General features: G+C 40.9%; 2 protein-coding genes across 3 annotated transcripts in view; one reads left to right on the top strand and one right to left on the bottom strand.

Annotated features, from left to right (window-relative positions):
- The window catches only part of LOC135220929 (major facilitator superfamily domain-containing protein 1-like), a 178,478-nt gene extending 175,267 nt beyond the window's left edge, over positions 1–3,211 (bottom strand). For both annotated transcript variants that reach the window (XM_064258585.1, XM_064258589.1), the window contains exon 1: positions 2,875–3,211. The gene's annotated coding sequence lies outside the window, so the exon portion shown is untranslated. The remainder of the gene's footprint in view (positions 1–2,874) is intronic.
- An 18,882-nt stretch (positions 3,212–22,093) lies between these two features.
- LOC135221283 (chromatin complexes subunit BAP18-like) lies at positions 22,094–71,113 on the top strand. The gene is made up of 4 exons (XM_064259095.1): positions 22,094–22,310; positions 47,908–48,002; positions 56,708–56,809; positions 70,822–71,113. The coding sequence occupies exons 1-4, from the start codon at positions 22,293–22,295 to the stop codon at positions 71,111–71,113; spliced, it is 507 nt and encodes a 168-aa protein (XP_064115165.1). The 5' UTR covers positions 22,094–22,292.
- Positions 71,114–72,089: the final 976 nt, after the last annotated feature.

The following is a 72,089-nucleotide window of genomic DNA, read 5'->3' as shown; positions in this document are numbered from 1 at the left end:
AAGGAAGACGAAGAATCGGATACCAAGGGAGTCGCGGGAGAGCTTTCCGACGACTTCCTGGCAGACCTTCGTTCCCCTACCCCCCGCACAGCAGTGAAAAGTAAATATGAAAATGAAACAGAATACTGCCCTTGCGATTCACTTCATAGAACTTAAAGGGGAAAAGATCAATTCCCGGGTATAAGAACGGAAACTTGATCCAATAATATGATGCTATCATAAAATATATATGAAAATGAAACAGAATACTGCACTTGCGATTTCATTTTCACATAAAAAAAATCGTTAAGGATCAATTCCCGGGTAAGAACGAAAAATTGATCCAAATTAAATTCATGTAAATAAATAAATGAAAATGAAAAGAATATTGCAATTGCGAATCCACTTTCATTGCATTCTATTATACAAAATTAAAAGGCTCGTGCCGAGCGCAATCACACTCTCGGTAACGAACGCACAGGGCAAAATATAATGAAAAGAGTACTACATTTTTCAATTACACTTTCCGCCCAAAACCCCAAAATACATGACTCGGGGGGCGCGAGCGCGCCCGCCCTCGGCACCGAGACATAATTCAAGGGTTCAATTCATGAAAAAGAGAGGAAATCGCCGCATCTACGGCGATAACTCCATGTTGGTTCATAATTAAGTAATGAAAATGAAAACAGTGTACTTACAGTTTCATTTTCAACAAACCATTAGTAGAAAACACAATATAAACAAAGCATACGACGATGAAGCGGGCAGAGAGCGATGACGAAACACACGTCCTTCACACCCGCGGCGAAAGCAAAAGAGATTTGTTTACCTCCCAGTCGCGCGGCGCGCGACTGTCGGACAAGCAGTTAACTACCCGTTCTCCCCTTGTTCGAAGCTTACGACCGTTCCAGCTGCCGCTAGCTACTTCCTATTGTTAAAGGACCGATGGTTTGTATTACGTATCGGAACAAATTTACTTTATATTTGTTAGAGGAATATTTATATTTTCATAAAAACTTATGTTATATTTCTTGAATACTTCAAAAATGATGGCATACTTGCAAATATTTGCCTATGCAATTATTCTTTGTCAAAGCCAAGATTTTGTTCCTAGGCCTAGGTGTGTTAGATTTCTTTACTTTACACTTAGCATTCACATCCCTCTATCAACAATTTTCTGGCCAGAAAGCAAAGAAGTTATTCTACACATTCTTCCATTTCAAGTTACCTAATGAAAGGATATATATACACACCAAAAACGAGCAGAAGGTCTTTTAAGAAAATAATATAAGCCACTTGAAAAACAAGTGTTCCATACGCCCTGATATTAATACTTACCTATGATATTTCAATTAACTAGGGGAAACAACAGAGTGGACTAGCTGATCCAGTCTTGCCTGCTTGTTGATGCACCCTCCGAAAAAGTACTTCTGCTTACTTTCAAAAGGAGAGTAGAGGTCTTGAGGTGTTGCTCCCACCCCACCGATGACTCATGACTGGGGCCCATCTCCAGTGTCAGGATGAGTTAAAGTACTTTTTAGAAGGGTGGATCAACAAGCAGGCAAGACTGGATCAGCTAGTCCACTTGGTTGTTTCCCCAATTCCTGAAATTCACACTGGTCACATGAAAACTGTTGGGAAACGTAAATTTAACTCATTAGGTAGCCTAGGTTAGACTACATCTCTGTACCTAGTGTATACTAGTTAGTATCACCTTTTTTCTCTTCCAAAAAGGAAAAGGCCCAATTTTGCACGGGACCCCCATTTCCATTACAGATACACTTACAAGTGGAGTGCAATGTGTCAACCAACCCTAAGTGGTTTGGAGCATTTCCTTATAATATTTTTTTTTAGACCACTGGCCTAAGCCTACTGGATGAAGATGAACCGATGGTTACTTATGGGTATCTACCTTTTTTTTCATTTAAATGTACAAAACTTCATGCAGACTTCCAGAATAGTACCTAGGTAAGTGAATTTTATTGTTGTTGTAGTTTTTCACCACTTCTGTTGGTGCTAATCACTTGTTTTATTTAGTATTATTATCAACAATAAAACCCAGGGTATTTCTACAGAAGCAATCCGCGGTGGCCTAGACTATGGCAATTGACGTTTTCCTATGTTAATTTACTTACTGAACAAGAATTTAAAGTAATATTTATTCAGACGACTGTAATTAACCACCAGGGGGCAGTACTAAACACGGCAAAATAAATTGGACGCCCCAATCCCTAGTGGATGTCGTATCCGCGTTACGTTCCTTGCAGTTCGTGCGGAACTACTATTCTTTAGAATTACCCTGCAAGAAACGTAACCGTGGATACGACATCCACAAGGGATTGGGGCATCCAATCTATTTCGCCGTGTTTAGTACTGGCCCCTGGGGGTTAGGCTAATTACAGTCGTCCGAATAAATATTACATAGTAAAATTCTTGTTCAGTAGGTAAAACTGCATAGAAAAACCGCAACTGCCATAGTCTGGGCCGCCGCGGATAGGTACCCTAGATCTACCAAACCCAAGGACTTCTAGGTAGGTAGGCCTACTTTGGTCACCCGCCCCCAAACACCTTGCCTTAAGCTAATTGCTTTACTATATAGCCTAGCCTAAGTCTAGCTAGATAGGTAACTAGCGGCTAGTAGTACGCTCCAGTAAAGGAATCGCAAAAGGGATGTTTAGCCAAAAGAGCAATGATGAAAAAGAACAAAACACAAAATAAGTAGGTATAGTACCTACCTAGTACTGGTAGTACTAGCACCTAAGGTAGTATAGGTAGGCTATTTAAAAAATTTTTAGGGTTAGATCCAGTATTAAAATAAATAAATACTAGCCTAGTAGCTACTAGGTAGCCTAGATGGGTAATCAAAATAAAACAATAATTACATCTAGTACTTACACAATGGCTAATTAGCTGGACAGGAAGACCCGACTTGCAAAGTACAAAGTGAAAATTGAAAACTTGTCTCACGGGACACCTCTTTCACAATCAGCTGTTGCTCGTTTCGTTCAACTTCCTGAACATCACAACAAAGTTATCTCTGTTGGGATGATGACGTTTCATCAACCTACTGAGGTCTCCCTCCACAAATAATTATTTGGAGTGAAGAACTGGTCTCTTAATGAACACAGTGCAAATACTCAGCATTATGACTGCATGTATTATTGCTACCCAAATCCAATCTTTTTTACTTGAAATGTGCAAAACACTAAGAAACGGAGCGTTAATTTCTCACTCTACCTTCTATATGAACGAGCATACTGTCCAAAGTCCACATGGCAAAACTATCGACGGCACTTTTGAAGTAATGTTCCTGAAGAACATGACTTATCAATGACCTGACGACTTTATTTTACGATTTCCGTCAAGCCAAATATTATCTTCTCCAGATACAATTCCGACTGTCAGTTAATGATGAACAGATCTGTTTGATCTGTCTGCCAAATGTTTTGCTTCAGCCTTTAAATTTCCAGTCTAAAGATTGTACAATAAACTCCCCCTCGTAAATCAGCCCATCGGGATCATTGAAAATACAGTATGTAATGAAGAAAATACTATCTTCTTTTCCGAGTACTTTGATAGTGTGAACCAGAGATATAGTGGTGTGAGCTTAACGACTGTGCTAATGAGTCATGTGGTGGGACCAGAGAAGAAACTGAGTATAATACAGTAGTAATCGAAACAAAGTAAACTGCAAAAAAAAGAAATCTTAAAATACATTTGAGGAGTGAGTACCCGAAAAGAAAACTAATGCTATTTAACCCTCATAAAGAAAAGAAGAGGAAAGAAAGGAAACTGAAAGCATAATTATGATGATATTCACGCATTGCGGGAGCGTGTATGAAAGCCTAAATCTGTCTTTCCTTTTTGGACCAAAATTTAGTCACGTCTGAAAACTATTAGTTTTCAAACGCGAAATATTAATTTTATCTGCTTCGCAAATTATCTCTCGTGTGACTATATAGAGTTCAGGTGTGATCTAAATTATTTATGTGTCAGTTCGGTTAAATAACTAAACGGAAACTTCAGATAACAAGTATTGATAGCTACCCCTCCTAATTAATAATCTCTCTCTCTCTCTCTCTCTCTCTCTCTCTCTCTCTCTCTCTCTCTCTCTCTCTCTCTCTCTCTCTCTCTCTCACTTGATATAAATTCAAATACCCAACTGATATCAGCGAGTTCTCATACACACAGGAAACACTATTTTAGGTTGCAATTAACACAGCTCTCCTGAATAATCTTTCTGTGAGCATTAATATCTTCTCGAACAAAATCCTGCCATGCTCCTTCCCAGGTAGTATATAATGTCATTATACCTGGCAAACCTATAGTCACACAAGGATGGCTATTGAGGATATCTGATTGGACATGAATATATATACAATATATATATAGATATATATATATATATATATATATATAGATATATATATATATATTATATATATATATATATATATATATATATATATATATATATATAGTATGCATTATACAGGTGTATTATTTAAATAACAATTACTGTCCATTTTTGACCAACTCAAAATCAACATTTATGAAGGGGAGGAACTGCCAACCGCCCCCCTCCCCCATCCCCAATCGGGCCATATCCTGTAAGTTAGAAGGACTCTATTTAACTCTCGTTGACCTAGCTGACTTCAGTACCTTCTTCAGAAACAGATAATCATTCCAGAAGATTATGGCCTCAGGCCCTTGCGTACAACTTACCCTCCCCTGTACCCAGGGGCGTAACTGGTTCCAAAAAGCTGGGGGGGGACAATGGGATGGGTGGCGAGCGAAGCGAGCTTGTTCAGCTTGGGGTGTAGGGGGCGCTGTGAGCCCCAAGAAATTTTTTTAAATTTTAGCTCTATTTAGGGGAACTGTAAGGCCTACAAGGGCAGGTAAACTAAATAATATGGGTGGTTTAACATTAAACACCTGCATAAAGCAATTATGTGTCACATGTATGGATGCCATGAAATATTTGGTGGACATGCTTACCCTGCACATATAGAATTTGTCAATAGCTATATGCATTATTGATTTTCAATACATAAATACACACACACACACACACACACACACACACACACACACACCACACACACATATATATATATATATATATATATATATATATATATATATATATATATATGTGTGTGTGTGTGTGTGTGTGTGTGTGTGTGTGTGTGTGTTGTGTGTGTGTTGTTTTGTGTGTAAAATCACGAGCACAATTTTCTTATCCATGAAACAAAGCACCATAACTCCCTTGGAACTTTTCTGCCTTATCTGTTCAAAAAATATGATACAAGGGAGGTAGGATTTCATTATTAGTTAAATGATAGATAACTATAGAATACTTTATAATGTACCAAATGTTCTTTCAAACATGTAAATTTTCTTGAGATGTTCACAGAACACTTGCTCTATCTTCGTAGGAGCATGAATATTTAATCACATATTTCTTATTTTAGGGGGGACTAAGTATACTGTGTCCCCCATAACTCAAACTTTGGAGGGGACAAGGCCCCCACCCCACTTCCCCCCGTGAGTTACACCACTGCCTGTATCAGGTGTGTATACGTAGGCCTACGTAGTACATATTGGTTTCGCAGCATTAGCTGCATATTTTAGGGCTTGTGCCTTGTATGATAAGGCGCCCTATGAGGTAATGTTAGACTTGCGATAATCTTACGCTAAGTCGGTTGGTATTGCACTTCCATCTTCAATAAGGTGTCTTGGGGTTTGTAGATCACTTACGAAGTCAGGATTATCTTCTTGTTTATGACGACGATGTGTTAAACTCATGTTGATTCGGTGAGGAGGTTCTTGTAGAAAACACGAAGTATAAAAATATATATATTCTTCTGAAGTTTTACATGGTGAAGATCAGGTATGATTGTACAAGTCTTCTAATGACGATAGCTTGATCGCTTCTGCCAATGATGATGGCTAATCCTATTCCTCTACATGATAAAGCTTAGGTAAAGAGGTACAGGTCTTCTAATGACGATAGCTAACTCTGTTCTGCTTGTTCTACATCTCTGTTACAAGTTATGAAGGAAGCAGATAGTAGTTCGAACATATGAACATACAATCAGATGACATAGTTTCATACGAACATACAATCAAAATGAGACACGCTACAGATCACGTAGGCCGTTTGAATTATAGGTCGCGGTAGTTGTCTCAAGCAGGGAGCTTGGACTAATGTTTATAAACAATTGAATGACTACAGGTGACGGCATGTTATCTTAGCCTACTTTTATTGTATACGTCATCTTTAGCGTCTCTAGTCTGATCACATTCCTGCAAGCAATCTGGTTGACCTCTTTAGTTTTAGTCTTTTATATATATGGACTAACATTCCATATTTTTATTATGTAAACTCTTACACATATAGGTGATTCACTCTCGGTTAATACTTTAAACTTGAGGATCAATTTCACTGAAGATCTTCATTCACTTACGAAAATTTTATTTTACAATGAGAATTTATTTATCTATAAGAGACTAACGTATGGTCTCAAGTAAACTTCTAGAACTAACGGTAACCTAACTATTGCTATTTGTTACAATGTCGAATTTATAATACTATAATTATCGCTTGGCCGTGGCTAAAATTTCATACAGTCAGCGAAAGAAGTAACATGAATTAACCAAGTATTGATATTTTCAAGAAAACTTGATACTAAAAGGTATTTAAGGAGGAAATTATAATTGAATATGTTCAAGCAAATTAAGATTAAAATTAAAGTTCGGGCCTAAGTTCGATGGCAGGGGAACTACCCAGAAGTTACAGAATGTAGTTCAGTACCCTCATGCTGTCACAGAGCAGAAGCCAAAACCTATAGAGATGATATTTCCAAAAGTGTCAGTGGGGTTCTTTCCTTTAATATACCTGGGGGTTGTCTCCACCATTCATGATATGAGGAGTAACTAAATTTAGGAGGAACAAAGCTAAAGAGGAGACACCATAATTCCATCTTGTCCAAAATATCAAGCGTAACGGATGGGTGTAAATGCTTTAGTAGAAAGGCACTAAACCAGTTACGAAACAAACAGGGAGAGAGGAAGTTGGGAAACGCTATCAGACAAGTGCAAGATATACCAACTATCGAGAAGGATGAAGAAAAGTAAAGAAATAGTTGAAAACGTGTGTATCTGCCACAATACCTGTTTCAGTTTTACAGTCACCACTACTGCCTCGTCCATTCCTGCGGGACTTTTCTGCGTGGGAAATATTATTTAGTTTACTCAGGCTCCATGACTGCCTGAATGGAAGTTTTTCGATATTCTAATGCTGATATTCGATGAATAAAGTGTTCCCACATAAAATTAGGTATAAATGAAATTCATATAGAGAGACGAGGGATTGTGAAACATTACTAACAAGAGAAGATATGTACCTTGTAGTCAAGTTAATGTTAGGTAGTCCCCTCTTAGCGACTGATGAATAAGACATCTGCTGTATCAAGAATAAAAAAAATACAATTACATCATGCTGAATACTGCAAAAATAAAAGAATAATCGAAAAGGACTTTGTGCAACGTGTGCCTCTGTCAACAGAGGGTCTGTCAGATTCAAGTTGACTCAAGAGACTTACTTTGAGATATGTTGCATGACTGCTACAAATTCTGACGCAATTCCAGGTACCTTTAATAAATGGTCATTCGTATTAGCAGTGTGTATGATATGACGCTTTTTGATAACGATAAAAAAGCAAACATGTTCCTCCAACTGATGTAATGATTCATTGTCCGGAAATAAAAATTAACTACCATCTATTCATTTTAAGGAATGCCTTGGACTACAGGTTATTATAATGCAGCCATAATCTGTACTTCTGATATATCTGAAGTTTTTTTGTTTTTTCAGCTTAAAAGGCCATAATATTTGGATATTATTGCAGCCACGGGTGTTTTCATTTCAGAGGAAGAGATGTTTAGGACCCGACTCTGTCTTCTTGTAAATCAGATCATTATTGTAGTCTGAATTAGCGGATCACCCAACTCTTGAAATGCGCTATAATACAGATGGGTGAAATCAATGTTAGCGAACTGGAAATGGAGCTGAATCGTTTTGCAACTCTGGGGAAAAATATATATATATATATTCTCCTTGCAAGAAATTTTGAAACGTGTTTGTTGGAGCATTCTTCAAGAAATATTGATTGACATTGGAATTACTCTAAGAAATATACTGACCTCTCATGTGGTACTTGCGTGTGATGGAAGAAGTTTCAGTAGAGAGAAAATCGTAAAAAAAATATTCCTGTCATTACTGTCAGCTCTTGCTGTCTTTACAGGATAACTAATGTAAAAAGTCTGTTGATCATGATCCCTGCATGTACGAATTAGAATTATGATTTAGGTTTTGATTATAATGATTTTTTTTACCGTTGTATGGTAATGTTGATGTTTTTGTTTTTACGGTAAGTTTTATGGACATATTTTACTAGATTTTCACTACATCATCAATTAGATAAAGTGAACTTTGTGTTACACATATGATTACAATTAGTCGCAGTGTTCAAAATGCTGACTGAATATTCAAAATAATCTTTTAGATTTTTTCTCTACATGCATATGAATACACCAGAATAACAACTAAACACTTCCTCTGTGACTGTAGCTATTATCAAATATAACTAAAGTCCAGAATTTAATTACAGTATCCTAATTTTGGAAGTGGAGGGGCTGGCGACGGTTCTTAAAGGTCTGGCTACGACGGTTTTGAGCACCCGGCCTCTGTATGATTTAAAAAATGTTTTTAATTAATATTTCAGTAACTATAGAAGCAAGTATAATCATTATTTATTAATATGCTTTTCGGTTAAGTCATCTTTCCCTCTGTTCAGACACGACCAAGTGCCCAGCCCTTAAATCCACCACTGGTCAATTTAGATTTGGATGACACTTGTTTTTGCTCCTGAGCAGCCCGCAACACGAAGTAGTGTCCGTGGTCTCGTGATAGAGGGCGTAATGGCATGAAGCAAAAGAGACATTGCTAGCATTATATGATACAGCAAAGCTACTGGGCTCTTTCTAAAGAAAAAAAGTTAATAACCCCTTTAAACTAGTTGCCACCATTCATTAGGAGAGAGAGATTAGCAATAGTGTTGTATCATTCAGTGGTTGAGTAACGAAGTCGGTGTACTTCCTGGTACAAAGTAAAAAATTATTTGTTTGTTTCCCCTACACCACTCATAAAGAAAATTGTTTCAGCCTTGATTGAATACTGTGATTGCAGCATGGGCAGGACTTTCAATTGCAAATAACAAGTGGGGCCTACAATCTGGACAAAATTGCCACAAACATACACTCTTGAGAATATGGCGCCACGCCAAGTAAATGGGAGGTTGCAATATGGAGTCTTCGTATTGGCAACAAAGTTAAACCAAGGTTTCCGGTTACTTAGTGGACAGAGGAAACGTGAGATTCTGTAACGATCACATGCGACGAGCATGTGCTTGTCGAATACCCAGTCTGCGAAAGCTTATTGACAATACAGACAATGATGCTTGTCATGTTTTGCCCAACATCTTAGGAAAGAATGTAATGCAGAGTTCAATTGAATTCGGGCTTTAGATATATTATAAAAGGTGGTGTTCTGGAACATAGTTGAAGATATAGTACTCAATTTTAGTATTATGCAATATGCAAGTATTATGCATGTAATCATGATGCTTTAATAGGTCTCTTGTATATAAATATATATTATATGTATATTATATAATCTATATATATATATGTATATATATATATATATATATATATATATGTATATATATATATATAAATGTATAATATAAATCAGCCGAAGCAATAGGAAATGTTTAATACGTAACGAATGAGTGCCAAGTATTCCGAACTCATGTGGCTTCAGCTGATGACTGTCGGTGGTGATGTGCGCCTATGACTGGTGGCCTTGCTATGACTCCAAAGGGCGCAGGAGTCATAATATATTACTGTATTGAAAAATTAAATGAAAGAAGAAGTTTCAACGGTCAAGCAGTTGGAACTCACATCCCAAGGGCGCAGGAGTCATAGCAAGGCCACCGGTCATAGGCGCACTTCACCAAGACAGTCATCAGCTGAAGCCACATGAGAGTTTATAAATATACGGAAATACTTGGCACTCATTCGTTACCTTTAAACATTTCCTGTTGCTTCGGCTGTATATATATATATATATATATATATATATATATATATATATATATATATGCATATATATACACACACAAGAGACCTATTAAAGCATCATGATTACATGCATAATACTTGCATATTGCATAATACTAAAATTGAGTACTATATCTTCAACTATATTCCAGAACACACACACACACACACACACACACACACACACACACACACACATATATATATATATATATATATATATATATATATATATAAATATATATATTATTACCATACAGACGTCACTATGGTATTCCAGTTAATTATAACATTAAATTTAAAATACGTGAACGAAGCATATTCAAAGGTCGTGTTACTGGAGTCATTCCAAGTGAATTTGCAGTAAACAGTTGGGTGCTACAAGGAAGTGCTCATTAACCTTGCTGTTAGCCTGTCTAGTGGATTTTATAAAAAAACATAAAATAAAATAAAATATGTGAAAGACAAGGTTTAGATTGGAGTGGTGACAGAAGAAACATGACAGGATTAGAATAAGCCGAATGTGAATGTGTTGCTTTATCAGCAAAAGCCACAGTATTTACAAAGCCTGCAACACGTACCTAAAGAGATGCAACCTGAAGCATACGTACATGCATACATACATACATACATACATACACACACACTGAGAATGAGTCTTAAATTTTTAGGCACAATGATAGCCATTACAGATTGAGTTAGAATTTAGTAACTGGTTAAAAGGGTAAATAGTATACTGAAAGGACCGAAATCCAATGCGAACGGAAGAAAGGTTATACGCTAGCCTTGCATTATCCGTATTGCTATACGAAAATGTATTATGGTATGGCAATGCTACTATAGGTAGTAGATTTTGTAGATTTGAGAATAATCTTTAAGAAGAATATCATGAGTAAGACGGAAGGATAGAATGAGAAATGATACCAAAAGAAAAATTACGAAAGCTCCTCATGTAGATGAGGTAATATGATGAGGGCTCCTGTTAACATCAGAGGAGCTTCAATACCTCCTGTTTGGTGAGAGATGTAAGATTGGAAGCTGGAGATGAGTGCAAATTCATGAAAGTGAAATACCGATCCAAGGAGATGATTATCTATCTATCTAATCTACTATCTATATATATATATATATATATATATATATATATATATATATATATATATATATATATTCTTCATCGCTGGTGGGCTAATCCTCGATGAAATAGGTACGGGGATACGGAAGGACATGGCACATTACATGATTCTTTTTTGCTAGCGACGTTTCGAGACAAAGTCCCATCTTCAGGCTGAAGGCAAGAAATAAATATTACATCATTACCAAACAGTTAGGAATGTTAACGTAAAATTATTATAAATTAAATTAAAGTATTTCTAAGTAAAATTACGAATGAAAAAATCTCAAAGAATGAGTATTACATCAATACATAACATATTCAAGAAAAGGAAATGTAAAATCATAAAAAATTAAAATATTTCTAAGTAAAATTACGAATAAAAACATTAAACAGAATATATATATATATATATATATATATATATATATATATATATATATATATATGGATGGAAAATACCTTGCTCAAGCAGAGTCCCGCCGTTCCGTGTCAGGACGGTGGAAAAAAAGTCAAGAAGAGGCAAAGAACAAAGTGACGCGTCTTTATGCTATATACAAAGTACTGAGGTAGTATGGTTGTTAAAGTGAAGGTACCAGTTTTCTTAATTGCCAAACTTTCAAGAACGAGGAGGTGGTGTTCAATATGGTGACGTCATAATGACCTTAAAGTTGTTTATAATCTATCTCTGCCCCCCTACAGATTCTGGGCGTGATTCCTAATATTGATTGTTCAGGGGTGGATAATTTGCTGCCCGTTCGGTAACTTACACCTCTATGAGCATCACATCTCACTTTGAGCAACCGGCGCGTACTTCCTACGTAGGTCTGCTGATTACATCGGCAGCAATTAAATAAATACACTACACCGGATTGCATCAAGGAGGGCAATTTCTCTTTGTGTTTTTAGGAAGCTACCAAATATTTCTAGGATTTATGCAAGTGAATCTGGTATCAACTGCTGGATAATGGCGGTTTAAAATTTTTCTTAAGGGAGGGCAAAAACTTCCTATCATGTATATAAGGTATTTTAATATAGTATCTAAATTTCTGTGCTGAATGGACTGGACTAGGTGGATGAAAAAAAGTTTACTGGATGGAATTTTTGACGTATTTAAAAAAATAACCCGATGGGTAACATTTGCTGTTGAAAAATCCCTCGAGAAATATTATTCGTCATGGAATAATTTCCAACAACTTGATGTTAGGTTATAGCCCTGTGGAGGAGCGTTGATAAAGAATTTAATTTAAAATTATAAAAACAAAAACTGTAGAAATTCAAGCCAAGACCGGTAAAGGTAGGTTTCCTGTAGATTCCTATGTTAAAACAGTTATCTTTAAATACTTTAATTTATAATAATTTTTACGTTAACATTCCTATCTGTTTGGTAATGATGTAATATTTCTTGCCTTGTTCAGCCTGAGATGGGACTTTGTCTCGAAAACGTCGCTAGCAATAAAGAATCATGTAATGTGCCATGTCCTTCAGTATCCCCGTACCTATATAGATATATATATATATATAATAATATATATATATATATATATATATATATTATATATATATATATATATATTATATATATATATATATATAATATATATATTATATATATATATATGTATATATATATATAGCTATATATATATATATATATATATATATATATATATATATAATCTATGTGTGTTTATGTGAGGTACCATATCTGAAGGCGTTTTTTAAATCAATAATATATCAAATACGTAGATATTGTCCTTTAAGAGAGATCACTCTGCACGGATATATTATATATATATATATATATAATATATATATATATATATATATAGATATATATATATATATATATATATATATATATATATATATAAATAATCTATGTGTGTTTATGTGAGCTACCATACCTGAAAGCGTTTTTTAAATCAATTTTATATCAAATACGTAGATATTTCCTTTAAGAGCGATCAGTCTGCACAGAAGTGTTGTCTGGTCTAATGTACGTCCAGCAGTTCAGAATGAAAGTCGGCTTGATTTTCAGTGTGGGAGAGTTTTTGGTACGTAACAATGGACTTTGAAATAATGAGGACATATAGATCAATTTTAGAAATGTCCTTTTAGGCTAATTTCCGTGCAGTCGAGCCTCACATGCGTGTAAGGATGATTCATATAGGCAGATCTTGCAATCTATAAGTGATAAAACTGTGTTAGTTAGGCCAACCTGTATTCTTATGGGCAAGACATATTTTTTATCTCTAAAAAAGCAACAAGCTTTGGGATCACGGAGCCACCATCTTAACTTTCGCAAAGGGGCTTAAGCCTAAGAATGTTTGCCCGGAAATCCTAACCGTAAAAGGAGGAACCTAAAACCAGCATAAAATCTTCATTCATTTATCAAGACGTGAAATGGTCACATATCAAAATGGAAAATCAACTGGCTAGGATGGCTGATAAACTTGTGTTCGGAGGACGTAGAATGGGATGAGCATAAAAACCAGTTGTATTGAATTATCTATATCAGTGTTGCCAGGGCCGGGAAATTTACTGAACAAACTCTATGTTCTTTTTCTTTGTTTCAGAATGTCCAGGGTCACAGCTTGGATGAGGGGTGAGGGAAGGCGCCCCCTTCCTTCCTTTTCGGGCTGATAGCATCCACCGACAGGTCCCCCCCTCCCCCCCCCCCCCCCCCCGCCCCCACAACCCCACTCTCTCTAGATGAGTGACCCACTTTCTGTAAAAGCATAAACAGTGAAATTATCTGGATTTTTTTCTAGCGCGTTTGCGACATCTATGAAAACGTCTTTATCTCCTCACATAAAATGCTGAAGTGAATGTTATCAGTAAATCAGTCATTTGATTGCCAGTCTTATCTCGTTTTCTTTTTGCATTTTATATTTTGTTAAGCTTTATTATCGGCCATTGATATAACAGATTTGTAGTTTATGAAAAACTGTTTGTAATTGTCTGGTGTTATAATGTCCACGATTATACACTGACCGTGAGTAGTTGCCATGACTGTCCAAATTTGGTGGACAATGACCACCACCCCCTCCAACAGGCCCAGCTGGCTGCGGGTCTGATGTTTGCGTGTGGAACATAGTATGGGCACTGACAAATCAGATGTCAGACCATATTTTCAGGACAGGGGCAAGGCAGAACATTGCCTGTTGTTTTCCTGAGCTATAGTTTAGTTAATAAGAATGTTATTCAAAGGATTTTTTTTTTTTTTTTTTTTAGAATTTGCATATTCATACCTTCCCAAACTAAATAACTGAGTTCTAGATCTTGCAGCAATTTGAATACTAGTTTTACTTATTTTTATGGAACAGGGTAGAGAAGACAAGGATCTCAAGAGATCTTGTGCGCTAATCAGCTACGGGCAGCTGGATCAACTATAGTCATAAAATCAGCCAGAAAACTTTAGTCGGGTGTCCTTACTAATACTGGGGAGTATTTTAATAGGCTAAATCATCCCATTGCTTCACTTGTAGCTTTTTAATTTTTCCTGTCCGATTCAGTTATTGTTTCAAAGGCTTTGTGCTGATTCCTTCCCCCCTTTTTTTTTCTTTTCTTTTTTTGGTAACGTGTCAGTGGCCATGGTCCTCAAGTGGTGACTAGTTATAGCTACATGGCAGACTTGGCATGTATACCTTGGATGATCTATGGTAGCTACACTTATGGACGAAGCAGCGCTTCTAGCTTTCAGTCATGGCAGCAGATTCTTTGAAAATTTATTTCTGGTCATAAAGAATGAGGTGGGGTTAGTTGTTTAACGATACATTTAGAAAATCTGAGCTCGATGTATAATTGAAGACAATTTGATGTGTAATTCATTCATTTTTAGTTGTTTGAGCCTTAGATTCACAAGGGATTTAGAATTTTTTTTAATGTCATAACAAATTACATCAGCATGTTTAAGTAATCACGGTACGACCTTCAAAATAAATCAAGGAGATAATGTTGGGTGATAACATTCCTTATCAGGAGGATGACTTGCACTTGAGAAGATTACAAAATAAAATTTACTGCAATGCACAAGATACCTGATTTTTCAAAGGTGATGATTTAGTACTATCTCAATTTGGGTACAGTTTTAATCTCTTGAATTCGCTGCACAAAAAAGATAAGAAAAGTGGATATCGTTATTGATTAGGTCTCTGTATTAAGATATCTTGTCTACTGAATTAATTGTCTATAGGCATTTTTCAGCGACGATCTGTCATAACATTCTCATGGGTGTCCGAAGTTGACCAAAATGTTATTCCATTTTGTTCAGATATTTAGTTTGGTTTTGTAAGATTAATTACCAGTCCAGACCAAGAATAGGTCTTAAAATTCTTGATACGATATCGTTTCTGACATTTCAGTTCCTGCTTTATGTAAAGTGCTGGTTTTCTGATATGAAAATTTTGTTAATTAAGAAGATAGTTTTCCTAGCAAACTTTGTCGTTTAAGTAAACTTTACATTTTGTTGCCATGCCTTTTGGGCATATATGAAGTATTTGGAAAAGTTTCTCAAAGAAAAAGCCCTTAATTAAAGTTACAGTTCTAGATTTGGTAAAAGTCTGAATATTTGTTTGGGATAATGGCACTACCGGAGACCAGTCGATTGCAGGTTTGTAACCATCGACCATCGTGGCGGAGCAGAGAGAGAGAGAGAGAGAGAGAGAGAGACCTTACAGACCTTACAGACCTTACATCTTGTTCGGGTTGCCCCAGGTCCCTCAGTGTGAGGCACCTCTAATGTCTACCAGAGAGTTGCTGTACATCTTCCGTATATTTTGCATCTTCCAATCTTGGATGGTCTGGGATGCAGTTTAGATATTTGTCGAGCTTATTCTTAAACACATCTACGCTCACTCCTGATATATTCCTCAGATGAGCTGGCAACGCATTGAATAGACGCTGCATTATCGATGCTGGTGCGTAGTGGATTAATGTCCTGTGTGCTTTCCTTATTTTTCCTGGCCTATAGTTTTGGGGCACTATTAATCTACCTCTGCTTGCTCTTCTTTCTGATATTTTTTAGTTCCATGATATTTTCTGCTATTCCTTCTATCTGTTTCCATGCCTGAATTATCATGTAGCGTTCTCTTCTCTTTCTAGACTATATAATTTTAAGAATTGTAGTCTTTCCCAGTAGTCTAGGTCCTTAACTTCTTCTATTCTAGCTGTAAAGGACCTTTGTACACTCTCTATTTGTGCAATATCCTTTTGATAGTGTGGGTACCATATCATATTGCAATATTCAAGTGGACTACGAACATATGTTTTATAAAGCATAATCATGTGTTCAGCTTTTCTTGTTTTGAAGTGCCGTAACAACATTCCCATTTTTGCTTTACATTTTGCCAACAGAGTTGCTATTTGATCATTGCATACATGTTCCTATTCATCATCACACCAAGGTCTTTAACTGCTTCCTTATTTGTGATGGTCTCATTATTAGGTCCCTTATATGCATATAGCTTTCTTTCTCTGTCTCCATAATTTATTGATTCAAATTTATCAGAGTTAAATACCATCCTATTTACCTCTGCCCAATCATATACTTTGTTAAGGTCTCTTTGTAGAGCGTTCCTATCTTCGTCACAAGTAATTTCTCTACTTATCTTGTGTCATCTGCGAAACTACTCACTACCGAATCCTTCACATTATTGTCTATGTCTTCAATCATAATAACAAACAGTATTGCAGCTAACACCGTACCTTGCGGACACCGGATATTACCTTGACTTCATCCGAATTTCTCATCGTTTGCAATAACTATCTGTTTTCTGTTGTGTAAAAATTCTTTTAACCATCTTCCTACTTTATCCACGATATTGTGTTTCTAATTTCTTCGCTAATATATTATGGTCTACTTTATCAAAAGCTTTTGCAAAGTCTAAATAAACCACATCTGTTTCATTTCCGCTTTTCATATTTTTGAATATGTTCTCACGGTGGACTAACAGTTGGGTTTGTGTACTTTTTCCGGGTGGGACGAAACCATGTTGTCCTTTATTAAACAAATTATTTTTTATTAAATGTTTCATAATATTTTTCTTCATTACCCTTTCATACACTTTCATAATATGTGATGTTAGACTCACAGGCCTATAATTACTTGCCTCTAGTCTTGATCCACTTTTGAAAGTAGGGGTAATATATGCTAATTTGTGCTCATCATAAATCTTGCCTGTATCTACACTTGTCTTAATAATATTGCAAGTGGCTTTGCGATAGAATGAACTACTTCTTTAACAAAATAGCAGGAATTCCATCAGGCCCTGCAGCAGCTCATTTTTAATTTCATTAATAGCCTGCACAATATCAGCTTCATTAATATCTATGTCAGCTAAATATTCACTATTTTCATCCCTTACTTCTATATCATTATCTTCATTATCTATTCTAGGGTGAATTCTCTCTTATATCGTTCTGCCAGTATGTTGCAAATTTCCTTTTTTTCATTCGTTAATCTCCCTTCAATTCTCAGAGGGCCCTATTTCTATTCTTCTTTTATTCATCTTCTTCGCATATGCGTATAATAGTTTGGGGTTTTGCTTGATATTTAATAGGGTTTTTTCTTCCAAGTCCCGTTTTTCATTTTCTTTTGATTGTATAATCTTTTGTTCTGCATTTTCTATCTTACTTTTTAGTTCTATAACTTTCCATGCATTTTTTCTTTTGCAAGACCTTTTTTCCACTTTCTGATTTTCTGGAACAAGATCCTTCTGTCTCTTGGTATGCATGAATGATGTTTACTTTTCTTCTTCGGTATATATTTTTCCACTATTTTCTCCAATATTTTATATAATATCTCCGTATTTTACCCTTATGTCATCACTTACGAAAATGTTATCCCAATCTTTGTTTAATCTTCATTAATTTCTGACCATTTTATATTTTTACTGTAGAAGTTGTATTTCCATATCCTTCCCACTTTTTCATTTCTTGCTTATCTCTATTTTCACTTGCTTTGGAATGAACTGTTAATTTCTATGACATTATGGTCTGAAATATTCGCATTATAAACTATTATTTCTTTAACATAATTCATCTCGTTCACAAAATACTAGGTCTAAAGTATTTTCCTTTCTTGTTGGCAGGTGATTTATTTGTTGAATGTGTATTCTAGTAGCATATCTAATAGCTTTTCAAATTGCCTCTTATCTTCTGCACTACTATTACTCTCTTTTTTATATGTATAAGTACAACCACAATCTCCTATTCGTTCTTTTCCATTCTACGAAAGAAAGTTGAAGTCACCAGATAGGAGAATAGTCCAGTCCTTGTGATTTCTACATATATCATCCAATTTTTCAATTATTAAGTCAAACTCTTTAGTATTAGGAGGTCTATATATTACTATGTTCATCAATTTTTCAGATTCAAATTCTACGCTATTAGTTCACATTCTGAGTTACTATATTTCTCATATATTTTCCTTGTTTTTTGTCTTTCCCATATATTGCGGTTCCCCTTGATTCCTATTTTTTTCTATCTGATCTATAAGTTTGGAACCCTTTTATTTGATCATCATTCCCAGTCTCTTGGGAATACCAGGTTTCACTTATATTCATTATATCTATTTTCTTTTCATTTTGGGTTAGTTCTTCTAAGTACTCTATTTTTCTTTTTTGAGTTACTCGTAACTAAACCCTGCGCATTCATCACTATGATGGTTTGCGTGTTTTCTCCTTCATTTAATACTGGTAGTAATAAGGATTTTCCCACATGTCTCTTTCCTGTTCTGGTATGTTGTTCTTTTTTTCATTTCCAGAAATTCTGACATTAAAAAATCCAACTTTTCCATAATATTTGATCTTCCTTCATCATAATTATTCATTTGTGTTCTGAATCTGCCAATTTTCTCCGTTTCTGCAATATCCTCTTGCATAATAAATACAGTTATTATCTCTTGGGTATAATTTCGGAGCTGATGCTTTGAATTTTTTGCTGACACCTCTGCATATCTCATTGGTGGTTTGCTTTTCTCTTTTACCTGATATTCTTGATTTCTCTCTTTATTTGTTTCTTCTTTCTTATTTTGGATTTATTACTTGGTTGGTTATTTATTTGATTATGATTCATGGCTACAGGGTGCATATATTTGCATTTTTTGTCGAAACTTACATCCTTTTCCTTCTTTAGGTTTTTACATATTTTTGGATGCAGATCTCTGCAATCATCCCCATATCCATCTAAGTATGCACATTTACCATATATTTCATAGTTTTGACATATCTTAGGATGTTTGTAGTAACATCTTTCTCCAAATCTGCAATTCCCTCTTTTCAAAAGGTTGCGAGATTTTGTCTTTCTTGTCTATTTTTCCTCTTTCCCGTCATTGTATAGATCTGGGTAGAGCCTCTTCGGGATTTGCTTTTCTGTTGTCATATCGTAATTTATTTCTTCGTAGGTATGCTGCTTTATTGCCTCATATGTAGTATCAATGAGTATCTCTGCATCCATAACTTTTATCTTGTTCTTTGTTTTCCTTATTTTTTTCTGTCATTTCATTTTTGTTTACTTCTCTTCCGTTTTCCTCTTCTTCTTTTTCTTCTTCTTCTTCCTCTTCCTCTTCTTCTTCATCCTCAACTATTTGTACATTCAATCTGATTTAATAACATTGTCTATCCATGATAGACATGTTGAACAAAAAATTCTTGTATCTTTTCTCAAATCTTGTATTACCTCAGCACACTGTGGATGGGTCGGAATGTTGCATGCAGCACATTTTCTGATTAGGTTTTGTTTTGTGGATTGACTATGCTATACCAAACCTTACACAGTTTGCATGCTTTTGGCATTCTTTTTTTCCTAATGCATCAATTAGATATTCACAAGATCACCTTATTCATTTTCTTTGTCGGTATATGTTGGTTTATGTATATTTTCTTTATGAGTCTCTTGACCACTTGGATTTTATTTGGAACTTCTTCAATTATTTTCAAGATGTTTTCATTAGATTTGTTCCAGTTTGAAGGATTATATCCTTCTAATATATCTATGAATGCTTTTGTATCTTTTTGGTTAGGACTGTTGCTGATTTCATAGATGAGAAATGCCAGTTCCCTTCCTGCTACCTCATCGTATTGCGAATCTGCTAAACACGCCAAATTACGCCACCTCTTCCCGCAGTTGGAACTTACTGCCATCTTGTTCTGATTTATAGTATTACACTTGATAAACTAACTTAGAAGACGCTTTATCCTACTATTTTCACTCTAATCTTATCACCGATAGTTCACGAACACTTCTAGATATTTCTCAAATTCTAGTCGTATGTTAAACTTGTGATATCTGTTGATTAATCTGAGTTCACGCGGGTACGTCTCACCAAGCAAGATGGCTACTTACGAGAGGAGAGAGAGAGAGAGAGAGAGAGAGAGAGAGAGAGAGAGAGAGAGAGAGAGAGAGAGAGAGAGCTGTTCAAAAGCCACATTACCACATGTTAAAACAATTGGGTGAAGAATTCATTTTGTTTGAAAGTCAATTGTTAAATCCGAAAGATGATCACAAAAAGATTTACTTTAATGGAATGAAACTATTGGTTGCGGTTTACATCACTGATACATTTTGAATATCATTTTAAACGGTACCTCGTGCAATCACGAATCTACCCCCTCGTTATTACTACTGTTGATAATGCTGATCATCACTGTACTACATGTTTAAAAATATGGATAGTCTAGAGAACTGGCACCTGTATACACTCGTCTTATCCTAAAAATTTTGAATGACTCATAATATTTTGGTTCTAAAGCCAAGCACTGAAAATAGGGAGCTGGAGAGCAAGACTGAGACAGAAAATAAACGAGACGATCAATTAAGAGCTTTAGATGAAACTGTGAAAGAGCCATTATGCCCAACGCAAACTATGTTGCTTTAGTCTTATTTTCTCATTTTTTTGAAGAAAATTCTGTCTGAAGACATAATTGACCCTGTTATATATGTTTGCCCTTAGCCAAAATCGTTTATAATACAGAACTAATGAAAACCGAGTTATCATTTATATTCAGTCAGATTATTTATTTTTTTCCATTCGTCCTTTCCTCCTATTGAAGCTTTCATATATTTTTTTTTTCAGAATAACCATATATTTTCATTTTGGATGCTGTTAACCCACAGTAATAATTGTACACTGTGTTGGAGTAAAATGTTAAACGTACCAATATTTATTTAATATCCTGTTTCTTGTAGTTGGACTACCTCTCTGTTAATTGTACTTAGTTTGGTATTATCTTAAATTCTAACAGATTCATGACATAATCACATGAAGCTATACAATATTTTAACTCTTCTAGAGACACCTGTTGTTCATAGGTACTACTCACAGTCTCTATATAGTTGTAGCTTCCACCTCAGTTAGTAGCCATTCCTGGCCACACCCATCCTGATTTTTTTTTACTGGTAGTTAGGAATTTGAAGAGATAGTTTAGACTATTATTTTTTTTATCTTCAAAGCATGCTTGGAAAGATATGCAACTACTATAGTAATGTTAGTTTTAAAAAAATAACGAGTAAGAGAGAAAGGGGGAATGTGAACGGAGAAATATCACAAAATACAAGGATAATCGTCAGTACTAAAATTAATAGCAGGGAAGAAATGAAAGAAAATATCTGGCAAAAGAGAGTCTTGGCAAAGATTTTTCCATTGTTAAGCATAGTTGTTATATAGCAACATTCTGGAATTTTTTTCACTCCTCACTAACAATTATTTAACTGATTTGTGAATATTCTAAGCTAATAGCAGACGAGAGTTTATTAGCTTTTCTATTCTAAAATGACTTCACAGTTGTGTAAATTATGTCATGTGATTTCAAATGTTCATCTACTTGGCATGACTATGTGTCCTATGATGTTGTTTTGGTTTTCGGTTACTTTCGCCTGTACAAACATTAGCACTTGCAATTATATTTATAGTATACCTACCTAGTACAATTGGCGCCGAATTCCGTCTAAAGACATTTTCGAGCTTCTTTCTCAGCAGGCCAATATAGCATATATATATGTTTTAAACATGAATTCTGCCAGTAAGGTAAGTTTTTATGTTAACTGATAGAGTCAAGGGTAGGCTGTCGTTGCTTGGGTGACACTCGAAATAGTAGCTAGCTATACTAGTAGCTAGTAATAGGCTAGGTACTAGGTAGTAGGCTAAGCTAGTGGGAATGTATGCTAGGTCTAGGTAACTAGCCTAGGGTAAAACACCGCGTTGACTGGCCAACTCACCGACTACAACGGCTAGGCCACCCTCGGAAAAAGTACTTTTAACGCGTCCTGACACCGGAGATGGTCATCATTGTTGTTGGTGAGAGAAGGAGCTAAAGACCTCTACACCTTTCGAAGTCAGTATTTTCTCTAAAGTTAGAAATTAAGGCCATATTTTAAGATTTAAACAGAGGGTAATGAAAAGGTGGTCAACACAGTGCCCACACCACCAAAACGGGTATTTCTACAGAAGCAGTCCGCACGGACTGCAAGGAACGTAACCGCTGATACGACATCCACTAGGGATTGGGGGCCGTCCAATGTATTTCGCCGTGTTTAGTACTGGCCCCTGGGGCGTTAATTACAGTCGTCCGAATAAATAGGGTAAAAAACTGTAGGGTCCAGAGTGGACCATGTTCGATCAGCTTGGACAATCCCAAAAAAAGTACATTATAACGTGTCCTGACATCGGAGATGGGCATCAGTCGCGACTTCTTGTTGGTGAGAAACGGAGCTAAAGACCTCTACTCTCCTTTCGAAGTAAATATTTTCTCCAAAGTTAGAAATTAAGGCCAAATTTTAAGATTTAAACAGAGGGTACTTAAAACGGTCTCAAATGTAGTGCAAATCTCACCAAAACGCGTTCAACATTTTTACATACAACTCGAGGTATTTAGAAGATTGATGCCATCTCAGTGTTTACGGAGTCGCTTGTGTCAATAAACTAACCATTTCCTGTGATAAATCCTCACACCAGTTGTACCCACAGACGCTGGGGCACTTTTATCACAACAACTGGATTCTGACTCAAATTTAAGTGATTATTTTTTGGAATTAGAACGTTCTTTTAAGTCCTGTATTATGACGTCACGACATCTTGACTTTCGTACCTATTGTAAATAATTGCTTTACTCAACTTTCTTGCAGAACAGTTTACCAGTTTTTCATGCAGATTATCAGCTTTTCATGTAATTGGTATAATTGTAATGCGCATATATATCTTTATTATTTACTTTTTGGATATAGCCTATGAAGATGTTTTAGTGCCGGATTATCGCCGTAGTGTGACGCAATCGTTTTTGGTCCCTGCGCCTCTGTTTTCGCACCATAAGAAATTATGGGGCTGAATTTGCAATGACCAGAAAGTCGTTAAAAGAGGAAAGTAGGCATTGAGGGGAATATGTTTTGATTGAGAAAAATACAAATTTATTTAATAGCTAGCTTGTAAAAAATACTTGATTACAAAAAACTTGAGTGACAACTAAGCAGCATACCTACTATGGGTTTCAGAGACAGTGCAAGCACGTTTTTGGGCAATACCTATTTCTGTAACGAACACTCGTATCAGAACGAGATTTTGCTATAGTGCATTACACCCAGTGCCGTAATTTATAAGGGTATCGTGAAATCATAATCGTAAAGAATAACGACACTTGTCCTTGTACCAAGAGACAAAAAACTCCATTATGCAGAAATGGATACGAACACGCGTATAAGCATCACCTACCCTCTCCCCCCCCCTCCACCGCCACCCCTTTTCTTCTTCGTTCCTTCACCTTCCTCTCTCTCTCTCTCTCTCTCTCTCTCTCTCTCTCTCTGTTGCCATTCGGTATGTGTTGACCCTCCAAACTGGGTATAAGACTACACACAAAACGTTGAAATTGGTGAAATTAGGCTATGTATTGGAAGTATATATACATAAATATTAAAGTAATTTTATCATTATTGCATTACTATGACAACTAGAAATGAAACGGCGTATGTGTGAAGCCTCCACTAATGTGGCAACGATGATTTTGCCATTCTTAGCATGCAAAACATTAAAGTTGTTCCGACACGGCATACAAACCTTCGGTCCTTTTACAATAGGAAGGTACTAGCGGCAGCTGGATAGGTCGTAAGCTTTCGAACAAGGGGTTCGGCGGTAGTTAACTGCTTGTCCGACAGGCGCGCGCGCGCGACTGGGAGGTAAACAAATCACTTTTGCTTTCGGCCTGCTGGCGTGTGGACGTGTATCATCGCTCTCTGCCCGCTTCATCGTCGTTTGCTTTCGCATGATTGTATTTTTTCTTTTTCTAATTATCTAGTGAAACTGAATTGTAAGTACAATATTTCATTGAATTCTTTGTGAATTAAGGATCTTGGTGTCACCACGCCCTCCGATTACCCGGGTGCCGGGACTGAAGGGCGTAAGTGCGGGAATTCATTTTCCCAGAATGATCCTCGTATTGTGTATGCTCGGTGGCGGTGGCCGAGGGGTCGGGAGCACTCGCTCCGAGCGTAGATTGGGTTGGAAATGTGTAGATGAAAATCGTAAGTAAGTGCTCTTTTCATTTATATTTTTTTGTATGCCCGTTGCCGAACGAATGCGCTCGCAACGGAAACTTATTAGTATGGAAGTGGAATCGCAAGTACAGTATTCTTTTTCATTTTCATATATTATTTTGATTGTAGCAATACTCATTTTGGATCAGTTTCCGAGCTTAAACCCGGAAATTGATCCTTCCCCCTTTTATTTTGAATGAAGTGAAATCGCAAGTGCAGTTCTTTTTCATTTTTTTATTGAGATTGCATTGTTTACTGGGATCAATGTTTCTGCTATTCCCGGGAATTGATCCTTCCCCTTTTTATTTGTATGAAGTGAAATCGCAAGCGCAGTTTCATTTTCATATATTTTTGATTGCATCAATTCATTATGGATCAAGGTTTCCAGAAACCTTGATCCATAAAGGTAAGGAATTGATCCTTTCACCCTTGCGCTCGGTACCTAGGGCGCAAATGCGCTCGATCCGAGCCCTTATTCATTGTGAAGTGAATCGTATGCAAGATGCATTTTCATTTTATCCCTTGTTATTGATTGCATCAATATTTATTTGGTTCAAGTTCCGCTCAGTCAGGGAATTGATCCTTATGCCCTTGCATTCGGGCCGATGGCACGATTGCTCTCGGGCTCTTATATTGTTGTTGGGTACATGGGTGCTGTGCGGGGGTGGGGAACGAGAACCCCCCCCCGCTCAGCTCCCACAGTGGCCCTTCCCCTTGGGGGGGGGGAGGAGGTTATCGGCGTTCTTCTCCTCGCCCGATCCGTCGAGCGCGGGGGAGGGCGCTCGGTGGGGGCCCGATGTACAATTGTAGTTAGGGGTCTTCCACTCGTTCGGAGAGGGCTCATCCCCCCGCGCGAGGGGACTTCCCCCCCCACTAATCGCTATTACTGTTATTTCCGCAGGTGCTACTGCCACGAGGGTGGACCTTGGTGAGGTATGGGCGTCCTTCCATTTGCAGGGCGTGCTAGTGTCCAGGGGCTGCGGTTCTATGTCTGGGCCTACTGCGGTCACCCATGGAGTGGTGACCACGCAACCAGGTGACGACGTCCCTCCTCACCTGGTGTACTCGCCTCACGTGGTACAGTCTTGCCTACAGCCGCTGTGAAGTGCCGTTCGCCGTACCGAGAGGGGGGCGTGCCGCCGCCGCTCGTGGTTGCCGCGCTGCAGCGACCACACTCCGCTGCCCTAGAGCTCGCCCCTGGACCTGCCGCCAGTACCAGGATGTTGCTGGCTGCTGCTCCACTTCCTGTGTTGCCGGTGCTGCCTGCCGTACCTGCCGATTCTGGGCTGACTGTCCATGCAGTTGCTGCGCTGGCTGTCCCTGTCGTTGCTGCGCTGGCTGTCCCTGCCGTTGCTGCGCTGGCTGTCCCTACCGATTGCTGTGCTGGCTGTGCCTGCTGTTCCTGAGATGCCCATACCTGCTGATGGCGTCCCTGTTCGTGGTGGTACTACCCCAGACTTTGGTCTGTCTGTACAGGTGCGTCCGGGCCCTGTGGCTTCGGCTACAGCAGCCCCGGCTCCGCCCTGGATAGCAGATCTTACGTCTGTCCTGAGGAAGCTGACGAGAAGAGGAGGAAGGTGTCGTCGTCGTCGTCTTCATCTTCTTCATCGTCGTCGGCTGCCGCCTCTTCCCCTTCGACTTCTAAGGCTTCACAGCCGAGGAAGAAGAATTGCCTCCTCCCTCCTAAGAAGTCTCCCTCGGGAGCTTCTCGGGACCCGTCTCACCTCGGTGGGACGGGAGGGTTCCTTCCGCTGGTCCTCCTGCTCCTTCGGGAGCGGGGCCCGTCTCTTTCTTCCGCAAGGAAGACGACTACGGGGACCAGAGGGGTACCGGCTAACACCGGTACTTCCTCGCCTGGTGTCAGTGGTTCTGCCACTGCATCAGGGTCCGTCTCGGCCTCTCGTTCGCGGGCGGTTACCGAGTGTACGGTCGCCTACAGCGACCGTGCAGCCAGGAACCAGACCTCTGAGTCCGCTCAGCGTCAGGTTCACGGCACGGGGCGGAAGGACTGGTGACAGCCGCTTATGCGACTCTCACCAGACCAGCTCTCACTCTCGCGGCGAACAGCTGGCTACCCGGGGACGTGACGGTCACGACCGACCACGGGCTGAGGCTGGGAAGAGGAAAAGGTCCTCCCGTTCGCCGGTGCCAGCCGGCGGCTGGAACCAGCGACGTGACGTTGCCGTGAGGACAAGCACCGTCTCACTGTGACCAGTGAGCCCTGCAGGGTCGCCTTGACCGTCGCTCTCACAGAAAGCGAACGGGTACGGCAACCAGCACCAGCTCTTCTGATACTCGAGATTCGGGGGGTGCGTGTGCTCAGTCCAGCCGTCCTCCACAGAGACGGTTCGACCAGGCCTGCAGCTCGATCGCCAGCGGTGTTGACGATCGCCTGCAGCCCTCAAAGCCTGCTGGTGCTGCCAGCGAGCAATGAGGGAGCGTCAGGTCTGCCTCTACCGTACTTCAAACCTCCTCGGGTTACACCGGGAGGAGCGAGGTATTGAGAGTGATCGTGAGGGGTGCGCCCCTCATGATCCCACCACAACGCCCTACGTGCCAGGCACGGTTCTGGACCGGCCAGGACGTATGCGCAAGTGGATGGGGAAAGACCGAGAGGGCTGTCGCTGTTCCCCCTTCTTAGGAGGAAGGTTCTCGGAAATGCTCTTGTTCGAAGGCTAACGGTCCCACTCTGCAAGATGCTGTGACTTCCGAGATCCAGAGGGACTTTGTCGAGGTTACGGCGCTGATTCGTCAGCACAATGATCTCGGGGAAGGATCACCGCTCCCACCAGCAGAGCCACGTCTCGGCTCGAGTCGTTTTGGGGCCGAGAGGGAACCCAAATCGACGGTGGGTCTGCCGCGATCGGAGCTTGCCGACTGGTTGAACCAGGTAGTCTCTCGTCTCCGGACAAGAAGGCTCTCTCAGTTCTGGACGGTCGAACAAGCTACTTCACCTCCTCTACTGCGACAGAGGCGTTTCTACGTGTCTTCGGACACCGTATTTAAATACCCCTTCGGTCTCCTGAGGTTTCGACCTCGACGAGGACTGGAATGAGTCGGAGCGGTATCGGCTCTCTCCTGTCAGGTGTCGATTAGCCCCACCCAGACGACGTTCACAGTGGAAGGACGGCGCCCCCTCACCTGCTGCCGGAAGTGGGGGTGGTGCCTGGCCAGCCATTGGGCAACTTGGCAGCGCCACGGCGCCGAGACCTGGATTGTAGATGTCCTTCGGGAGGGAGATCTATTAACTTCGAATCTCGGTCACCCCTCACCTCCAACCCGGTCCAACAGCAGGCGTACGTTCCAGGGGCATCGAAGGACGTAGCATTGAGACAGGAGATCAAGACCATGCTGAGCAAGAGAGCTGTAGAAATCGGCACGGATCAGTCACCGGGCTTTTACAGCCGACTCTTCCTGGTTGGAAAAGTCTACGAGAGGCTGGCGCCCGGTGATAGATCTCTCTCCCCTGAACCGGTTGGTTCGCCAGACCGGCGTTCACGATGGAGACGGCACGCGCAGTGCTCGACTCTATCAGGGAGAACGATTACATGCTTTCAGTGGACTTGAAGGATGCGTATTTACAAATACCCATCATCAGTCCTCCAGAAAGTACCTCCGCTTCATCCTCGACGGGACGGTGTACCAGCTCAGGCCACGTTGCTTCGGTCTCTCAACCCGCCCCACAGGTTGTTTTTCACGCGAGTGTTCACTCTGGTGTCTGCTTGGGCCCATTCGACACGGGATACGTCTGATGGGGTATCTCGACGATGGGTTAGTCCTGGCGAGCTACCGCTCGCAGTTGCTACAGGACAGGGATCGACTGCTCGAGTTCTGTCGCGATCTGGGGATCGTTCTGAACTTCGAAAAGTCCGATCTCGAGCACAAGCAGAGGATGAAGTACCTGGGTATGCGGATCGACAACGGTAGCAGGCGAGTCTTCCCCGCAGACTCGCGGATCAGCAGATTCAGCGAGGCAGCCAACCAGTTCCTGTCTCGGCAGGAACAGGTAGCTCAGCGATGGCAAGTCGTGATCGGACACCTGTCGTCACTCGGGAAGCCAGTCCCTAACGGGCGTCTTCACCTGCGGTCTCTTCAGGGAGACTGAAGGAGAGTTGGTCACAGGCGACGGATCCCCCAAGCTTTCCATTGTCACGGACACAGGAGGTGAGGCAGGACCTAGCCGGGTGACTGGACGACAGGAACCCCTTAAGAGGAGTGCCTCTGCGCACTCTCCCCCCGGGACATGCAGCTGCTCTCAGACGCATCGACCGAGGGATGGGGCGCACACCTGTAAGAGTTGCGGACTTCAGGAGTGTGGTACGAGAACGACAAGCACCTTCACATCAATGTACTGAAACTCAAGGCAGCGTTCCTCGCTCTCCAAGAGTTCCAGGACCCGCTTGATGGGACACTCAGTGGTGTTGATGTACGTCAACACCACGGTGGGGTGGCTTACGTCAACAAACAGGGGGGGCCTAGTGTCTCTCCCGTTGTATCAGTTGACTCGGCAGGTGCACGAGTGGGCCGAGGCGCACTCAATAGAGCTGTCGGCACGCTACATTCCAGGGAAGGAATGTAGTAGCAGACACGCTCAGCCGTCGGGATCAGGTGATAGGGACCGAATGGTCTCTACACCAGGACGGGGCGGGAAGGCTCTTCGACCTGTGGCGGCGACCAGTCGAGGATCTGTTCGCCATCCGGCACAACAGGAAGCTCCAGGTGTTCTTCTCGGCCGTGCCGGATCCATGGGCAGCTGCAGAGGACGCTCTTCAACACCCGTGGTACGACCTCTTGCGCCCTATGCCTTTCCCCCGTTCAGCCTGATTCGCAGGTGATCAGTCGAGCACTGGTCATCCCGAATCTCAGGATGATCCTGATGGCTCCCAAATGGCCACAGGCCATTTGGTATCCGGGACCTGCTGGCTCTTCTCGCAAGAGAACCGAGAGAATTCCCCATTGGCACAACCTTCTCGCCCAGCCACACGTCGAGCGGTACCACCGAGCAGTCCAGTCCCTACGTCTTCACGGCTGGCTGTTATCCACCATCTCTTGCGAACGAGAAGCTTTTTTCGTAGCGCAGCAACAGAGATGGCTGGAAACGTCCGTCAGTCCTCTGCAGCTGTGTACAGGGGAAGTCGGCCGTCTTCTGTGGTTGGTGTCGTAGACGGGGCCTATCTCCTCTCAGAGCCACTCTTCAGCAGGTAGCGGTTTTCCTCGTTTTTCTTCGCCGAGGAAGCTCCTCTAAGTTCCCACAGTCAAAGGATACAGAGCCGCCTTGACGCTCGTCCTGAAACTGACGGGATTGGACATCTCGAACTCGTTCGAGATCTCCTTGCTTAAGAGCAGCCTCCAAAGGTCTTGCCAAACCAGGGAACTCACAAGACCCTCTTCTTGCTGGACCTGGCATCGGCGAAGAGAGTACGGGAACTTCATGCAGAATGATGTGGATGAGATGCTGCTTTGTCCTGGGAGGACGCTACGGCGCTATCTGAAGAGAAACTCGACACCTCGGGCCTGAGTGTCGAACGCTTCTTCGTTAGCAACGGGGTCACCAAGAAAGAAGTATCAAGAACACTCTTTCGTCCTGGCTGCGTGAGGTCTTCAGGAGGGCGTATGAGGCTGATGGTAGTGACGACATCCGTACGTCCCGTCCGAGAGCTCACGAAGTCAGAAGTATTGGCCCCTCGTTGGCGTTTCGTAAGAACTTCTCCGTGGCGCAGGTATGGAAGGCAGGGGTCTGGTACAACCAGACTACCGGCACCTTCCTTATACCTCTTGGATATTGCCATCGGTCCTTGGATCGGTTTCCTTAGGACCCGTGGTGGCTGCTCAACACGTCGTCTAGCTAACCCAGACCCTAGCAGGCTGAACAGCATCGAGTCCTGGTGTGACTGTATGAATAGATAGTGAATGAGAAAGTGACTGGCTTCTCTTTCTATCTTTTCTACCCCTCTACCTGTGGGTAGAGGGATACGGTCATTACCTGCTGGATAAGGACGAGATGCCGGTGAGCTATATGACAGAGCCCCATCCTATCCCTTTCACTAGGGATAGGAGCAGAATATCCACCACCTCCTTCTACAAGGGGGGGAAGTGGATGCCTACAAGAGTCAAAACCATGACTTTATCTTTGCTCCTGTACAGGAACAAGTTCTTACATTGCTGGTACGAAGAGATACGCTTGCCTTCTCTCTTAGTACTCGGTCCAGAGGGTGGTTCTGACCATTGATCCTGCGGTGCACACCCCGATCAATCGGACAGAGCTTGGATCCCTCCCTCGCTCTTACGACCATGGAGGCTTCCAAGGTTGGGTGCGAACACCAGTCTGTTCACAAAAGACTCAGATTCCACCCACCAAGACGTGAGTCTTCCTATTGTAAAAGGACCGAAGGTTTGTATGCCGTGTCGGAACAAATGACAATTTGTCCAAAATTGCATTTTTCCTAACTATACAAACCTGAGGTCCTTTTACACATAGCCCCACCTCATGCCACCCCTCACTCTGCAGTTTTTGCTTGGGCCAAAAGCAAAAGTGATTTGTTTACCTCCCAGTCGCGCGCGCGCGCCTGTTCGGACAAGCAGTTAACTACCGAACCCCTTGTTCGAAAGCTTACGACCTATCCAGCTGCCGCTAGTACCTTCCTATTGTAAAAGGACCTCAGGTTTGTATAGTTAGGAAAAATGCAATTTTGGACAAATTGTCATGTTACATTTATTTCTGGCATACGGTTATTAAAGAAGACTGGAATCAATGAAAAGTGCTAGCAAAAACTAAAAAGCAAAAAAAAAAAATATGTACGTATATAATTACTTATCCGTAGTCGTTCCTCTATGCACTTATCCGTAGTCGTTCCTCTATGGTTTTTGGCAGCCAGATGTACGAAAACATTAGAAACATTTGATTGTATCTACTTTAGAAATATCTGTAATTTTTTGGGGTAATTTGGTTGCAAAAAAGGGATAATATACATGAATTAAATTAAAATTTTTAAATAACAAAAGTAAAGTTGAACTAAATAACAAGTCAAGTAAACAATTTAGGGAATAAAACTTTGCAGTTACGTCGTCTGCTGTTCGTAACTGTGTTTGATAAACTAGTAAAGGATAGTATGAGAAAGGCAGCACTAAGGGCTGAAAGTAAAACTAGTGTAGCAGCTTCTGCATTTTCCGCAGATCCAGTTTATCCTGTCTCTCGTTCTCCTCCTTTAGCCATGTCTCCAATCTTGAGTCCTCCTTCTCCTGCTCCTTTAACTCCTTTTCCAGCTTCCCATGTACGTAGTTTCTCCCAGTACCATTGCCAGCCTCAAACCTAGGTTTGAGAAAAAGTTTGATGTTCTTGCTAGTACATACTGTTATGGAGTTAGGTTTTTCGGTTAAGTCCTTTCTAGAAAAGGCTAATTCTAATAATGAAGGGCCAAGTGTTGGTGCAGTGTGTTCTGAGGGGGCAACTGTTTGTCCCACCAGTTCTCCTAGACAAAGGTCACTGTCCTGCTCCCCCTCCTCGGGGAGAATACATACCGAAGGTCCAAGGGTGACTGCTGGGGATTGCCCACAAGCAGTCGCTCCCTCCATCGACCCTGTAATGTGCCAGCAGGTTTTGACAGAACACCATTGGAAAGGTGTTTCATTCGCTGCTCCGTTATCATCGAAGTCAAGTGATTCCTCTCCTGTGAGGCGTTGAAAGTGGCGTAGTTCGTCAGTGTTGCGTCCATTGAAAAGATGCGCGACTGCAGGAGATTTCTCCCCTCCTCTGATTAAGAAGTCCAAGGAAGGGGATCAAGGTCCACGTCCTTCTTGTGGTGTCACTACTTCGACTTCTCCTCGAGATAATTTTTCGACTTCTGACATTTCTGTCTCTCAAGATGGCCGTCGTATTTTGACACCTTCGAAACGTTCAACGCTGGTACATTCGTCGAATACATACTCCTTCGACTTCTTGTGCGACATCTGCTTCAACGAGCATGGACCCTTCAGCGTTGAAAATTTTGGCACTTACGACTGCGGACATTTTAACTTCGACTGCTGCTGTTTTGTCTCAGGATCCTTCTGATCAGTTCCCTCTGAAGCAGTTGGAAGAGTTGGCTTATTTGAAGGACAAGCAGTCAGCCCCTAAACCTACAGATCCTTCTATTTCTCCGGATTCGTCGGAAGAAGAAGAACAGGGCGCAGACTTGATTCCTGCGTTGGCTTATCAAGTCCTCTGTGGTATCTCTTGGATACGTATACTGATTACTTAAGTGCAGCAGCTCCCAGGTCTCCCGCTTCAATTTTTATGATGAGAAGGAAGCATGGGGGCCCCTAACTTCCCAAGTCAGTTTTGTTGAAGGCTGCGAAGAAGTCTCTTCGTATTGTATAAGACTGGCTGTCAACTAAGAGAGAATCAAGCAAGGCTTCTTTTGCTTTTCCTCCATTGAAACTCATAAACAAGAGATACCATTTCTATGTGACAGGGGAAGCTCCTTCCATGCCTCTTCCCAGGGGGACTTCTCCAGTCTTATCGACACTAATCATAAAGCAGTGTTTTCGAATGCGAAGGTGTTCTTTTCTTCCTCCGAATTAGACCATTTTGTCAAGAACCTCTTTAAGGTCCTGGAGATTTCAAGTTTTCAGGACTGGACAGTTGGAGCTCTGGGTTCAAAGATTAAGGATTGCCCCTCTATTCCAGAAGATGTGATGTCGGATTGGTAAGAGGTTCTTTCGTGTGCTGACAAATCTGTTAGGGACGCTTCTGATGAGATCGCCTCTGTCTACGCTTTTGGGACTCTCAAAAAGAGAGAACTTTGGTGCTTCTTTGTCATGAAAGGAGTTACTACTTTACAGTAGTCAGCTTTGCTTTCCTCACCCTTGGATAAGCAACACTTATTCCCAGAAGATACGGTTTATGTTGTTCTTACTGCTTTAGAGAAAAAGTCGACAAGCGATCTTTTGGCCCAGTTAACCAAGTGAGTGAAAGTCACCTCTGGAACTCCTTACAAGTCTTCCTCTCCTTTGCAGCAGACTTTTCGTGAAGGTAGAACCGGGCCCTTCGTCAAACCTATGCTTGAACCTGTGCTCCCCTTCCAAATCCACAACAAAACCTGCTTCTAAGCCTTCCTCCAAGTACAGTAGTACCTCATGATACGAAATTAATCCGTTCTGAGGCGGCCTTTGTAACCTGATTTTTTCGTATCTTGAACCACATTTTATATGTAAATTGCCTAGTTCGTTCCAAGCCCTACAAAAACACCCCAGTAAATTATTTCCAGGCTTACAACACATGTTCTAGGGTTACGACACTGATCCAACGGAAGAAATAGGACTCCAAAAAGGCAAAATACTGTACATACTTGAGTAATATTCAACTGCATGTAATGTTCAACCCCATTTTTAATGCATATATTAGGACTTTAGCATATGTCCCTTAGCAATAAGCCTAGCTTATGTTAGCAGTTGCTACTGTAGCCTAGTCATGATTCTGACATCTAAACCTAAGAAGCTAAAAGCTTAGAATATGCCAATAAAATGTATAAATAATCAGTATGTACTCATTTAAAATAATTATTAATTAATCATTAACTGTAATACACAAACAAACAAAATAAGCTTCCAACCTTTTGTTTACGTTCAGCATTACGAGTACCGAATGATCGCCAAGCAATCACAGTACAGTATGTAATCATAAATTTTCATTATCTCTCTTCAACTACTGAAACTACCAAACAGTATAATAACCATTCATTTCTATTCTTTATTCTATTGTTACCTAATGGAGATACCGAGTTACCGACAGCTATAATGAAACATATGATATTAAAACAGAAGATGAATTCTAGAAAATATTTGTTGGCTTCGATGATAGCAGTCTGATTTATTTTATATTTTATATCTAATTCACAATTTTTTTTATTAAAATGTATTGCATGTACTCATTTCAAATAATTATTAACCATTAACTATAATAAAAAAATAAAAAAAAACTTCCAACCTTTTGTTTACGTTCACACTATGAGCAGTGAACGATCGCCAAGCAACCACTTTTACCTAGCACACAGTACAGTATGTAATCATAAATTTTCATTATCTCTCTTCAACTACTGAAACTACCAAACAGTATACGTAATAACCATTCATTTCTATTCTTTATTCTATCTTTACCTAATTTTTTATTTTTTTTATTAAATGTATTGAATGAATAAGTTTTTCAATTGACTAGCATCAGGAACCAATGGGAGAGCGGGAGGATGGTGGCGAGTCTACTTAGTTGGCAGCGCACGAGTTTTAAAATTGTTCTTGGTGGTCCGGGCGAATCTCTGGACTTTACAGCAACAATCTTTCATAACCTGAACTATTTCCGTATGTAGAGCAAAAAAAATCTTCGTATTTGCTTTCGTAACTTGAATTTTTCGTAAGCTGGGACTTTCGTATGTCAAGGTACCACTGTAATATAAAAATCCTTCTTGCTCCAGTAGGTACCAGGTTGCACCTGTTTTGGGAGAAGTGGAATCACAGAGGGGCAGACCCTTGGTTGGTCCAAGTTCTTCTCCTCGGTTACTCCTTTCTTTTCAAAGCTACCCCTCCTCTATCCAATTCCCCGATCGTCTTGTCAGCTTACTCTCCAGGCTCAGAGAGGTTTGTAGCTCTGACAAAAGAGGTGAAGGCTCTTATTCAGAAGGCAGCAATAGAGTTAGTGATTGACAAGTCGTCTCTGGGGTTTTACAACCGCCTTTTTGTAGTTCCCAAGGCATTGAGGGGCTGGAGACCCGTATTGGATGTAAGTGCTCTGAATTTGTTTTGTCTCGAAAACTAAATTCAATATGGAAACAACTCACTCGGTCCTACCGTCACTTCGCCAAGGAGACTGGATGATCTCCTTGGACATGGAAGATGCTTATTTCCATACTATTCCAATTCATCAGGAATCAAGGAAATGTCTTACTTTTGTTTTCAAGGGCAAAGTATTCCAATTTCGAGCGCTGTGTTTCAGTCTCTCGACAACTCGTTAGGTATTTACCAGAGTATTGGCACCTCTAGGGAAGAAGCTACATCTCCTGGGTATCAATGTGGCACTTTACCTGGACGACTGGCTTCTCTGCTCCTCCTAGGAAAGCCAGTGCATGAAGGATCTAGAGAGGACTCTTTGTTTGACTCAGATGTTAAGGATTCTTATCAATGAGAAGAATTGCAACTGATTCCTTCTCAGAAGATTCTTTATTTGGGAATTACTGAATACTCAAGCTTTTTGGGCTTTTCTCTCCCCAAAAAGGATTCAGTCGTGCTTTCAGGTAGTTCAGGAGTTCCTGAATTGTCTTTCGTGTTCCGCTCTCCAGTGGATGAGTCTTCTGGGCACCTTATCGTTGGTAGAGAAGTTCCTAAACCTCGGAAGTTACATATGAGACCCCTTCAGTTCTTCCTGAAAGTATCATGGTGCAGGAAGTCTCAGCAGAATTTGAAGGTGTTCATCATAACGAAAGAGATCAAAGAGGATCTAGCATGGTGGCTTTCGGAGCCAAGACTATTGGAAGGCATTTCTCTTCATCCTCTACACCCAACCCTACAGTTCTTTTCAGACGCCTCCGATGTAGGTTGGGGAGCAGTCTTAGGAGAGATGAGAGTGTCGGGAATTTGGTCAACAGAGCAGAGTTCCCTTCACATCAACGTAAATGAGTTACTAGCGGTCCACCTGGGTCTACAAGCTTTCGTTCGCCTGATCACAGGGAAAGCGGTGGCAGTACATGCAGACAACTCCACTGCATTGTCTTACATTCAAAAACAAGGGGGAACACGCTCTTTCTCCCTTTACGAGAAAGCAAGGGACCTTTTGTGGGCTGCAAGAAAGCAAGTATGTCTGATTCCTCAGTTTGTCCAAGGGAGAATGAATGTTGTGGTGGATGAACTGAGCCGAGGTCATCAGGTTCTGCCATTGGAATGGACCCTCGATGCAAGGGTTTGCATCGACCTTTGGAAGATGGGGAAAACAAGTGATAGATCTGTTCGCCACTTCCAGCAACAATTGACTCCCGCTCTTTTGCTCTCCAGTTCCAGACCCTCTAGCATGGTTCATCGACGCAATGCTGCTGGACTGGTCAGGGCTGGACACACATGCCTTTCCTCCATTTGGACTGATTATGCAAGTTCTGAACAAAGTTCACTTTCATCAGAATGTGTCTCTCACTCTCAAAGCACCATTCTAGCCAAGAAAGGAATGCTTTCCAGATCTTTTGTCTACTTTTAGATTTTCCGAGACTCCTACCGTCAAAGAAGTTGCTACTCAAACAACTGCATTTTGCAAGGTTCCATCAAGCATTGTCAGCTCTGGCCCTGACAGGTTACAGACTGTCAGGAGCCTTGTCAGAGCAAAAGGCTTTTCGAGAGCAGCTTTGGAAGCTATCGCTAAGTGTAGAGGAGCCTTTTCTAACAGACTGTACCAATCAAAGTTGGGAGTGTTTAGAGGATAGTGCAAGCAGAATAAAGCCTCTTCTGCTGAGACCTCTTTAAGCGAGATAGCAGACTTTCTTCTGTTTCTAAAAGTATTGAGACGCTTGGCTCCATCGATGATTAGGGGTTACAGGGTGATGTTGGCATCTGTATTTAAACACAGAGGCATGGATCTGTCTAATAATACTAAACTCTCTGACTTGATTAAATCTTTCGAGACATCTAAGTACTTGAAAGACTCGGTATCATGGAACCTAGACGTAGTACTCAATTGGCGTTCAAGTTCTTCTTATGAGCCAATGCGGTCTTCCATGATGAGGAACCTAACCAAGAAGACATTATTCTTGATAGCTTTAGCTTTGGCTAGACGTGTCAACGAACTCGAGTCTATGGAGAAAAGAGTTGGCTTTTCACAAGGGGACGCACTGTGCTTGTTGATGTTAAGTTTCCTAGCTAAGAATGAAAAGCCTTCGAAACCTTGGCCCCACTCTTTCACACTCAAGAGTTTGGCCGAGATTCTCGGTCCAGAGGAAGAGGAAAGACTCTTATGCCCAGTAAGAGCTCTAAGGTACTATCTTCATAGAACGGAGAATATAAGAGGACCCTCTTCTCAACTGTGGTGTTTGGTGAAGAATCCATCTCATCCTTTTTCGAAGAATGCTATCTCCTTCTTGAGAGAACTCATTGTTGAAGCACACTCATGTAAACGAAATGGATTATCCTGTGTTGAAAGTCAAGGCACAAGAAGTCCGGGCGGTAGCGACCTCCCTAGCGTTTCGATATAATTTGTTGCTATCCTGCAGAATACCTTTTGAGGTCAAAATCGGTGTTTGTGTCTCATTACCTGAAAGAGATTGAGACGGTGTTTGAAGATTGTATTTCTCTCAGTCCTATTTCTGTAGCTCGCATAGTGTTGGGAGAAACGACATAGGGGCTTTTTCCCCTGTAATTTTGCCTTGTATCAAGGTTGCTGTGTTAAGGGAAGCTGGGGGTACTTTTACCAGTCGATTGTTTTTTAATATGGTGGGTATAGGTTTATATGGTGTAGGCAACTTGTGGTTTGCTTGTATGTGGTATCTGGTCTTCGCCCAAGGTAAGGGCAACATTATGTTTTCACCTTTGTCAAGTCAGTGGTGAACCGCCATGACTGCAAAGGAACCGAATCCACAGATGCTGATTATTGTCTTTTTTAAAAAATCCTGTTATATTTTTTAATTAACCCTCTTACGCCGATTGGACGTATTAAACGTCGTGTCAAAATGTCTCCCGTATGCCGATTGGACGTATCATACGTCGGCTCAAAAAAGTTTTTTTAAAAATTCGCGGAAAAATACTTATAGGCCTACCAGCCGAAAACTTTTGTATCACGCGCCTTGGGGGATGCTGGGAGTTCACGGATCAAGGCATTGTTTTGTTTACAATCGCTACGCAGGCGCGCAAGCGCGAATTTCTTTCTTATCGCACTAAAAAGTATCAGTGACACATCTCGGAAATTATTTCGTCCCATTGACATAATTTTTGCACCATTTTAAATTATCCTTTACATGAAGTATTATATATGAAAATGTGCGCAATTTCATGTAAAATACAACAAAAAAATACTCATGATTGTAGCTTTTATCAGTTTTGAAATATTTTCATATAAATAACGATAAGTGCAAAAATTTCAACCTTCGGTCAACTTTGACTCTACAGAAATGGTCGAGAACGCAATTGTAAGCTAAAATTCTTATATTATAATAATATTCAATTATTTGCCTTCATTTTGCAACAAATTGGACGTCTCTAGCACAATATTTCGATTTATGGTTAATTTATGACAAAACTTTTTCCTCACTTTCGTGCGATAACTCTTCCGATAAATTTTTTCGTGCGATTGACCTAAGTTTGCACCCTTTTAAATTTGCCGTTACATAAAGTTTTATATATTGAAATGTGCGCCAATTTCATGCACAATACAACTAAAACAACCCATGGTTGTAGCTTTTATCAGTTTCAAAATATTTTTCATATAAATAACGTTAAGTGCAAAAATTTTCAACTTTCGGCCCGGTCAAACTTTGACTCTACCGAAAAATGGTGTCGAAAAACGCAATTGTAAGCTAAAACTCTTATATTCTAGTAATATTCAATCATTTACCTTCATTTTGCAACGACTTGGAAGTCTCTAGCACAATATTTCGATTTATGGTGAATTTATGAAAAAAAAAAACATGTTTCCCCTTACGTTCGCGCGGTAACTCTTCCGAAAAAATCAGAATTTTTTTGTGCGATTGTCGAAATGTTTGCACCATTTAAAAATTAGCTGTTACATAAAGTTTTATATATGAAAATGTGCGCAATTTCATGTAGAATACAACTAAAACTGATTGAAGGTTGTAGCTTTTCTCTTTTTTCGAAATATTTGCATATAAATCACGATAAATAGAGAAAAAACCACGTTCGGTCAAATTTGACTCTACCGAAATAGTTGAAAAACGCAATTGTAAGCTAAAACTCTTACGGCCTAGTAATATTCCATCATTTTTCTTCATTTTGAAACAAATTTGAAGTCTCTAAAACAATATTGTGATTTATGGTGAATTTTTGAAAAATATATTTACCTTCACTCCGCGCGCCGATTCGCGGCCGCAAGTCTCCGAAATACGTACATCGCATTATCCTAATATTTGCTCCTTTTCATATTAGCCTTTTTATAGAGTTTCATATATCAAAATGTGCGCAAATTCATGAAGAATACAATAAAAAATAATTGGAAGGTTGTAGCTTTTTCCATCTCCGAAATATGTGCATATAAAAATATATATATATAAAAATTTCGACATTCAGTCAAATTTAACTCGTACGAAATGGTCAAAATCTGCAATTCTAATCTAAAACTCTTACATTATCGTAATATTCAATCATTTGTCTTAATTTTGAAACAAATTGGAAGTCTCTAGAACCATTTTTAAAATTACGGTGAATTTTTTATAACAACATTTTTTTACGTCCGCGCATTACGAATTCGTACATCATTTTGTGATAATATTTTTCCGGTGTTGCTTTTATTGTTTTACTATGTATTATATATCAAAAGGATTGCAATTTAGTGTACAATACAACGAAAAAAAAATTAACTCGTTAGCTTTGACCGTTTTTTGCACAGCGTGATTTGAATACAATTATCTATAAATTTTTTTTTTTCGCTACCATATATCGCATTATTTACATATGATAATGATATTATTTTTCATTTCTGATGATTGCATACTAAACCTCAGGCAATGACAAAAAAATGAGCCAAAAATGAACTCTTAATCTTCAAAACTAAGCGCGCTGTGATTTTTTGAAAAAATTATTTTTTCTGCTTCCGCGCTCACTCCAAACAGGCGCCGGCATACAGGAGAGGTTTTGATTTTTAGGGCTTCGGCGTAAGAGGGTTAAACATACATCCACAGCCCCCCATCCTTGCAATGGGTAAGCAGCTGTATAATTGTTTGGTAAAAGACTGCAATAAAAATGAAATTTTGTTCATGCAACTTACCTGTCAGATATATATATAGCTGATAATTTCCGACGACCGACAGAATTTAAAACTTACGACACACGTAGTGGGAGTCAGGTGGTTAGTACCCATTCCCGCCGCTGATAATTTCCGACGACCGACAGAATTTAAAACTTACGACACACGTAGTGGGAGTCAGGTGGTTAGTACCCATTCCCGCCGCTGGGAGGCGGGTATCAGGAACCATTCCCATTTTCTATTCATAATTTTTATTTCCACTGTCTCCTGAGGGGAGGTGGGCGGGTAATTAATTATATATATCTGCCAGGTAAGTATGAACAAACTTAATTGTATCATTACAATATCATTTTGTTCATGCAACTTACCTGTCAGATATATATATAGCTGAATCCCACCTTTGGTGGTGGGAGAGACAGAATAGAGGATTTAGGAAACACATATATGCAGATATTTGATATCTTGGTTCCTTACCTGTTAGCATAGCTGGCTTCGTGATTACTGCCACGTAAGTCTGCTTGTGCTACTAGAGTTGCCAGCAAGGTAGAGACCTATGAAGCTGGTGCACTCCAGATGATCTGTCAACAGGGGCGAGACCACGACGTGACTAGACCATGGACCATACTAATGAGGGCAACGAGACAAAAATACCACCACCTGGCTTAGTTTACCAAAGGTATCCCACTTAACTAAGCTAATGGAAGGGAGACCCGCCCCAGGCGGTCACCCCACAACCATAAAACACAAGTTAAAAACCCCCCTAATCCCTAAAGGATTGTCTTCACCTGAACAGTTGTACCAGTTCCTACCTCGAGTGGTGGGAGATGACGCCAGCTACATCAGTGATGGCGGCGCCACTGCGAAAGTTTAAATCTTTTGTCTGCTGTGTAGGAAACCTACAGTTGTATAATTGTTTAGTAAGTATGCAATAAAATTTTATTTCAATATAAAAATTTCATTTTTGGAGGACAAAAACAAAAAACAGTTTATTCTTTTATTACGTTTGTCTACAATGTGGTACAGTTTGTGAATATCGACATACAATACAAGATAGAGAAAAAAAATACAAGGTTGGAGGTGTATTATCGTTGTCAAAGGAAAGCAGGATTAATGGTGATGAAACAGATTTCATAATGGAGTATTCTTGGTGACAAACGGGGTAGGTGACGAACTAGATTGGTGATGAAATGGGGTGTACCCATTTAGGAGGTACATTTATTAGTGGATAGGATTATGCCACTTCCAAATGTAGTATGAGTTGTTTCAGTCAGCCAAGCTGAACTGAATATTTCCAGTACTGGAAACTGGAAGGAGTCAGAAAATATCTGCTTACTTCAGAATAAATGATTAAGTTTTGATTGACTGACAGTGCCATGAAGGCAATCATTACCTAACTAAAACACACACAATTGCTCTTGAATAATGCATGTGCTATAAGCAGTCACTTCCTAATGTCTAAGAACTTGCATAATGCAACATTTTGAAGATAGTAATAATTGACTTAGGGGATGATGTGGGCCTTCTTATTTTTATTGATAAATGAGGCATAAATGAGAATATACAGTAACCTTATGACATTAAAGACACAAGGTCATATCTGACCTTGTCCACCCCTCTGCCCTTACTTAATAAGACCCTTAAGCTATGACTTCTCATTTGGGTTCCTCATCTGCTTTAGATAATGGATGGATACCTCATATGAGTAACAAAAACAGGTTTTTTTGGGTGAGGGATGGATTCACTCATGGTGAGCATCAATATTACGCGCCGTCGTTGGAGAAATGGGCAGGAAAGAGGTTCCAATACTTATATTGGCCATATATTCACTAATGGCAACTTTTAGACTGGCTTAGAACAAAGATTAGGCAGCTCTTGAGTTAGTTGTGATCTTGACTTCAAGGGAGCATGTGCCTGCCTCTATCTTCTCACATTGCCATCTTTTTATAAATTTGCTCATAAATATATCCAGGGGCGGCTTTTTGTTTTATTCTTATCTTTTATGATAGTATGTTAAGTTAAAATTGTAATTCTGCAAAGAAATAGTATTAGAAAAGACATGTATAATCTGAAAAAGTTCCTGCATCTTCGATTTCAGTAAATTTATGTAAATATTTTATAACAAATATACTCAGAATTTGTTACTGATTTTAGTTCTTATCTGTTTTGATATTTTGTGAGCTGTAATTATGATTTTAGAAAATAAAATAAAATTATTTAATAGAAAAAATGTGTATAACTTGGTGAAATTTACTTTATAAAAGTAACTTACCAAGTAATTACTTAGCTAAATTAAAAAAATTTGCATGCAAGTGACTATTGCAATGCGTGGGTGACAGGTCCTGCCCACTGCAACAGGAACTCACAAGCGACAGAAGCCTACAGTGTCATTCTTATTCATGTCACACAACCGACATGTTCATGTTCGCCACTTTTGCGATTGCTTGCTGAAGTCAATAATGTACCCGCTTTAGTTAGTTTTTCGTCTGTTGCATTTTACTGGTTTGCTTTACTGGGTGTAGTAAGTGTAAATGACAGGTGTGTACAAGAGAACTTGCCTGTGATGAATGTAAGGTAATAATCTCTCACCTATCCTCAGCCCTCCTCTCCCTCCTTTTACTCCAGTGCTCAGCTCCCATGCTTCCAAACCCAATGCCATTGTGAATCTAGAGTCTAGGATTAACTCCAAGTTTGATAATAAGTTTAATCTAGTTTTAAGTTCCTCATGGACAAAGTAGAGAGAGAGAGAGCAGTGATAAAGTGCTAAGTGAAGTGTCAGTGGAGGAGGTGTTTGCCCATCCCGTCGGCTCTCCTAGACAAAGGTCACTGTCCTGCTCCCCTGCACATGGGAGAAGACATACCATAGGTCCAAAGGAATCCGATGGGGTTTACCCATGGGCTACCACCCCCTCTGTCAGTCCTGTTGTAAAGTCCCAGGATACACAGACTGCCTTTGGAAAGGCATGTCAGTTTATGTGCCCCGTTTACCATCCAGTTCCGACTCGGAGTCTGATCTTGGGCATCATAGACGCTATGGGAACACTTCTAGGCCATTGAAAAGCCTTATGTGGTTCCAGTCAAGCGGCATAAGGACTCATACGACTTTGTCCTTCCTTTGTTTAGCTACAGGGTTGACCCTTCAATATTTGCACCAGTACAGTTGCCTTTGCATCCGTGGGACTCAGCTGTACTGCCATCTCCCAAGGACTCCAAACATCAGAAGCTCCATGCTAGGCACTCATCACCTGAGCATCTGGGTAGGTGCGTGGCTTCCACTCCCGAGAGCCTAATCCCAGGCATGCTTTCATCTCCAGTGACTGCTCGCCCACCACTGGCTCCTGCACCACCGTTCTTGTTCCCTTGACTGCTCTCGCTTCTGCACTGCTTGCTCCTGCTCCCATGATGACTGCTCCTGCTCTCACAATGTCTGGTTCCTCACCTGTTCAGCCCGCACCTGCCCCTTCCTTGGAGCTGCAATTCATGACTCCTTCTGAAGAGCCAGCTAGCAGATATCCTGAGTTACATCAAGAAAGCTCTTCCGGTGGGAGTTTCCTCTGAGATGGCCGACGACCTTTCACTGGTTTCTTCGGAGGACGAGGAGGATGAGGGTCAAAATTTGACTCAGTCGACGGCATACAAGGCTTTACTTCATTTCCTTTTGGAGAGCTATCCAGGGTTCTTTACTTCTCCTACCTCCTGCCTCCTCATTCCTGATGTCGAAGAATCAGCTGGAACTTGTTCTCCTTCCCAAAATGGTCCTTTCCACCTCCTCCAGGAAGGCTCTGAAGGTGGTCAAAGAGTGGCTCCCAATGAAGAGGGAACAAGGGAAGGCAAAGTTTACTCATCCTCCTTCGCACCTAATAAAGTGGTACCACAGGCCTTACGATGCCCCTGTTAGGTACTAGACAGGCCCCATAAAACCAGAACATCAGTAACTGAGGCCGCTGATAACCAGGGACTGCCTTAATGCCATAATTTTTGGTTATATGGTATAGGGATAAATTCCTGTAAAATGGTGAAAAGCTAATATTAAAATTGTGTGGTTGGTTTCAAAGACATTGATGTTTGAAAACTAAATGCTTTTCTCTCAGTTTGTAAAAAACAGCGCTTGCTCCCTTGCTCTGCTGGACACCTTAAATATTGATTTTCTGTCACTGTCTGAGAATGATTACATCTTACATCAGAAACTCTTGATTTGTATGAAAAGTGAAATGGCCTAGTTTTTTCTAAAACCTGTAAGTGAAGCTTTTACCAATGAAATGCTCCAATTCTGCCTTCCTTTAATCTTAATTTTTGTCTTCTTACATACAAGAATGGTTGATATTTTATTTCTACATAATACTGGATTATATTTTATTTCTACATAATAGTGGATCATATTAACTTTTGTGCAACAGTTTATAATAGTACCTGTAAATTTCATGGCATCGTAATTATTCTTGGAATCATAATTATTGTATAAAACTTCCCCTATCCGGTAAATAGTTCACTGGTCCCTCATCCCTTTCTTCCTGTCCATCTTTCCTGCTGCACTGATAAAGATAAACTGCTTATGGTCTTACGTAATGATCACCACTTTCTCCAAAATCTGAAAGCACCCTGATATTCTAGGAAATTCTGTGTACTACAAGGACAGATATTTAATTTTAGATTTCTTATAGTAATTATGTATTGCATAAAGTGAATTAAACAGTAAATTTTAATCTCTGACATATTCACTATAATTACTTTATTTTTTACCCTGCCAATTTGTAAAAATCTGATTATAGTTGTAGTATACTATAGTCATTGCTGAATCCAATGATGTAGACAATTTTTGCCTTTCTTGTGATTAAGCTCTAGTGAATGCTGTCAGCTGAGGTTCTGGATCTTCCTCCTCATTCTTAGACAGTCCTTTATCCTGATCTCAAGAGATGGATTTGACTGTTACACCAATACTGGAATAATACTTGTGAGTGCTAACATATACTACTATGACAGCTGGCCTCTTTATCTAGTTGTTGAGTATGAATGCTATACTTGGAATATCCTTAACTACAAAATTCTGTGTGTGGTTGATGGGGCATTGGATGCATACTGTATTTGTAGCCTTCTAAATCTCCATAAGCTACTGAACTGTCGCTGAAAATCGTAGGTATCAGTGAATTCAAATGATAAGGAGAAATATTTCATTGTTTCTCTTCCTTCTGATCTAACTTGCAGTCAAGGGAATAATGTGCAGGTCATTTACTTCTATGTCATTGTTATGTCTACTTGGTAGTGAACCAGTGGTCAGCAAAGAATAAGACAATCTCCAGAGAACTGAAGTTGTATGGAAAATAAATGAATTTCAATTATAGTCTTATGGTTCCTGTCAGGAATTGAAAGCCAAGTTGAATGGAGCAGAGCTGTGGTTTTATAGAAGAATGCTGAGAATATCATGGATAGATAGAATGACAAATGAGATATTAGCAAGAATTGGAACACAGAGACCCCTGGTAAGAGAAATACATAAGGAAGAGACAAGTGAATTTTGTTGGACATATAATAAGAAGTGAGAAGATAGAGCATTTGTGCCTCACTGGGAGGATAGAGGGGAGGAGAGTGAGAGGTAGACAAGAGTAAAATACATGGACAGCTTGATGGCGACTTGGATGGAGATTATACTGTAAATCAACTAACAAGCGGCTAGCGATCGAGAGAGGTGGAGGCAAATGACTGCCAAAATCCAAGACACGCCATTTCGATAGATAGATAGGTTCCCGTTATAATTCAGGAACTGATTCATGGAAACCACACACTTCACAGGATGAATATTTGTATGGTTAAAGAAAATCACAGTGATGCTTCTCCCTTGGTTGTGGGGATATAGTTGTAAAATTAAGATAAAACAACTTGAATATTATCATTTTTTGGTGATAGGTAAGCTGCTGCTTTCTAGAAACATACGTATACAGTGTCATTTCAGCTTAACAGACTGCTTGCATGCAGGTCTGTTCCTTCCAGTAACATGATATAACCTACATAATAGGGTACCCCAGAGCTAGTTCTTATATGTTGCAGTCTAGTGCAATTTCTTATAAAGTATCTAATATCCCTATCCTAATTGGTTATTTTGCAGTTATTAAATTTAAAGTATTGATTTATTTATCAGTTTAATTCAGATATGCATATCTGCATAATGAATTGCATCTGACAATTTGTGTATGTAGCTGTACCCTTGCATGCATACAAGATGCGTAAAGTAATGTTCATACAGCATAGATAAAACCTAAATGTTTATTTTTAAACATAAATAATTACCCAGAATTTTCATAAGAAATTGAGAGAGAGAGAGAGAGAGAGAGAGAGAGAGAGAGAGAGAGAGAGAGAGAGAGAGAGAGAGAGAGAGAGAGAGAGAAATGCAAGCAAAGACATTGTAAATGTGCAGTATACTATATCCTAATACGATGAGTACATGAGTATATACCCTGTACACATGCACAGTACTAAATTATTGAACTGCATTAAGTACTGTAAAGTACATTGCTGTTATTCAGTAATGTAAATAAAGATAATCTGGGAGAGAGAATAAGAAGGTTGAGCCCACATTAACTGTGAATTGTTTCCACTGGCATAGCCACAATTAAAAAGAAAACATTAGTCAGCATGAGGATGTTTGTTTGTTTACCCTTCCATCCTCACAGGCACAAACAAGAAAACTTCTGTTTACTGTCTGATAACCTTACTCTGTTTACTAATTTTTATCGGACTATAGTGAGTGCATTAAGAATTGAATTCTGCCAAATCGAGGTCCACTAAGTTTTGGCGCCACTTTACCAAATTTGATGGTTTAGGAGGAAGGATTGGAAGTTTGCTTATGCCCTTTTGGATTATTTTTATTGCAGTGCTCTTGAGTTGTTCTTTTTATTTTATTTAGCCTAACATTTGCCAGGTTGTGAAATTTTAGATTCAAGTTAGTAATTCTGTGATACAAGACAGTACAAAAGCATTGTGGAGGTAACCACTTCTTAGCTCAAGGTTTACTATACGTATTTAATAAGCCTTCATGCTGTTTTCAACAGAAATGAAGTTTATCAGTGTGGAAAACACAAAAAAATTATAAAATTTATTATGCCAAAATTCCACTGCAATGTCCTGTCAAAAGTACATTTTTAAGAGTTCCTAACAGGATAATAATCATAAATTTTTATTTCTTTTAAACAAGGTCGGTGAAATCTTCTTGGCTGCAGGTACAGCTTTCAACAAACTAGCTGAGTTAACAATGCAACTTCATCCAACAGCAGAGCAGTCACCTGCAGGGTAAGTATATATAATAATCAGTTAGCAATATACAGTATAAAACTGCAAATTTCATATATGTAGTTTACCAAGTAATTACATAGCTAATGTTTCTAACTAGCTTGGCAACTTCTTTTTTTTTTTACCGTTAGCTTTTCTGTTTATGCCTAGGTGACAGTCCCGCCCACTATTGGGAAATGCGGGATTTACTTAGCTCTTTATCGTCATGGTGAAAAAATAAGTGATCGGTACCATGGATCCGCATCTTATGTTACCTTCTACTTGGAAGCCTTATCAAGAGCCAGCACAGCAATTGTGATTTATTGCATTTATAAACAGCATACACGGACAGTATGGGTTGTGAGGTACGTCATCATTTTTAAAGGTCATTTAAATTTTATGATTTATAATCCATAGTTCATTTAATAATGAAAGTCCCTTGCTTTGCTTTTTAGCCCCCACAAATAAATATACCCTTGGATAATATTTATATCATTTACAATTTTTATGGGATTGCCATATTATAATTTCCCAGTCATAGTTAAAAGATTCATTTTATCTTCAGTTACTTTGTGCTGGTTAGATAATTTAAGTGTTGTATCATATTTTGTTATCTTCTCATTTGACACTTTTATGTTAATTAGTCGTTTATTTACATTCGTTGTGTTTTACTACTTAGGTGGTTATTCGTTCGGCCTTACTGTAAATTTGGCTTGTTGTATACAAGTAATATACTTAATACGCAAAGTGGACCATTGCCTTTAGGTAATTATTATTTGATAGTGTTAAGTGAAATCCATTATTGATGCAATACATATATTTGAATGGCATTCCTGTGTTTAAATAATTTATCAGTGATTTCGATAGTTTAAATTACCATTTGAAGTGTAACTGAGATTTGGTATTTTATATTTATCTAGGGGTTCTTGAGAATGGTAATTGGAAGTTGGAGATGCTTGACCATCGCTTTGACCTTCATTTAAGGTGATCATCCTCGACAGCAGCAACAACAGCATTGGTTTTAATTTGAGCAGCAATACATGAAACCATTTTATTATATCTTATTCAAGTTCATAATTTTATGAAGGTTTCATAAATTTATTACGTAATTGGAAAATTAATACAAAGAGTAATTTTCTTATTTTAATGAAACCTTCATAAAATTATGAACTTGAATAAGATATAATAAAATGGTTTCATGTATAGCTGCTCAAATTAAACCCAATGCTGTTGTTGCTGCTGTCGAAGATGATCGCCTTAAATGGAGGTCAAAGCGATGGTCAAGCATCTCCAACTTCCAATTACCATTCTCAAGAACCCCTAGATAAATATTAAAATACCAAATATCAGTTACACTTCAAATGGTAATTTAAACTATCGAAATCACTGATAAATTATTTAAACACAGGAATGCCATTCAAATATATGTATTGCATCAATAATGGATTTCACTTAACACTATCAAATAATAATTACCTAAAGGCAATGGTCCACTTTGCGTATTAAGTATACAGGCGGTCCCCGGCTTACGACGGTTCCGGCTTACGACGGTTCCGGCTTACGACGTTCCGAGGTTACGACGCTTTTTCTTAAATATTCAATGGAAAATCCGTCCTGGGTTACGACGCTTGTTCCGAGGTTACGACGCTGACGCTTCCGACGCTCCGAGTTAACGACGCTTTTAAAAAACGCATGCTATGATAAAAATCCTTTATAGTTTAGCACAGTATATAATAAAAATATGTTTTTGGTTACATTACAACAAAAATTTTGAGGTTATGATGATTTTCGACACTTTTTTTTTTTTCGTATTTTTTGAATTTTTTTAGTGACGCTGCATATGCGGAACTAGTTTGCGGGCGAATGAATACACTAGCTTGGGATGCGCAGTTTAAAACAGTCCAAAAGCGCAAATAATGAAAAAATCATTGCTTGTTTCCAGTACATAATTAAAAAAACTAAGTTTCTGGTTAGATTACAACGCAAATTCCAAGGTTACGACGTTTTGTTATGCTTTTTAACGATACCTCATATGCAGAACTAGTTTTTGAGCGGAGGTGCATAAATTAATTAACGCTATTAAACTGTATGGTAAATTGACCGAACAACGACCTCGGACGGTCGAGGACGCTAAGCGTAACAATACGAAAGGACGCCACTTCAATCGCGTCTCTGCCTGAAGTTCAGTCGGTTGTGTGCTAAGACGTTGCTGAAATTCCTTGCCATTTTCGCAAATTTACAATGGCTCCTAAACGCCAAAGTACTTCCTCCGATGATAGTTCATCCAAGAAGAGGAAGGTCATCACGATGGAGGTAAAATATGCCTTAGTTTAAGGCATATTTCCAAGTGTCGTTCCGGCTTACGACGATTTTCGGCTTACGACGCGCCTCAAGAACGGAACCCCCGTCGTAACCCGGGGACTGCCTGTATTACTTGTACACAACAAGCCAAATTTACAGTAAGGCCGAACGAATAACCACCTAAGTAGTAAAACACAACGAATGTAAATAAACGACTAATTAACATAAAAGTGTCAAATGAGAAGATAACAAAATATGATACAACACTTAAATTATCTAACCAGCACAAAGTAACTGAAGATAAAATGAATCTTTTAACTATGACTGGGAAATTATAATATGGCAATCCCATAAAAATTGTAAATGATATAAATATTATCCAAGGGTATATTTATTTGTGGGGGCTAAAAAGCAAAGCAAGGGACTTTCATTATTGAATGAACTATGGATTATAAATCATAAAATTTAAATGACCTTTAAAAATGATGACGTACCTCACAACCCATACTGTCCGTGTATGCTGTTTATAAATGCAATAAATCACAATTGCTGTGCTGGCTCTTGATAAGGCTTCCAAGCAGAAGGTAACGTAAGATGCGAATCCATGGTACCGATCACTTATTTTTTCACCATGACGATAAAGAGGTAAGTAAATCCAATGTTATTTTCCGTTTGCTATTTTGTATTTGGTGAGGTACAGTTGCTTAGTTCTGGTTGCGCTCAGGCTATAGGCAGTTTATTATTATAAATTTGGGTTAGCTTTTAACAGATTATTTAGAATTATGTCAGGTTCTAGTGGTATGTACTAGTATTAGCTAATGCAGTGGGATAGGCTGCAAGGCTAGGCTAACCAAGACTTGTTATGATTCTCATACAATGTACAAAATGTAGGAGGAAAGATTGTAGTATGGATAATACCTGTAATGAATGTCCAACATGGTAGTGTAGCAAACAGTGGAAGGTTCTCAAGTCTCATTTAGACAAGCTGGAAAGAGATGGGAAGAGGAATGCGGCTTCTAGAGCCAAAAAACACTCTCTTAGTTTAGAGGCCAAGCTACACCGAAACCTAGTTTAGAGGTTAGCCCTGTTACTCTTCCTTGGACTTTTACGTATTCCTATTTTTCCTCCTAATACCGACTCTCTTACTGAACATCTTTTTACGCCTGTGCCTGGCTGGCTCCCTTGCTTCCGATCCTAATGCCATCGTCAGTCTCGAATCTAGATTTGATAAGAAAATGAATCTAGTTGTAAGTTCCACTGCAGAGTTGGGAGCTTCCATTAAAGTGTGTATAGAAAAAGTATTTTCTGGAAAGCAAAGTGACATTGCAGTGGAAGTGGAGGAGGTGGCTATTTGTCCCGTCGTTTCTTCTAGATTGAGGAGTTCAAGTGGAGGAGGTGGCTATTCGTTCCGTTGATTCTTCTAGGCTGAGGTCACTGTCCTGCTCCCCTAAACCTGGGAGAAACTATTCCAAAAGACCAAGGGAGGCCAATGGGGTTTGCCCACTGGTAGTCGCCCTCTTTGTTGCACCTGTTTTACAGTCCTAGGTGTTGGCAGGCAGCCATTGGAAATGTTTGTCCAGGAATATTCATAAATTGTCCTCAAGGTCTTCAGACGATTATGGCTTGGACAGACAGAAAGTGCTGCAGATGTTACCTGGACTCTTCCTGACCTCTTAAGTGCCCTTCTGGAAACCCTGGTCAAAGCCCTTATCTGCTGGAGAGCCCAGCACCTGTTAAGAGGTACAAGCATTCTCTTTATAGTCCCAGACCTTGTTGCAGTTACTCTATAGACCCTTATTACAGTTACTTTGTTACCCATATGTTTCTGCTTCTGTCCATCAGCGCTCACTTATCTCCTTTGGACAGCTCGGAGACCTTCTCACCTGAATGCTCAATTCATGAACCTGTGTCCTCTCCTAGCTCAAAAGCACCCAATGCCCACTCATAAATGTTCGATTTCTGCTTCTAAGTGTTTGGCGCCCCATCCTGAGCGCCTGGCACCAGCTCCTGAGGACCCTGTGCCCACTCCCAGGCGCCCATCATCTTTTTCGTCTTCTCAGAGGCTGCAGTCTCCTTCGCCTCCTCAAGTTAGACCTCCAATGTCAAGAACCTGTGGCTCCTTTGGCAAATGGTTCCTTATTGTGGTGCTTGCTTCAATGTTTTAATGAGGAACTAACCAGATGACAGGGCAAGGCTCCCAGAGATGGTATTTTCATCCTCCTTTAAGAAATCCTTAAAGGAGGTGGGAAACTGGCTTTCCTTCCTCTCATTTAGTTTGCAGGGGGTACTTGTCATATGTGACTGGTGAAGCTCCTTCTTTAGGAGTTGCTGCCTCTTCCCAAGAGGACTAATCTGGTTCAATCAATTCGTCTTATCATTATGCATTCATGTTAGCAAAAATAATTTTCTGCAGAACTAGATAATTTAGTAAAAGACATCTTTCAGGTCTTTGAAGTTCTCAGTTTCCTGGATTGGATGGTGTGTGCACTGGCCAACAAAATCAAGGACCACCAGGATCTTGCTGTAGATATCACAGTGAAGGAAGTTTCTTCAGAACTACGAAAGAAAAGTATGCAAGACTTGCTGGTCCATTGAGTGGACCCTGGATCCCCTAGTTTGTCTAGATCTATGGAAGCTTTGGGGTAAGCCAGTGATAGACCTTTTTGCCATTTCCAAGAACCATTGCCGTCCTCTGTTTCACTCTCCAGTCCCAGATCCTCTAGCATGACCACAGATGCCAGACTACGAGAACCTAGGCCTTTACGCCTTTCCACCCTTTAGTTGATCAGTGAGGTTTTGAACAAGTTACAGATGCACCACTACACAACCATGAGGGTATAGATGCACCACAATGCAACCATGAGGGTACAGATGCACCACAACACAACCTTCTTTGGCTACTAGTAGACTACCCAAGGATTCTTCCCCAAAACTGTCTTTACTCAGATAACCCTCTTTAGAAGACACCACCAAGGGTTGTTTTGCTCTTTCCCTGACAGGCTTCAGACTTTCTGTAAGCTAGTCAGAGTGAAGGGTTTTTTAAGGGGAGCTGCAGAGGCTATTGCACAGCGCAGACAAAAATGTTCTAGCCTCCTCTGCCAGGCCAAGTGGTCAGTTTTTTGTTGGGGGAGTCACAACCACAATGTCTCTTTTCTGAGATCTCTGTGACACAAATTGCAGATTCCTTCTTTACCTGAGGAACACTAGGAATTTGTCTCTCTCTAGTATTAAAGGTTATTGACCTATGCTTTGCTCAGTATTTAAGCATAGAGGTCTGGATCTATAGTCAAACTCTAATATTAAGGATCTGATCAAGTTTTCCAATATGGCAAAACAGAGAAAGGACAACACTGGTTTCCTGGAACCTGGATGTGGTCCTTAAATGGCTGATGGGCCCATCTTTTGAGCCTCTTCATTCTACTTATTTTAGGAATCTGACATGCAAAACTCTCTACCTCTTTGCTTTAGCTACAGCTAAATGCATCAGTGAGATAAAAGCCATTGATAAATGGGTAGGCAGCTTGCTCCTTTACCCTAGGTTTTTTGGTCAAGAACAAAAACCCATCCAAGCCCTGGCCTCATTCATTTAGTATTAAGAACATAATTGATATTCTTGTCCATGAGGAAGAAGAGAGAGTACTAAGTCCAGTCAGAGCTCTGAGAAACTATTTGAATAGGACAGAAAAGATCAGAGGTCCACTTACTAACCTTTGGTGTTAGGGAAGGAACCCATCTTGTTCTCTGTCAGAGAACGCTTTGATTAGAGAAGCATGTTCCTACATCCAGGAGGACCTCCATTATTCAGTCGACCCACTAGAAGTACAGGTCTATTTTTGCTTCACTACCTGAAGGAAGTCAAAATAGTGTTCGATGATTGCAGTACCTTGTGGCCGTTATTGGTGGCTCACATTGTATTAGGTAGGAAGCACTCTTTTTCTCCTGACCTTTTTGCCCTGGTTTTGAGTTTTGGAGAACTGGGGAGTACAAGGTACCTGGAGTATCCACCAGTCTTAGTGGATAGGTGATGGTGTTTTACTAGTGTTTCCAGAACAGGTGACAGTATTGTCTTGGATTTTTTACTTTGGTACTGTGCCCAGGTAAGGGCACCTTATTGTATGCTTTGCTAGCCAGCAGGCATATCCTCTAGTGCAAAGCTCCCACTCAAGTAGAGGTGCCCCGTGGCTCAACCGCCACACTACTGCGGGTTAAGAGAGCACCAACCAGAGTACTTTTCTTACCAGGTAAGGAAACATCAAGCATTGTATATATTTAAAGGTAGATTTTTCTATTTCAAATTCATTACCACGCTTTAATGTTTTGGAGTAGAATACAGTGGTCCCCCTGAATTCGTGAGGGATACGTACCAACCCCCCCCCCCCCTCCCCCCCCACCCACACAAAATAGTTGGAACCCATGTAGAAATGCTTAAAATGGCTTATTTTATTTGTTAAAATGCAAGAAAACCCCACTAAAAATGTTTATACCTGGTTTTTTTTAATAGTTTTCTCATAAAAAGTGCATTTTATAATGAAATTGATAAAATAAAAAAAAACAGGAATTTGTGGAAATTTCTCATAGAAGAACACCATAAATAGGTGAATTTCCCACGAATAATGGGGGGATATGTTCCTGAGAGAAATCCGCAACTTTGCCAAATAATAAACCTTGCCTGATGTTGTAAGGAAAGGCACATCAGGCAACCGACTCCTTAGTGTAGGGATAACAGTGGGAAGAAGAAGAAGGAGACTTTATATATAATTACTTGGTAAATTATTATATGAAAATGACACTTTCATGGTAAATTTTTCTCATATTAGCATACAAAATAATTATAGAAACAGATCTCACCCTCCTCCCATCTTATGAATATGAGGGCACAAAAAAGTAGAGTATACCTGTCAGGTTGTTTTCCATGTTCCCCGATGAAGTAACAAGATGCCATATAGTACTGTTGCCTAGTTCCTGCAGGTTCTTCTGGTCACAGCATACTTGTCACATTCTTCAGTTTTCTGGGCACCAGCTTGAAGAGCCTCAATATACTGGGTTAGATTTCAGGATTAAACTGGCCCAAGAGTCCCCTAAGATTTTCGGTATGATCCTAAATGGTTGTTTTGGTAAAATATGGTCTGTTACTGTGTATTAAGCCATGAAAACCAGATTGGAAAAGTAATTTATTTTCTCTCAAAAAAAAAAAATATAAAAGGACCTATTTTAAAACAAGGAGAGTGTTATTGTACAAGTGAAATCCTTCTGTAAAAAATACTTCTTTATTAAACAATTGAAACAAAACTCAATAAGGTTCAATAAGTAACAAAGAACACTGGTGCACAATATTGAATTAACCATTACTTGCGCAAGAATGCTTATCTAGAACATTTAAAATGAAATGACTCAGTTTTATGACATATCAAGTTAAAGGACTCAGGTTTAGGACATCAAGTTAAATGACTCAGGTTTATGACATATCAAGTTAGACACAAAATATTCGGTGTCCAAGTTTCAAAGTTCCAGCTCTTGAATAAGAAGCTCACCTGAATGGTAAGCTTCTACACCTGTGGGGAAGAACCAATTGACAGTTAGCAGTGGAATGAAATACTGACACACCTCACGTACAACAAAACCAAATTTTTTAAACAGAAAATTAACAAAATAAAAATTCAGATAACCTTTGAGTCTCACTTTCAACTCACTACACCAATAGTGGCCGGGACTGTCATGTAGGTACGAATGTACCGGTGTGTTAGCACTAAAATTTTTTTTTTTTAAGTTGCCACGGAAGAATCATTAGCTATGTAATTACATGGTAAGTCTATATGAAACTTAATTTTATTAAGAAAAAGTTATTTCACCCCTACTTATCACAAAATTTTCTGAACAACTTAAATCTGTAAATACCTACTAAGGTTTAACACAATCAATTAAAGGCACTCAACAACTCTTAATAATCAAATTTGGTCTATTCATAGACCAAATTTTACAAGTTCTTATGATGGTGGGATATTAAGTCCATTTATTTACTTTGAGGCTTTACAGTTCGTTTTAAAAGCTTATTAAGACTTAAAAGAATAGATATTTAAAGAAATTATAAATATAAAAAACACTTACAGTAGCTATACAAAATCTTCCAAATCCTTTTCTCTCTCCCTTTTTGGTACTTAACAGCTAGTGTTCACATGGGTTGGGTTAAAAAACCTTTAAATGGCTGCAACCTGAACAGTATATGGCATTGGCCCTGGATTCATATTTGTAACCTGTTTAATCCCCTAAAAGGAAAACCAGCCATAATTGTAGTTGCATTGGTTATGCATTTTGAAATTACCTACAGTAATCACTGAAATACATTGAAATATTGTAGACTACCATAAGCTGTTCTTGGAAGTAGTGTAAGTGTAGTCAGAAAAGTTAATAGATTTTCTTTTCTTCAGCACCAAATGGACTGATGAAGAGATAGAAATGCTGCGTTCGTCTGTGAGAAGATTTGGTGATGACCTTAATGTTATCAGCCAAAGGATAAAATCTCGTACTGTGTAAGTTCATAGTTGTCAAAAATCATTCTTAATAATTAAATTGTAGGCATACTTACTTTGTAATTACACTACATATTGGAAGCCATCTTTCATACATGATGAAGAGATTTTTGGTATTATATGTTTAGTCATTGCTCTTCACTTTACCTATACCTCTCTGTAATGGAGATTATTCTCACAGACGTATGCAATAATTTGTTTTGGTTTGCATAGAATTTCAATCAGGAATATGTTTTTCATGTAAACTTGGGCAAGTTTATATACTTCATAATTCATCCATTTGTTTTTGGTTGTATAGGATTTTCAATCAGAGCAATATGTTTCCATGTAACTTTGGGTAAATTTATACTTCATAATTCATCCATTGATAATAGTACTTCTATTTACCTTATGGTGACTTTGAAAAACTTATACGTAAACATTTGTTCATGAAACTTACCTGTCAGATATATATATAGCTGTATTTCTGACGTCCGACAGAATTTCAAAACTCGCGGCACACGTAGTGGGCGGCCAGGTGGTAGTACCCATTCCCACCGCTGGGAGGCGGATATCAGGAACCATTCCCATTTTCTGTCCATATTTTTTCTGTCGCTGGTGCTGGAAACAACTGTTTACAGTACCTCCATCTAGGATTTTTTATTTATCTCGCTTTAAATTATCTGGATTGACTTTTGGTATCGACTTCTGGATTGTTGGATTGGCATGCGTAATAGTGGATTGGTTTTTGATTTTGGATTGGCTTTTCTGTGTACATGATGTCGGGATCAAGTACTGGAAGTTTCAGAGTGTGTGTGAGGAGTGAATGTAAGGTGAGGCTTCTTAAACCTTCAGTTGATCCTTACACAGTTTGTATGGAATGTAGGGGGCATATTTGCTTGGTTGATGATCGGTGCAATGAATGCAAGGATTTGTCTGATGATAAATGGAAGATGTATGAGACCTATCGACGTAAATTGGAGCGCGATAGAGTCAGGAGGTCTTCCTCCAAGAGCAGTTCTACGAAAGGTAAGGAATGTAACATTTCTCCTCCTCTAACACCGGTAGATTTTGCTCAACCTAATCCTGTTTTGTTGCCTTCGGGCCCCAGTGCTGTGTCTGGAGAAGGTAACACCCTTTCTCTGATTCTTGAGTCTATTCGCGCTCTTGAATCGAAAGTGTTGGCCTTAGAAACTGGCCCTGTGAAAGTTTGTGATAGTGCCCCTAGTGTTGTGGAGGGGGCATCAGATCGGCCCCATAATGCCTCTAGGCCTAGACCTCTATCGGACTCCCAGGACTCAGGGAGTGGGTATGTCGAAAGCCGCAAGAGGGTTACGGGGGCTCCCCACCGATCTGGCGTCCCTTCGGCAGGCCTTGTTGCTAAGTCCCAGGCTGCCAAGGAGCGCGCACGAGCGCGTGTCCTGAAGGATTGCTTTTCGTCCTCCGAAGCGTCCTCCCGCACGCAAGGGTGGAGCGCTCGGAGAGACTCGCGTCGTTGAAAAGGACTTTTCGTTTTGAGGACGCTTCACGTCCTATGTCACCACTTTCGTCAGAGGACGCGTATGACGCTTTTCCTCCTCAGAAGAGAGGTAGAGTTTCTACCGACGAGGACGTTGGTTTCCGCGCACAGGCGTGTTCACCTGAGAGGCAGGAGCTGTACCTGCTAGAAGGAAGGAGGCGTCCCCTCGCCCCTCGCCTTCTCGCAGGGTCAGTCCTGCCCCTTCTTCTGCTCCTTCGTCACCTACGAAGGATATCCTTGTGTCCCTTCAGGACCAGATTACGTCTCTTATGGCTCAGAGGACTCGCCCAGCAGCAGTCGAGCCTAAGCGTAGAAAGGACGTTTAGGCTGCCCGTCAACGAGGACGAAGCAGTCTCATTCTCTCTCGTCTCGTTCGTCTCTCTCTCCACCTCCGGATCGTCACCGTTCTCGTTCTCCGAGTAGATCTTTCGCTCTCGCTGTAGAGGACGCTCGCCTGGACGCTCGCGTTCGAAGCAGGGACGCTTTTGCGCTCTCAGCAGGGCGCTTTTGAGGACGTCGGCAGGACGCTCGGCGTTCGAAGCAGGACGCTTTGCGTTCTCGCAAGGACGCTTTTGAGGACGCTCGCAGGACGCTCGCCGTTCGAAAGCAGGACGCTTTTCGAACGAGGCAGGACGCTTTTGAGGACGCTCAGCAGGACGCTTGCTTGGCTAAGCAGGACGCTTTTGGCGCCTCTCGTCAGGAAGCTCGCGCTTCCTCTCGTAGGGATGTGTCTGCTAAGACAGTTTCCCGTTGCTTCAAAGGACGCGCTACGTTCGCAGGATGTCCGTCCTTCTAAGGATCGTCGTAAGGGCGATTCCGTACTGAAGCGGGTACTTCCAATCAACGGAAGTCTTTGTTCAGGCCTGAGACTGCTGGACGTATGCACTCTCCGGATGGACGTTCTCCAGTTCCTCTTAGGGAGGAAGGGGAACTTAGTAGTCCAGGGAGTTCAGTCGAAGAAGAACCTCCTGTAGCTTCAGCTGTCTCGGACTATAAGGTTCTTGTCAGGCTGTTACGTTCATCCTTCAGGGATAAGTTCCAGCCGGCAGCCCCTAGGTCTCCTCCCTCTCAACTTTCGTCTTCCAAGTCCGTTAAGACCCCTGAGTTCGTCGAAATGAAGACGTCGCTTTCGACCAAGAGGGCTTTCAAGAAGCTTCAAGATTTCATGTCTCGAAGGAAGGACCAGGGCAAGACCACTTTTGCCCTTCCTCCCTCTAGACTCTCCGGAAAGGAGGAATTTGGTATGAAACCAAGGAGGACGTGGGAGTAAAGGTTCCTTCGTCCGCTCTTGGGGACTTCTCCAGTTTAGTGGACGCTCAGAGGAGGTCCCTCTTATCGTCTGCTAAGGTGTCCTGGACTCCTGTGGAGACGGACCACCACTTGAAGGGACTGCTTCGCACTTTGAATGTCTTTAATTTCTTAGACTGGTGCTTGGGAGTTTTAGATCTTCAGTCTAGAAGTCCTGATTCTCTCAGTCTGGGGGAGCTGTCCAGCTTGTTGTCATGTATGGACAAGGCCGTCAGGGATGGTTCGGAGGAGCTAGTTTCTCATTTTGGAACGGCTTCCTAAAGAAAAGAGCTCTTTTATGCAATTTTACCGCGAATTCGGTCTTGGCTTTTCTCCCGCTCAGAAAGCGGAATTGCTCTTTGCGCCTCTTTTGGACCATCTCTTCCCCCAGACTATGGTAAAGGATCTGGCAACGAGTTTGCAGGAGAAGGCGACCCAGGACCTCTTGGTACAGTCTTCAAGACGCCCAGCAGTTCCTTCCACATCTTCATTCAGTAAAACCCCCGAAGAAGAAAAGGTGGTCAAACCCTTTCGCGGGGCACCCCCTCGAGAGCAGCTCCTCGGGGAGAGGTTTTTAGGTTTTTTCGAGAGGAAGAGCTTCATTTAAAACCAAATCCACCAAATGAAGATCTTGTCCTTCAGACGCCAGTCGGGGCCAGGCCTGAAGTTCTTTGCGGAGGCATGGAGGCAGAGAGGGGCGGATCCTTGGACTCTAAGATCTAGAGCAGGGGTACAAGATCCCCTTTTTACATCCTCCTCCTTTAACATCAACTCCCAGAGACCTCTCTCCGTCTTATCAGGGAGAGAAGAAAGTATCCTTTTCGATCTGTTAGACCAGATGGTCGAAAAAAAAAAAAGAGCGGTGGAACAAGTCTTGGACCTGGGGTCACCGGGCTTCTACAACAGGATTTTCCTGGTGCCGAAGCAGTCGTCGGGGTTGGCGCCCAGTCCTGGATGTGAGCAGGCTCAATCTTTTTGTGGAAAAGATCAAGTTCAAAATGGAGACGCCTCAGTCGGTGCTAGGAGCCTTGAGACCTGGCGACTGATGGTGTTTCTGGACCTGCAGGACGCGTACTTTCACGTCCCCGTCCACCCTCTTTCAAGGAAGTACCTGAGATTCGTCTTAGACAACAGGGTTTGGCAATTCAGAGCCCTTTGTTTCGGTCTCAGCACGGCCCCGATGGTTTTCACAATGATAATGAGGAATGTAGCGAAGTGGCTCCATTCGTCAGGGATCAGGATATCCCTCTACCTCGACGATTGGCTGATCAGAGCATCGTCGAGGCGGAAATGTCTGAAGGACCTTCAGTTAACGTTAGCCCTAGCAAAGTCTCTGGGTCTTTTGGTCAACTCCGAAAAGTCGCATCTGACCCCGACACAGTCCATCGTGTATCTGGGGATTCAGATGGATTCAGTGGCTTTTCGGGCGTTTTCATACCCCAGGAACGTCAGCGGCTGGGTTTAGAGAAAGTCGCAGCCTTCCTAGAGAGAGAAGCTTGTTCGGCGAGGGAGTGGATGAGTCTGCGGGGCACCATTTCCTCGCTAGAAAAGTTTGTTCTCGCTGGGAAGACTGCAACCTCAGGCCTCTTCAATTTTTCCTTGCGGAAGAATGGAAGTCGAAGGAGACCTGAATGCGATCCTAAGGATCTCAAAACAAAGTAAAAGGCCACTTAAGATGGTGGCTCGACCCTCAGAAGTTGCGAGAGGGCTTCTCCCTAAATCTTCTGAGCCCCGACCTAGTGTTGTTCTCAGACGCTTCCATTTCCGGTTTGGGGAGCAACACTAGGGGGGGAGGAAGTGTCAGGCTCCTGGAGAGGGGAACAGGTAGCCTGGCACATCAATGTAAAGGAAACTGGCAGCGATATTCCTGTCGCTGCAGTTCTTCGAAGACAAACTGTCAAGCAAGGTCATTCAAGTCAACTCAGACAGTACCACAGCCCTTGCATATCTAAAGAATCAGGGAGGAACTCACTCCAGATCCCTTTTTCTCCTTGCGAGGGAAGTTCTGCTATGGGCAGACGCAAGGCACATCAAGATCCTGACGAGATCGTGGCAGGGGTTCAGAATGTCAGGGCGGACCTTCTCAGTCGACGAAATCAGATTCTGCCAACAGAATGGACCTTGCACCAGGAAGTCTGTCAACAATTATGGACATTGTGGGGAGTCCTCTAGTCGACCTGTTCGCTACATTCAAGGACGAAGAGGCTTCCTCTGTATTGCTCCCCGGTTCTGGATCCAGGGGCAATTGCAGTGGACGCGTTGCTCTGGAACTGGACAGACCTGGATCTTTACGCCTTTCCCCCATTCAAGATCATGGGGGAGGTCATGAGGAAGTTCGCAGCTTCAGAAGGGACAAAGTTGACTCTGATTGCCCCAATGTGGCCAGCAAGAGAGTGGTTCACAGAGGTCATGACATTCCTTGTGGACTTCCCAAGAACGTTGCCCTGGAGGAGAGATCTACTCAGACAGCCTCACTTCAAAAGGTTTCACCAAAACCTCTCCGCTCTGGCTCTGACTGCGTTCAGACTATCGAAAAGTTGGCCAGAGCGAGAGGCTTTTCAAAGGCAGCTGCGAGAGCAATCGCTAATGCTCGAAGAGCCTCTTCAAGAGCTGTCTACCAGTCTAAGTGGGCCTCCTTCAGGGCATGGGGGGGGATGCAAAAAGGAAGGAATTTCCTCTTCCACGACCTCTGTGAACCAGATAGCAGATTTCTTACTCTATCTAAGAAATGTGCAGAAATTGGCAGTTCCTACAATAAAGGTTATAGGAGTATGTTGTCTGCCGTTTTTCGCCACAGAGGACTGGACCTCTCTGACAATAAGGATCTACACGATCTCTTCTAAGGTCGTTCGAAAACCTCCAAGATTCCACAAGTCAAGACACCCATCATGGAATCTCGATGTGGTTTTGAAACATCTTATGCTAAGTCCCTTTGAGCCTCTCATGAAGCTTCTCTAAGGGACTTGACGAGGAAAGCGCTTTTCCTAGCTTCTCTGGCGACGGCGAAGAGAGTTAGTGAAATCCAAGCGTTCAGTAGCCTAGTGGGCTTCAAGGGGGACAACGCTGTCTGCTCGTTGAGCCCGTCTTTCTTGGCTAAGAACGAGAACCCGTCTAATCCTTGGCCGAAGAGCTTTGAAATCAAAAAGGAATGTCGAGTCTCGTGGGTCAAGAACCAGAGAGAGCCCTGTGCCCTGTCAGGGCTCTCAAGTTCTATGTTAATAGAACTAAAGAGATAAGAGGTCCCTCAGGTAATCTCTGGTGCTCGGTGAAGAGACCAGATTTGCCGTTGTCGAAGAATGCTGTTGCTTTCTTCTTGAGGGACATCATTAAAGAGGCTCATTCATCTTGCCAGAAGACTGATTTGAGCCTCTTTAAAGTGAAAGCTCACGAAGTCAGAGCCGTAGCTACTTCTCTTGCCTTCCAAAGGAATAGTCTATCAAAGATATACTTGATAGCACCTTTTGGAGGAGCAATTCCGTATTCGCCTCACATTACCTCCGGTATGTGAGAACGATTTTGTACGAGAACTGTAGTTCTTTGGGGCCTCACATTTCGGCAGACACAGTTTTGGGGCTGAAGGTAGCTCTCTCCCTATCCCTTAGCTTAGTTAGGTTAGTTTTTTATTGTGTTTTTGGTTGATGTGAGATCTTCTGTGGAAATCTCCCATTCCTTAGTTTTAATGTCAGGGGTTTTTTGGTTAGTTGGTCAGGTGGTGTGGTCGGTTGCTGTGACTGCCATATGTTTGGCTAGATGGTCTTGTCACATTGAGGTCACTTCCCCGTTGACAGAGCATCCAGAGTGCACCAGCACTACAGGTCTAAACCTGGCTGGCAACTCTGATAAAAGCAGAAGCAGGCTTAAGTGACAGTAATCACAGAGTCTACTTTGCTATCAGGTAAGGAACCAAGAAGTAAATCTTTTACTTAATTTAAGTTTCCTAAAAATCCTATTCTGTCTCTACCCACCATCCGAAGGTCGGATTCAGCTATATATATATCTGACAGGTAAGTTTCATGAACAAAATGTTATTGTTATAATACAATTAAGTTTGTTCAATACTTACCTGGCAGATATATATAATTAGAGTGCCCACCCTCCTCCCCTCAGGAGACAAGGGTCATGAATAAATATGAACAGAAAATGGGAATGGTTCCTGATATCCGCCTCCCAGCGGCGGGAATGGGTACTAACCACCTGGCCCGCCCACTACGTGTGCCGCGAGTTTGAAATTCTGTCGGACGTCAGAAACTCCAGCTATCATATATCTGCCAGGTAAGTATGAACAAACTTAATTGTATTATAACAATAACATTTTTCTAGACTCACTCCCCTCTTTAGAAAAGTATTTGAAGCTAATCATATTTATCTTTGTGGGCTGCTCAGAAGCAAGATCCTGTGTCAGCACATGGCTGAATTTACCTAGCACAAGCAACTACAAATTTTATGACTAATATTAAAGAGACATTACCACTAGCAATTCAGTTTTATTGTTTTGTTCATGAATCTTACCTGCCAGATATATATATAGGCTGTATTCTCCGAAGTCCGACAGAATTTCAAAACTCCCGGCACACGCAGTGGTCGCCAGGTGGTAGTACCCATTCCCGCCGCTGGGAGGTGCGGGCTGTAAGGAACCATTCCCATTTTCTGTCAGATATTTTCTGTCGCCGCGTGCAGATAATAAGTGTTTTCTGCACCTCCGTCATTGGATTTTGGAACTCTTTTGGTCACTTGAGTATCCCGATTGATTTTTGGTTATTTGATTAGGATCGGTGGTTAGGCATACGCTAATTGTGGATTGTTTTTATTTTGGCTTGATTTTTCCTTAAACTTACGATGTCTGGATCTAGTTCGACTAGGCCAGAGTATGTTGTGTGGAAGAATGCAAGGTTAGGCTACCGAAAACTTCGGTAGACCCTCATACAGTGTGCGCGAATTGTAGGAAACCATGTTTGTATGTTTGATGAGCGCTGCAACGAGTGTGAAAATATGTCTGATTCTGCGTGAAGGCTTATGAATCATAGGTACGTAAACTAGAACGTGATAGTGTAAGGAGGTCTTCCTCCAGGCGTGTAACACAGTTACCCGTACCAGTAGAAATTTATCCCTCCAAAGACCTGTGATGCCTTCGGGCCCTACAATAGTGTCTTTGGAGGGTAATACCCTATCTGTGATTCTTAAATCTCTGCGTAGCCTGGAATCATGTTTGCATTGGAAAGTTATAGTAGTGTAGTGAAGAATAGTGATAATGCCATGAGTGTTCATTCTATCGCGTAAGCGTATAATTTCTCATTGACAAAACACTACCGCGTGGATGGCTCTCCCTACTCGGTGAGGCAGAATGTAGTAGGGAGGTAGCTGTCCAAGTGTCTAAAATACTCTACGTTTGTTCATAAAACTTACCAGTCAGATATATGTATATATATATCTGCCGGGTAAAGGTGAACAAGCGATGTTGTATCATAGTAATATTACGTCATATTACTATCAAACTGTTGTATGGTTCAAGTTATATACTCATACCATAGTTACTCCTACGGAGGACAACCGAGAGTACGATTATTCTTATTACATTTAATCGGTTCTCCCTGCAACTATTCAGGGGTTGCCGGTTTCCCTATTTTTAAACATTTAAGGTATTGTTATGACAATACCAGTTAGCCCTTTTATATTTAGCAAATTCAGTTTCGCTTAAAATATACTAGTTTGATGAATTTTTGGTTTCTGCTCTATAATGATAGTAAACCTATTCATTCGTAGAATGGTGTAGGTGGCAACTCAGGCAGAGCAGTGCTCGAGAACGACGAACGTTCTCAGAGTCTGCTGTCACTAATGCGTAATGCCAGTGCTCAGTTCCATCTGATGTCTGCTATGCGCAGTAGGTTACGTCTCTCTCTCTCCTGCGGGATTGACGGACTAACCGTATTTCTACCCTACAATCACGGCCTTAGCCTCGGGTTGAGGGAATTCTAGCATACATGGCTAAACATCTTCACTTTGCGAGAATTTTTCATTAAAAAAAAAAAAAAAAAAAAAAAAAAAAAAAAATATATAATTGTGTATGTAGTATGTGTATATATATATATATGTGTATATGTGTGTATGTATGTATATATATTATGTATATATATATATATATATATGTATATATATATATGTATGTATATATATATATATATGTGGATGTATGGTTATATGTGTATAATGTATGAATGTATATATATATTATGTATTAGACCTTTTTCGGTTCTGTTTACCACATGGTAACAGAATTCTGTCCGAGTCTACGGCGGCATAACACACATGATTTCCCTCGAAACAAGAATGATGTGCCAAAGAGATGCAGTCAATTACTTCGCCGAGACGTCCCTTGCTCGATTATGAAGGGGACTCCTTTCCGCTGCCAAATACGACAGCGCCGAGCGCGACGCTCGGCAGGACTCTTGGATGGACGCACAAACGTAATGCTTCTTCAGACATTCGCCGAGAATCAGAGAATAGTAATGGATCTCAGGAAGGAGACTTTTAGGAAGAAACAAATGAACAATCTTCTACAGTGTCTTCAAATTACTCCTGTTTAAGTGAAACGCAGCCTTATTAGGGAAAGAAACATGCTCGGCGAGGGAATGAATGAATTGCAGGGGACCATTTCCTCGCTGGAGAAGTTTGTTTTCCCTGAATAGGACGAAAATTCACACCTCTCCAGTTTTTCCTGCAGAAAAACTGGAATAGCATAGATGATCTAGAAATGATTCTGAACATCTCTCATAGTCAAGATTCGTCTATAGGTGATGTCATGGCTCATAATCTCATAGAATTTGAATCTTGAAAGATTACTTTAGTCTTCAGAGACGTCCTCCCCGCGCAGGAGTTGGAAACTCTCGGAGGGTCTCGTTTCCCTCTGAGGAGAACGAAGACGATATAGGTCGCACAGGCGGCCGTCGTCTTTGGTTCCTCGGAGGGGGACGCTTCTCGTCCGTTAGCTCCTTCTGCTTTGCAGTCGTCTCCTGGGCAATTGGAAGACTTTCTGCAGTAAAGAGAGCTGAGATGTATGATGTAGGGTCTCAGGGAGGGGGAGCTTCACGTCCTCTCTCTTTTCTACTGTGTTGCGATCTTCAACCGGAGAGGACGTCTTCCGATTGATGAGTATGCTTTTGAGCGCTTCGGTCGCTCCTAAGATATATCCTTGGCGGTCCATGTGAGAAGGAGGAGGGCTTCTCTCCGCCCATCGTCTTCTCAAAGATCAGCCTTTTGCCTGAGGAAGGAATGTTCTCCATCGAAAAGGATGATTGTGTCTTTGCAACAACAACTTGTTTTGTTGATTGCAGTGAGAAAGGCAAAGCCACATCGTGAGAGGAAGGATGATAGGCTGCCAATCAAGAGTACAGGCAGTCCCTTCTCCTTCTCCTCGTTCCGCTCTTTCGCCAGTTGCCTTGCTCTCTAGTTTTCATGCAGCTCTCCAGAGGGTTGTCTAGAGAGCACGGTTACCATCTTCCCGAACGTGTGTCAGTTGAGAAGAAGAAGAGGTCTTGGTTCGATGGCTTTGAGCCTCTTTTGAAGAATAGTTTCAGCCTGCGGCCCCTCAGTCTCCTCCTTCGCAATTGTTATCTTCGAAGGACGACTGGCTCATTCATGCTCCACTCAAACGCGGTGTCTGAAGGATTTTCAAACAACTTAATCGTTGGTGAAGTCCCTGGAACTACTGGGTGAATTTCGAAAAGTCACATCTGATCCCAACCCAATCCATCGTGTATCTGGGGATTCAGATGGATTCAGTGGCTTTTCGAGCTTTTTCCGTCCCAGGGACGTCAGCAGCAAGGCTTAGACAAAGTGTTAGCCTTCCTAAGGAAAGATTCGTGCTCGGTGAGGGAATGGATGAGTCTAACTGGGGGACCATTTCCTCGCTGGAGAAGTTTGTTTCCTTGGGGAGACTGCACTCAGACTGTTACATTTTTTTTCTCAAGTACAATTGAAAAAAAAAAAAAAACCAAGAATCTACACATGATCTTGGAAATTTCAGGAGAGGTAAAACATCACTTGAAATGTTGGCTAGATCCAGTGTAGCTGTCGGAGGCGTGTCTCTCAAGCTTCAGAGCCCCGACCATAGTGTTGTTCTCCGACGCGTCCACCACGGGATGGGAAGATCATTAGGGGGAAAGAAGTGGCAGGCACCTGGAGAGGGGAACAGGTGTCCTGGCACATAAACCTAAAGGAAATGGCAGCCATCTTTTTAGCTCTCCAGTTTTTCCAAGAAAAAGTCTCTCGTCGAATAGTCCAAGTCAACTCAGAAACACCACAGCTCTGGCGTACTTGAAGAAGTAGGGAGGAACACAGTCTCAGTCCCTTTTTGCTCTGGCAAAGGAGATCTTGCTGTGGCAAGGGCACTGGACGTCATGATCCTTACGAAGTTTGTAGCATGAGTAGAGAATGTCTGGGCAGATCTCCTCAGCAGACGAGGTCAACTTCTGCCAACCGAGTAGACTCTGCTTTGGAGGTATGCCAAGAGCTGTGGGGGTTATGGGGGACGTCCGCTCGTGGATATCTTTGCGAACGTCCAGAAACGAAGAGGCTTCCACTGTACTGCTCCCCAGTACTCGACCCAGCTGCAGTGACGATAGGACCACACTTCTTCTGGGACTGGACGGGGATGGACCTGTACGCCTTTCCCCGTCAAGACTCTAGGGGAAGTCATGAGAAAGTTTGCGGTGTCGGAAGGGACGAGAATGACTTTGTTCGCCCCCGTTCCTGTTCCTTGGCCTACGAGGGAGTGGTTCACAGAGGTCATGGCCCTTTGCAGTAGACTTCCCGAGGACGCTTCCAGTAAGGACAGATCTACTCAGACAGCCCCACTTCGAGAGGTACCACAGAAGCCTCTTCGCTCTGAGTCTGGACTGCATTCAGACTATCCAAAAAGTTGGCCAGAGCGAGAGGCTTCTATTACGTCAATGGCGAAAGCTATCGCCAGTGCAAGAAGAGCGTTTTCCAACGCAGTGTACAAATCGAAGTGGATAGTCTTCAGGAGTTGGTGCAAGAAGAACGGCATTTTCCTCCACCACGACCTGTGAGGCCAGATTGCTGACTTCCTTTTCTGAGAAGGGATCTAAAACTTGCAGTCTCTACAATCAAGGGTTATAAGAGTGTGCTTTTAGTTGTCTTTAGGCACAGAGGCCTGGACTTGGCGGACAACAGAGACCTTCACGATCTCTTGAGATCTTTCGAAACGATGAAGGTTCAACAACCCAAGTTGCCGTCTTGGAACTTGGATGTAGTTCTGAAGTTCCTCATGTCCAGTCCGTTTGAAACCTATGCATGAAGTGCGAGCTTTTATGAATTCTTCTTGGTTCCATAACAATATGTCATAAAGGACATATGAGCTGTCACTTACGGGGAGATGCAATTCTGTGTTGACCTCCCGTTACACGAAGGATGTCAATTCAACCTACAAGAGATCCTTTTCTCTTGGTTGTTCGTGTCTGCGGATACGTTGCTGGGATAGGGAGCCGACACTGATCCTTAACTAGTGAGTTAATTTTTAGTTTAACTCTTTTTAAAATTAAGCGCTAACCCTCGTGTTAGGATCAGGTGATCGGGATCGGTGTTGTGCTCCTTAATTATGCCAATAGGCATAGGTATATGGTCATATGAGTGGATTAGCACCCATTGACAAATGCCAGTTAGGCTTTGACCGAGTAAGTGGATAAGACCATCGGCAAACCCACAAGAACTCTTACCCATAGGTCACATCCTCGCTGAGGCTCTTGAGACGAAGCAGACTCCTAAGCAATAGCTAGGAAGTCAACCCTCCGTCGGAAAAGATAGGAACCAAGGTTTATAAGAGGTCCTTCTGATAACTTGTGGTGTGGTCAGGAAGCCAAGGTTACCAGTGTCAAAGAATGCTTTGGCTTTTTTCTTGAGGGGCACCATCAAGGAAGTGCATTCATCCTGTCAGACAGTGATATGAAAGTGTTGAAGGTGAATGCGCATGGACTGCAGGGCTATTTCTACGTCGGTAGCCTTCCAAAAGAACATGGCACTCAATGACATCTTGAATGCCACATTTTGGCGTAGTAATTCAGTGTTTGCCTCTCACTACCTTCGGGAGGTGAGGATTACATACGAGAACTGCTACTCTTTGGGCCCATATGTCGCAGCAGACAATATATTGGGGACAGAGAGTAGCACTCTTCCTATCTTTTAGAAAATAATATGTTAGTTTGGACTTTTTAATTTTATTTCTTTTTATTTTTTATTTTTATTATGTTTATGTAGGTGTTTAGTTTTTTTTGTGGTCTTGGGTAGGCCGCCTTAGGCGGCCTTCCCTCCATTAGCCTTGGTTTTACGAAGTTTAACCAGATAGGCTAGGTCAGGTGGTAATGTTTTTGCTTCGCCCTCATAGTAGGGTAAAATGTTTTTGTCACAGTGTGGTCACGCCCCCATTGACAAATCATCTGGAGCGCACCAGCTACATAGGTCACGTCCTTGCTGGCACCTCCAGTGAAGCATTAACAGCATTCGGTGTCTAAACAACACCTATATGATCTGTCACATTGTGGTCACGCTCCCCGTGACAGTTCATTAGAGCGCACCAGCTACACAGGTCACGTCCTTGCTGGCACCTCTAGGAATGCAGTACCGAAATTGGAGGTCTATTAATATAGGATCTAGTTGCATTGTGGTCACGCCCCGTTGACAGATCCTCTAGAACTCAACAGCTTCACAGGTCACTACCTAGCTGGAGTCTCTAGTAAAGCAGATGCAGACTTGGGTGACGGTACTCACGAAGTCAGCTATGCTAACAGTTAAGGAACCAAATATACAACTCATAATATATGAACATTGTTGTTTCCCAAAATCGAATCTGTCACCCCCTTCCTCCAAAGGTGGGATTCAGCTATATATATATCTGGCAGGTAAGATTCATGAACAAAATGATATTGTTATGATACAATAAAGTTTGTTCATACTTACCTGGCAGATATATATAATCAAAGTGCCCACCCACCTCCCCTCAGGAGACAGTGGCACTAGAAAAATCTGACAGAAAATGGGAATGGTTCCTTACGCCCGCCGCCTCCCAAGCGGCGGGAATGGGTACTACCACCTGGCCGACCACTGCGTGTGCCGGGAGTTTTGAAATTCTGTCGGACTTCGGAGAATACAGCTATATATATCTGCCAGGTAGTATGAACAAACTTTATTGTATCATAACAATATCATTTATCATCAGGACTCAGATTCGGACAGCATTAAAAAAGAAGGCCTTTGAAGATGCAGGAATTCCCCCTCAGACAGCTGCTGCATTGCAAGCTCAGCAGACTGCCACATCTACCCCTGGAAGCAGTGGTGGCTCCTCAAGTATGATAGGTGGACGGGATGTGACACTGAACATGCTTAATGCAACTGAATCAGAAGTGGATGTTGAAGGGATGAGTGGAGTTGGTATGGATTTTGAAGGGGCAATGAAGTTGTCACATCTTAGGAGTCAATTTAATATTGGACACTATATATATATATTTTGATAATAAAATAAATTTTTATCTTAACTTATTGTGTGATTACTGAGAGTAATTTAATGATAACCTTGAAACATGAAATTATCCTTTATTAGTAATAAGAAGGATAAATTTCAACTATTCTCTTTGCCTTTTATTGGTCTTTTGTTATTGTATATGAAAAACTTGTAGTAAACATGGTTTTTTGCTGTTGATCATGAACAACATACAGATGTAGATTTTAGTGTTGATTTTAATAGTAATTTTATATCATCTTTAAGGTTCAACTATCTGTTAATTTGATATTGGCAGTTTAGACTGTAGAGCACACTTCATAATGGGCAGTCCCCAGTTTTTGAAGGGGGTTCCGTTCTGACAGGCTTGATGATAAGCGAAAATGGCCAATAACCAAAACTTAGTGATTTATGTCGCTTTTGGCACTGATAACTGGTTAATGGTGCCTCTTTTAGGTATGTATCAGCACCATAAACTCTATTATAGCTGATTTTATGGCGCTAGACCAGCACCATAAAACTGGATTGCCATTAACTGAGTGCGCCGATAAACCAGAGACCGCCTACTTGGAAAATATTTTTAAAATTATCAAAGTCGGTTGATATCCAGAAACCAAATGATTATATTCTATTATACAAATCCAGACATGGTTTCCACAAAAGTTTGATAAGGTTGGAGCTTAGCCATATACAAATCCTGTCTTTTTGTCATTTACAGGGCTCTGATATACAAAGTTTTTCAAGTGACTAGTAGTAGATTGATGCTGTAGATGGTATTTTATAGAGCCCAGATATGTTATGTGTGGTGTTCCATGGAGTAGTGTTTTGGGACAAAGGCCAGAGAGGAACTTGATCCTTTGATGTCATGTGCTCTTGCATGCACGGTATTTGTGACAGAACTTGAAGGTGATGAGTAAACACCTCATGAATCCAAAAAGAAATGGTATTCTTGGACACTTCTTTCTTGGCTTGGCCTGTGCCAATAAAAA

Source organism: Macrobrachium nipponense, chromosome 2 (genome assembly GCF_015104395.2).
Source record: "Macrobrachium nipponense isolate FS-2020 chromosome 2, ASM1510439v2, whole genome shotgun sequence".
Taxonomy (NCBI): Eukaryota; Metazoa; Arthropoda; class Malacostraca; order Decapoda; family Palaemonidae; genus Macrobrachium; species Macrobrachium nipponense.
The sequence above is the reverse complement of the archived record's forward strand: the minus strand, read 5'-3'. Positions and strand labels throughout refer to the sequence as shown.

Bases quoted from the DNA above. Each gene is read 5' to 3' on its own strand.
- LOC135221283 (XM_064259095.1), top strand. The intron at 48,003-56,707 runs GTAAGTATATAT...TCTTTTCTTCAG, and splicing joins GCAGAGCAGTCACCTGCAGG to CACCAAATGGACTGATGAAG. The intron at 56,810-70,821 runs GTAAGTTCATAG...ATTTATCATCAG, and splicing joins AGGATAAAATCTCGTACTGT to GACTCAGATTCGGACAGCAT.